The sequence below is a fragment of the Aulonocara sp. 'chitande type north' Nkhata Bay genome, linkage group LG16 (genome assembly GCF_057382095.1).
Source record: "Aulonocara sp. 'chitande type north' Nkhata Bay isolate Kocher_YH1m ecotype deep benthic linkage group LG16, A_spYH_male_GT1.1, whole genome shotgun sequence".
Classification (NCBI taxonomy): Eukaryota; Metazoa; Chordata; class Actinopteri; order Cichliformes; family Cichlidae; genus Aulonocara; species Aulonocara sp. 'chitande type north' Nkhata Bay.
In genome coordinates this window covers 16,425,193-16,497,077 of record NC_141359.1, presented here as the reverse complement: position 1 = coordinate 16,497,077, position 71,885 = coordinate 16,425,193, and the positions used below count along the sequence as shown (strand labels likewise).

Below are 71,885 nucleotides of genomic sequence, written 5' to 3'. Positions count from 1 at the left end.
ACTATATGAAAGTAATGAGAAAGTGGCCACTTTCATGAGTAAATCATATAAGCCTTATATGATTCACTATATGAAGTAGGCCACATCTTATGCAAGTCTTTTAGAAGTTTTTACCATTTCTTTTCCATATGGGATTGCTCACAGCAAGTGTCCAATTAGATTTTTCTGAATTTAAATGTTGCTTGTTTCTATTGCAGTGAACTGAAGATAAGCCAGTAGCTCTTTGGGATCTTTGGTGGTGGTTTTCCGCACTCTTTTTGTTGCACCTTGAATGTAAAGCTGGTTGGTTTGTACATGTGCTTTTCCTCTTATTCTTATAAGAGGAATAAGAGGTGGGACAGGCTCACGCGCTGACCCACCACCAGATGTACGGTGTACATTTTAGGACATCGTCAGGTCTCAGGAAAAAAGTTGTCAGGTCTCAGTCTCACACGAAAAAATGTCAGTTCTCAGACTCACACGAAAAAATGTCAGTTCTCAGACTCACACGAAAAAATGTCAGGTCTCAGTCTCACACGAAAAAATGTCAGGTCTCAGACTCACACGAAAAAATGTCAGGTCTCAGACTCACACGAAAAAATGTCAGTTCTCAGACTCACACGAAAAAATGTCAGGTCTCAGACTCACACGAAAAAATGTCAGGTCTCAGTCTCACACGAAAAAATGTCAGGTCTCAGACTCACACGAAAAAATGTCAGGTCTCAGACTCACACGAAAAAATGTCAGGTCTCAGTCTCACATGAAAAAATGTCAGGTCTCAGACTCACACGAAAAAATGTCAGGTCTCAGTCTCAGATGGAGGCTGCCATCTTGCAAATTTGGAGTAGTGACTTGAGGTGGAGCCAGCTAACATATTTTATCCTTTTGTTAATTTTGTTAATTTTGTTTTGTTTCAATTTAGCAAGTGAAATGCACAATACATTTATTATGGTGGTCAAAAAAATTTTTGGTACTATAATCGATACAGTAGATTCAAAAGATAAGTTAAGGTTAATCAAAACCATATATATATATAGTGTACATATAAAATCACATTAATACAATGAAACACCCTGCACACACTCAACATACAGCAACAGAAAATAATCTTAGTTTCCAACTAGAAAAATCAGAAGTGTGAAGAGTGAAGATAACATTACACATTAAGCAATGCATAGAGAGCAAACCAGTCCTGGTGATGTTAACTGTTGTGTTGTTTCATGGCTGCACACCTGAGAAAATTTCAGCCATGTTTTCATACTAAAATAAAACCTCTGTTATTGTATAATAAACAACAATAACTCTAAATCACCGCTGCCTTAACTGGAAAACACTTTGCTCAAATGTTGTAGACTGAAATTTAACACAACATTCCTCTCTAGATAAACTATTTCCCCAGAGACGGTAATTGAAGCAAACCACATCGAGCATACTAAAGCCGACCACAGCCTTTTTTTGTCTGCATAACTGGAAGTACAGTCTTTGTGGGCTTCCTAATAAGAGGCTACATTTGAGTCTCTGGAAGTAAAACTGCATGCTGACCAAATAATGCAATGTAGACAAAAATACTGCAATTATTAGCCTTTTTCCTTGAAATGAATATAAATAAACCCTATTTTGATATATTTTTATTATCAATGGTAAGTAATGATATACTTTGCTTTTGCCAGATGCTATTTGATGCTATTTCAGGCAATACAGCTGTATGCCAGAAATGTTAGTGTGCAACAGAACTTGAGTTTATATACATTTAGCACATTAATCTTTTTGTATTTTTTTATTTTGAGTATTTTCTCCATCAGAATGTGTATATATATATATATATATATATATATATATATATATATATATATATATATATATATATATATATATATTAGGGGTGCAACGATACACAAAATTCACGGTTCGGTTCGGTTCGATACTTTGGTGTCACGGTTTGATAATTTTTCGATACAAAAAAATTTTCATGCCTTTTTAATTTGTCATTTATTAAAATTATAAATATATATTTTAACTCAAAAGTACAGTTTTTAAATTTAATGTTGCTGAAACAACAAAGTAATAAAAAATAAATCTATCTGATCGAGAAATCACTCATCTTTGGAAAAGAGAGTTTATTACAGAGAAATGGCTCTTTCCAAAATGAAAGCTATACTATACGCTTCTTCTGGGCTATATTCTCAGCAGCATATTAAACATATCAGGACCCCATAAGGAGAATCATGTGCTAACGGCTGTCTAAATGACTCGGGTAAAGTTTGTAGCATGCATGCTTGTTGTTTTTGTCTGCTTGTCTTTGCACGAGGATGGTGTCGGAGTAAATGTGCAGTCATATTCGTTGTGTTCCCACTAGTGCTGTCAGCGTTAATCTCGTTGAAATAACGTTAACGCCACAACACGGCAAATCTCCATTAACGAGCTACCCCGGGTCGCCCCGTGCGTGGGGCTGGATGGAGTCAACACGTTAACGAGCAAAGTGCGCTAACGCAGTAGTTCCTACCCATGTAATTGAGCATTGCGTGCCACATCCGACATACTGTTTTACTTTTGTCCTTGATGCGCTTACCTTCAGAGTCATACGTCACATGAAGACCTTTTGGTCTTCATGTGACGTTAAATTTGCCATGTTGCAACGAGCTTAACTTCTGTCTTGCTAGCTGGCGCTGCGCCTAGGTTGACCTGTGCTCGACAGTGCAACCTAGGCGGAGTAGTCGAACGCAGATCCACTGAACTCTCAACACAGACAGCATCGTCAGAAGAAGTTGATAAAATAAATTAAAAAATTTGTATTGTTCGATACATATGCGTACCGAACCGAAAGCACTGTATAAACGGTTCAATATCGATACGAGTATCGTTGCACCCCTAATATATATACACACGCACACACACACACATATGTATATATATATAAATATATATACATATATATATATATATATATATATATATATATATATATATATATATATATTTTTATTATTATTTTTTTTTTAATATATATATATATACATATATGCTTGTAAAAGTAGATGTACATTTCGAGGTAAAAAAAATACTGAAAAAAAAGCAAATAAAATATTAGTCATAGTCTAATTTTAGGAATATGTACACATATAAGAAAATAGTCAGTGGTGTTAAAATAGTTTTTCACAGACCCACTGGAGAGAATTTTGACATGGAAAATCATTCCAGGAAGTGTTTTCATAAAATCTGATATGGGCACAATTCTCTTTAGGAAATGCATTGTCAGGTTGACCAGATGCCCAGTACCTGGTGGGTCAGTAAACAACAGAATTATTAGCTTTTAATATGTTTTTATATAAACAAAAGAAGAACCCAGAGGAACCAACAGAGATAAAACTCCTAAATTAAAATACAATTTTTTTCAGGGCTGAGAAACAAATGTTTAAGCTCTGTTAAAAACACAAGAGAGATATATTACATTTTTATCTACAACATTTTTGCAATACTGTTTCTCAGCTAAGCATCGTTGATAAAGATCTATGAATATTTTAGTTACTTCTCATTTTCTAGTTTGTACCACAAGTTTATGTTACGGTAACATCTGTTACTGATGACTCATACACTTCCTTTTTGCGTCTTACATTAAAAAAATCTGTGAACATGTTAGCAATTTGTTTTAAAAGCTGTTAAGTGTCCTCATATCTCATACATCCCCATTAGTAACTCATATCAGCAGTGACAGTCTGAATATGTATATTTGGTTTTGTTTGCCAGCACACTATTTAGTTCATTGTCTTCCAAAAAATAACTTTCTTCTCTTTTAGTTGATAGCTATTCCTCAGAAAACCTTAATTTGTGCTGACATATGTCTGGGAATCAGGCAGGTTTACAGACAGCTTATCTGTTTATTTGTGTGAGCACACCCACTTGTACCTGCATGGATACGTGTGGTTTTATCTACATACAGCCTTACAGTTTATCCGCACAATCACATGGCACACAGGAGCCATGTGATTGTCTAAATAGATATTTGCATTAAGAAGTAACTGAAGAGGTGTACCTAATGAAGTACCTCATAAGGTGGCTTAATTTTACATAGCACTTTACAATGCTGTTTAAAATTAGAATGCAAAGGTGGCTTTTAAAAAATATTTAGCCAGTTAAATATTACAAGGACAATAAACTAAATGCTGAACCTGAGAAATGTTAGTAATTTTTGAAAGCCTCTTGTTTTTACTTTACTGCATTGCCTCTCTATCACTGCCCCACTCCTTAGCAGAGCTGACCACAATCTAGTCCCGCTAACACAACATGAGAGTTGTTAGAAGGCGAGGTTGCTGAGTCACATTGAAATGTACATTTATTAACCAAATACAGTGAATAAGCAAAACAATTTCTTCAACAGTTTTTTGTTCCTAGCCATCTGCTGCCTTCTTTACCACACAGTGCTTTTGCCCTTCTTACTCTCAGAAAACTCTGTATTACAAGTTTCAAATTATGATTAAAGTCTTCTGCATATTGTACATTGTATATTGTTAAACATTTTATTAGATCCGGGTTATTTTGAAGCCAAAACACTGTATTTGGGCCTTTTGGGAACATTTTTAGTGACATATCCAACAACTGTTGCCCAGTATTCCAAGTAATTCAATTGTCTATTAGGTCAAACATGCGGTCTGCGGCTCAGTTGCAGAGGAGGAGTAGTACAGTGGGCTTGAGGGGCAGCACCAGGGAGGCTGGCAGGTCAGTTTAAAGGACTTCATTAATTGTGCTCTCCTTATTTCAGTGATGCCAGACCTAGCAGAGAACGGGGGTGAACACCCCCAGAGAACACCCCCGTTCTCTGCTAGCCATCGGGGCGGGGGGGGGGGGGGGCTGGGAGGAGATGTTGGCTGTCCGACTGGCCTGGGACGGTCTGCTTGCCTCCACCCCGGGGGGAAGTGTAACATCTCTTGGGTCCGGGTTCTGTTTCCCCCTCTGGGGGCGAGGGTACCCGGACCCGGGGTATAGAGTATGTTTGGGGAGTGTGATTGTGTGTACATGTCCATTTATGTCAGTCCTTACGTTGGGTGAGTGCTGAGTGTTTGTATATGTGTGCATGAGGGTGGGAACGCATGTTTGTGTCTGTGTGTGGCTGTTTGTCTGTGTCTATATGTCAGGTCGGGTCTTAGACTCCACCTCTCTGGGAACTCCAAGGCCCTCCAAGGCCTATCTCCCCTCACCACACTCCCTGCCGGTGACTGATGCCCTCAGGGGTCGGTGCATTGGTAGTTCTTGGTGTCCGGGGCTGGGCACTCAGGTATGTACCGGCTCACTCCCAGTGGCTACCTGAGGCCTCAGGATGTCTGGGGCCTGGATCTCCTCCATGCCTGCTTCATGCCCTGGGGGACGGGGCTATGGCTCGCTACATCGTCTTGCAGACCATTACATGTGGAAACCATTTGAATACAAGCGCGCTGATCCACACAGGTATGCACACGGGTGTTCACTGCTCGTAGACTTAAATTACACCTTTCTTGGCTGCTACTTCAAAGCACATTGTGCGCTGTCTGTCCTGCGTGCTGCACAACAACATTGAATTTTTAGTATTTACTGCTGTTTACACTTAGCTAGATTAATGCGATGGTGTTGTGTTTAGTATGTTGCTTTGGTTTTTTGGGGTTTTTTTTTGCATGTTTTCTATTCTTCTCCTCTCAACAGGTGATCCAGGAGATTTTTTTTCTCCCCCCCTTTCTCACTGTCCCTCTCCCCTTCTGTTTTTCTTTTCCTTCCTCTTTCTCTCTCCCTTTCCTATCCCTCACTCATGTCTGTCCCGTCTGTAACATCTGAAAATAAAATATAATAAATAATAAAAACAAAGGTCGATCAAATGGACCAATACAAAGCTGCTGCAAGCACATGACACCTGCGTCCTTGCTGTTCACAATGGTGTTAAATGATAAACCGCAAGATATCTGATACGCAGCTCGTGCAGCCAGTACACAGCCTGGATCAGATGCAGGCCGAGCTGGCAGCCATGCGCCTGGAGCAGGTGGTGACACAGCTCAAGCACCTAGAGGCGTTACAGGACCAGGGCAACCACCAGATGCAAGATTCAGAAAACCTGGACACTCTGTCTGGTGTTCTCTGCCATCGTCTCTTTCTCCTTGCCCTGCGGTGGTCCTGCACAGGATGACCGAGGATCACATGGACATCGGGGCAGGAGTGTTGGAGGCGCGTGCAACCGGGACACCTCCTCTGAGAGTGTCCACTAATGGAGGTAGGTCAGGTGTTCCACGTTGCTGGGGCTCCCCCCCCCCCCCATCCAGGAAGATACATATAGTTTTCCAGTAAGATGTCATAGGGGTATATGCCATGCCATGGTGGACTTAAGCTGTACACTTGTACCTGGTCTACCAAACCCTGGTTCAGTCAGGGGCATTGTTGGAGGCAGAGTGGGTGGAGGTTAGGTGTGTACATGGGGACATACACAAATATCCCATAGTGCCACTGCAAATAAAATATAAGAGGAAAATGCATAATGTAAAGGCTGCAGTTAGCTTGTGCCTGACACATCCCATAATTCTGGGGACAGATTGGCCAGGGTTTAATAACATTTTGGGACACTGTGTGGGGATGCGTCCATGACCTTGTAGTATATGTATATGTACATATACTACATATACTATAGTGTCTGCGCTGCACTCAGCAGTGATGCAAGGCTTTTCGACACTGACTCTGGAGAGGAGGCGATGGCAAGGCCTCCAGTGATTCACTCCATGGGTGATTTCCCATTTGAGCAGTCTCTTGATGAAACTCTATGCTCAGTCTTTGACCAAGTCATGAAAATTTATGGTACGCCCTGACACAGCACTGAACGACCAGCTTTTTGTATAGATTAAAGATAGGCTTTATTGAATGAGTGGTGACACTCTCACAAAAGAGGAACACACCCAGTTGTTGGTGACTAAAAGTCGCCGGGAATTTATTTTACAGGCGGCTTGTTATAACCCCATGGTAGAGCATACGGAATATGACAAAACTCTCGAGCAAATAATGGACAGATTTTATTGGCTGAGCATCTAGGCAGATGTGCACCAATGGTGCGCATCCTGCCCAGAGTGTCAGCTGGTTAACCAGCCGCCATTCCAAAAGCACCATTACTGACAATGGAGGTCCCGTTTGAGTGCATTGGTATGAGCCTCATCAGGACATTTCACCAGAGTGCATGTGAATGTCACTTTGCATGAGTTCTGGTGAATTATGCAACACGATATACTGAAATTGGTCAGAGACCTTCTCTCTGGGGTGTGGTCCAGACAGTGTTGGGGTAATGCGTTACTAAGTAACGCGTTACTGTAATTAAATTACTTTTCCACTGAAAACGTAGAGTAACTAATTACTGTTCATTTTTAGGTATTTTAATTACAGTTACTTACAATGTACTTGCGTTACATTGTAAAATAATTAAATTCGCTGAATATCATTATTTAATTTCAATAATTTATCTTCTAAACGTAGAAGTAAACTCTGCCGCTTTAACATCGCTGTAGTGCAGGTGTACGTCATTTCGCACCAGTTTGCTGCATAGTCTTATTCTAAAGCGGAAGATGTCGGACTCGGCTGAAGCGAGTGGCTGTTTTTTGAAATGGACATATTCCCATCTCTTCACTTTTCTGAAACAAGCAGACAAGAATATTACAGTAATATGTAAGCTATGTCCTGGGAAGAAAAAACTATCGGCTGCTGTTAATAGCACGAGTAATCTACTGAAGCGCCTGACACGAGTGCATAGACACTTCTGAGTGATTCTTGTTCATCATCCATGGATAACACCGCAGCAACTCCTCCTAAGCAGGTAAAACTTGATTTTACTTCAGCAGCACAGAAAGGTGAGCTTAAAAAATGATTGCAGGCTACATTGTGGAAGAGATGCTACCGCTGCGTACTGTAGAGTCTCCGTCTTTAAAAAAATAGTATTTATTATTTAAAGATTTTAATTTCTATTGTTTGCCTACTCAAGGTTTTTAGGGATTTTAAGAAGTATTTAGTTAAATTACTTATTGAGTAATTAAGTTACTTTTCTGCCGCAGTAATTAGATAAGTATTTTAAATACAATATTGACTAAGTAATTAGTAATTAGTAATTAATTACTTTTTTAAAGTAACTTACCCAACACTGGGTCCAGATCCCTCTTACTGATGCCCCCTCACACAGCGTTCCCCACTCCCCTAGGGAAGCATCTGTGGACACCACCTTTTTATCCAAGACCCCTGATGCAGCAGCCCGGGCTCCCTCCAGGGATGGAGAGCTTGCATGCAAGATGCGATTACCGCCAGTCTCCCCAGAGGTGACGTGATGCACACAGGAGGTAAGAGAGTCCAACATTGAAACCAGGGCTCTAGACCAGGGGTGGGCAATCTCAGTCCACGAGGGCCCTGCAGGTTTTAGATCTCACCTTGGGTCAACACACCTGAATCACATGATTAGTTCGTTACCAGGCCTCTGGAGAACTTCAGGACATGTTGAGAAGGTAATTTATCCATTTAAATCAGCTGTGTTGGTTCGAGGACACATCTAAAACCTGCAGGGACACCGGCCCTCGTGGACTGAGATTGTCCACCCCTGCTCTAGACTAACTGCTGCACCTAAAAAAGTTACACCTACAAAAGTCAGGTGCACCCAGATTTTTCAACAGCATTGCTTCACACCCCTACTTTACATGTTCACTTTTTTTAAAATTGCTGTCTATACAGACAATATTGATTTGTAAAGTATTAACTAACAATCTTGTCGATACAAAGTTCTTTATTTGGAGCACATTTCTACAAATGGTAAATGGTAAATGGCCTGCATTTGTATAGCGCTTTTCTAGTCCCTAAGGACCCCAAAGCGCTTCACAATACATTCAGTCATCCACCCATTCACACACACATTCACACTCTGACGATAGCAAGCTACATTGTAGCCACAGCTGCCCTGGGGCGCACTGACAGAGGCGAGGCAAGAAAGATAAGTTACAATATTTTTTGAACCATAAGGCGCACCATATTATAAGGTGCATTGAGTGAAACCAAATAGTCAGATAAGTCAAACTTTACTCAACTCATACTACTGCGTGACTGATAGAGTTTGAAATCCGCTTTGAAAGCATGTCTCTTAACAGGTGCCATTTTGGAGTCCTTATACGCACACAGTATGGTAATATTATGTTGAAGCACGGTACGTATTACTCTGCCAGGCTCCTGACTATGGTAGCCGTAATGCTCCAACAATTTATCAACTGGTACGGCTTCGTAGCTTACGTCATATGCAACATAAAATCAAGGTTGTTTGGTTTCCCCGATGTATAAATCCTGGCAATCCTCCTGGCACTTAACAGCGTACACTATGTTACTCTGTTTGTTGGGGGACCTGATCCTTGGGGTGGACCAATTTTTGGCGCAGCGTATTTTGGGGTTTTAAAGCCACAAAGACCCGGTGTTTAGAAAAATGTGTCTCAACTACTCCGATAATCCTGACACATACAGGATCACTACAGGTTTTCGCTTGGGCAGCGGTTGCTTTCTTTAGGTGCCTTTCCAGCTTTGACAAAAGTCCAGCTGGGATAACCACATTTACTCAGGGCCTTCTTGATGTGCTGTTCTTCTGCCTCCCTGGCCACTGCGTCTGTGGCGATGATGTTTGCTCTGTGTTGTAGCATCCTGATGACACCCAGTTTATGCTCCAGTGGATGATGAGAGTCAAACCTTAAATACTGATCCGTATGCGTAGGTTTCTGGTACACATCAGCTTTTAGATTTCCCCCATTACTGATGGAAACCTCACAGTCTAAGAAGGCTAACCTGCCACTTTTCATATCCTCCCTGGTGAATTTGATGTGTCGGTCCACCGAGTTAATGTGATCCGTGAATTGTGGTACATTCTGAAATTAGATTTTCTTTGATTTTGATGGACTTTAATCAGTAGTGTTGATCAATGGTCATGAGAATTTGCATATTAATGATCAAGGAACTGACCTCCCAGCCCATTTTTCATTCAGGGATGCTAGTTTCAGTCTTCGTGCAATGTACTGTTTATAAGGTTGACTGCGTCAAAGAAGTCACTTGGATGAGTGACGAAACATTTCTCCCACTGAAAATGCTACATCCAGATGAACAGAATCAACCTTTTCGGATTTACTTACTTGGGTGATTAAGCAAGAATCAAGACATAAGAATGATAATGTTATATGTAAATTGTCAAGGCAAACATGGTTTGGGAATGTAGAGACAACTAATATTGGACAAATGCTGTAAAAAAAATATTCAAGACATTTTTCAGTCTATATAATTCATTTACATTTCTTATGCAATGTGCATGTTTTGTCTTGTCCCCAGGACTATGGACTGAATTTCATTGCACAAGATTTGCCTGGACAGATTTGGGTGAAAGAATTATTAGACCATTGTGTCATCGTGGTGAGGCTATCAAAGGATTTCATTCAGGATTTCATTTTAGCCTGCATCCATGGAATGGACTCAGTTGATGTAGACATCATGATCACTCAACTATCTCTCTCTCCTGTTGAGCAATCAGCTGTTGAGAAGGCTCTCCAGGGCACATTGGATAATGATGAAGAAGACCTGCTTGACCACTAGGGATGGGTATCGAAAACCGGTTCTTGTTGAGAACCGGTTCCCACTGTTTCAATTCCTTGGAATTGTTTGCCATTTTTGCAAACGATTCCCTTATCGATTCCAGTCGCCCCGAATGACGTCAACACGTTGCGGAGCGTCATTTACCTGGCAGGAAACACGGCGCCTAAGCAGCTCAAATGCTCAAAAGTTTGGTTATACTTTACGAGAACGGATGACAACAGGGCAACTTGCAATACTTGAAAAGTAGATATTTCTGTCACGGCGAGTGAGATGAGCCGTGTGGAGGAAATGAAGGAGGATCCAAACGCAGGCAGTAGTGGAGAAGTGAAGGTGGTTTATTGAACACAAAATAAGGACAAACAGCAAATGGAGCTCGAGCTAAACTATACTGGGAAACAACTAAACTATAGCGCAGAAACCAGAACATGAAGTAGGGCGAGCAGAGGCAAACAATGGTAGACAGCAGGGTAACAGCAGGGTGAACACACGAGCAAGACACGGTGGTTACACAGACGGACCAGCAACTACAATGACGGAGGACACGACTTAAATACACACAGAGAAACACAGGAATTACACACAGGTGGTGGACACAGCTGGGAATAATCCGTAAGACGAGACAGAGGTAAAACTGAACACACTCACATAAGACGCAGACCTTCACAATAAAACATCACACGCAGGCTCGACATAGAGAGACAGACAGGAAATGACATATGAAACTAAACCCACATCTTAAACCCAGATAAACAGAAACATGGAACTCTAATAATAGACATCATAAACATTACCATAACACGACAAGAGAACACAATCCCTGATGCAAACTTAAATCAAAACACAATAAACTCAAAATACTGGGTCGAACGGACCCAGAACCGTGACAATTTCATTTAGAGAGGAAACACTATGAATATGCAAAAGCATTTGCTCACAAAACACGTGATAACCATAAATGAAGAGATAAGATAAAACTTTATTAATCCCTCGGGTGGGTTCCGCTGGGAAATTCGGTTTCCAAAAGCACAGCACCGACAGAAGTTACAGAGTTACAGAATATTATATATATACACACACACACACATATATAAATAAAGAGACATATATAAATAAAATATACGAAGGGGATAAATAGAATAAATAGGAATAAAAATAAAAATACAAGTGAATTGCACATTTCAAGTATTGAGGTCTATTGCACCATTGCCTATTAACAAAAGTATTGCACAAAAGCTATTGCACAGTGAAGTGAATGTCATGTTTTTAATTCCGCTCCGGACTCGTGAATCTCAACCCAGCAGTAACGTTTGCACGTCCTCTCCCGTTAATGCGCAGATAAATAACCAACTAACAGTGCATATTATGTTAGCGCGATCTGCCTTATTACAAAACCTGCCATTACTGTGCGCTGCATTTAGGTGACCATGATGAGAGAGACAAACCAGGGTTTTAATAGTTTTGCAATTTTCATTAGTTTTTATTTTTATTTAGTTTTGACTTCAGATTTTCAATTTTATATCAGTTTTAATTAGTTTTTACCAATTGTTTGCTAGTTTAGTTTAGTTTTTATTTTTTTGAAAATCCTTAGTTTCAGTTTAGTTTTGATTAGTTTCAGTTATAGTTTTAGTTGTGTTTGCAATAATTAAGTGTAACAAAATCCCAGTTTCATCATATCAGTCATGCTCTTCTGCTTATCCTTGGGTATGTTGCTATTCCAGCTACCATACCCTGGACAGGTCGCCTGTCTGTCGCAGGGCTAACACGCAGAGACAGACAACTCACATTCCCACCTATGGGTTCTTTAAATAAATAAATAAATACATAAATAAATAAATAAAGGCAGATGAACAACCACTGATACCAGGCAACTATAAAATGTATATCTTGGCCCCAATGAGACTATTAACTCTTGCAGCACCGGGTGTTCGTAATTTTGGTTCAAGTGAATTGATAAACTTTTTGAAGGCAATTGACTCACACAGTCATGTAGATATCCCCGTCCTGTTGTCTCGGGATGCATCACGCTGCCTTGCCTGGGGTTAGCTTCTGTTTTCTGGGGATGAGGGTTGAGTGTGCTCCCTTACATTCTCAAGGTAAGCTAGGTTAGCCTTCTTGTGTGAGCTTTTCAAGTGCACTTTAAGGTTTGTGGGATTTTTTTCCCTTTAGAAATGTCCCTCATAATTTGTCTCTTTCCACTACAAGACACTTGCTTTATCCAAAACACAGTCACATTCAAAGTAATCCCAAATTGGACGCTTTCTCCCGACTTTTCCTGACATGATTCTGCGCGTGGACGGAGCAGCAACACAGACAACTTGACTAACGTACTGCCACCTGCTGGCATAATGAGACACAGCAAGAAAAAAATCTGGAAACTAAACTTCATTTTTACCCTTGACTAATTGCTCACAAGGTCATTCTGCAGTAGCCAAAGTATGTAATGGATTGCTTCTCCACACCCATGGCATGTCTCTCTTAGATGCATGTACAAGTTCACAGCCTGACATGGGTCTGTTGCTGTAGTTAGATGGGACTCAGTTATAAGGCTATTGCACAGTTCATATACATCTGGATCACATAGTTTGGTCAGTTGAAAAAACACACTCGTTTTTACACAGTTCAACATGTTCTTCAGTGAGGCAAAGGAAGTCTCTTGTCCATAGAGCCCAGGTAATGCATTAGATTAGGCCGACCACTGGGGATATTGATGTTTTTAGATGGCATGATGGAGTGTGTATTCCAAACCTGTGCAGTGTCATCCAGCTGATCCTGTTAAAAAGAATACATAAATTTAACAAATGTGCATACATGCCTACCTAAAAAAAATAGTAGCCTAAATTATGGTATTTACACAGTTTTCCTTTCATTTACTCCCTGCTCCTCTCCACCTCTTCTCCCTCTCTTGTCTGTCTTCCTGCAAGCCTCTCCATTCCCTCAACCTGGCCCTGCTCTCATCTCTCACTATACTTTATCTACTCCCACTCTATCACTTCCTACGTTCCCTTTATCTCTCACTCACACATGCATGCTGGGTCTACTGCCAAGCACCATGTTAATGTTTTTATAATTTAGTCCAAGCTCAAAATAAAAATCTATGAATCTCTCACATGGGTGTGTGGCCTCCATCGCTGTGGTTATTTCTAAGTTTTCAATTCTGACCTGGAGGTGCATGAACTCAAAACTTTTGCGGGATCTCGCAAAGTACATCTTCATATTTTTTTTCTCCAATGTGCCTTGCAGGGCTCTGTATCTTTGTGGAAATAAAGAATTGTCTCCTTCAAAACTGAACAGAAAAAAGTTTGACTTCTGTTCTGGACTCGTGTGTTCTGGACACGTGTTCTGGACACGTGCAATAATGCCCGTTGCACAAGTCTTGTGAACCATTTTACAGTGGTAAGACCACAGCAGTAATACTTCCTTATTCTTCTAAATTTTTAGTTTTACATTGCAGAACTATTACATTGCAGAACATTTTGCACACGGTAGTCAGTGCTGGCTTTATTGTGTAAGAAAGTCAACTAAGAGTGGAGAAAGACACTACAGTTTTTGGCTGCCATTTGTCAGACCTAGGAATAAATTCATTTAAAATCCTTCTTATCCAATTCAGGAGCTTTAGCTTATCCTAGTTGTCATAGTTCAAGAGGCAGTGTACAAAATACTAAATACATTGCAGGCCAAAATCATTTATTATTTTATGTAAATTGTCTTTTATGTTCAACTTGGTTTCTACAGGCCCTATAGAGATGTGGAAATTACTAACTTAAAACCACATACACATAAAAAATGACATAAAACATTTGTTTGTGTGTGTGTGTGTGTGTGTGTGTGTGTGTTTGTGTGTGTGTGTGTGTGTGTGTGTGTGTGTGTGTGTGTGTGTGTGTGTGTGTGTGTATGGCACTGCAGTATAATAATAATAAATATTAATATTATTGTCATTCAGTGAGAGGGAAAGAACATATTACTAACAAAAAATGGTCATAGAAATTATGCTATGCAAATACTTCACAGCTACACATGTCACACAAATATATAGCACAGTAGTTTCTAAATTACAACTTTCTTTTTTTAACCATATTATAAGAGTAAAAGCTGATTTTCACCTTTTTCACTGAGGGTCATGCTCAGTTATGTGTGTGTGTGCGCGAGTCTGTCTGTGGTGCTTGTTGAATTAACCTACTCTTACTTTATTTGCTATAGTCTTTTTAAATTAATTTTCTGAGTTTGCTAATTCAGTTTGTGACACTGTCACTGGTGCTCTAGTGAGGAACTTCTTATTTTGCCCTTTTAGTTTTGGTCTGCAGTAATTTATTGATTTTCATAATCTAAAAGCCATGACCTGCTTGGTGTTATTTGTTGTTCTGGTGTTATTCCTCAGGACTGTATAGCAGTTGACCTTTACAAATCTGTTTAATGGAGACGATTTGTCCATTTCTGATGATGAATGAACTGGTACTTGTATTGAAACTTTCTACTCAATTTAAGCATTCACGGTGCTTTCTAGTACTAATCTCTACAAATAAATTAATCACACACATTTTCATACATTGTTTTACTTACACTTAAGCAAAATTATATTTTTACACAACCATGAAAAGCAGTTTGAGTTCGTATGACTATCACATGTATATACGGCTTAATTAAGAACAACCTCCAAAACAACCCAAATCCATGTATGCAATGGAGCCAATATATGCAAATGATGAATGCGTTAAACCTGACAACCCAACACCTTCAACAAATTACACAGGTAAAAGGGAAGTGATAGAGCAAGGAGGTTATAACATCTGTTATTACTACTGAACATTTGTTTGGGTAACTTGTTTTTTTTTTTTTTTTTTTTTTTTTTTTTCTTTTTGTCTTCTTTTCAGGTCAGAGGAGCTCTAGGAGAAGTTTCTATTTGGGTGTTATTCTCTCCCTGAGCCTGCTCGCTGTTTTATTGCTGGTTGGACTTATCACAGTTAGTTTCTTCTGTGAGTTGGATTTTTCATGGATAGTTGTTCTACTGATCATCAGTCACCATGTAAATGATTAAGAGCTATTTTTAATGTAATTTAATGTATGTAATTTTTAATAAAATTTGGAATGCAATGTGGAATTTTTGATTCTTCCATTTCAAGATCCTCTTGAAATTATCTTGAAGACGACAAGATCACAGCAACAATAACTTGTGCAAGCATAAAACTGGTTTAGATAATTAATATGTTTCACAAATTACAGTCAGAATTTTAAAATATTTTTTATTTAGATCTTTTGTGCCTCAATCAATGAAAGCATCAATGTTATTTCCTTTTATTTCAGACCACAATTCAGCTGAACATGTGTCGGCACGGACTGAGAAGAGCAACCTGCTGAATAAAAACATCTCTGCAGTCAGTAACCAACTTTCTTCCATGACTGAGGAGCGAGACCTTCTGAATAAAAACATCTCTGCAGTCAGTAACCAACTTTCTTCCATGACTGAGGAGCGAGATCTGCTGACTAAAAAGACTGAAGAGCTTAAAAAGCAGAGTGAGTCCTCGTGTGAGCTGTTGTGTCTCTAAAAGGTTTTTCTCAGAAATGTAGTGATTCATTTTCCAAACAAATGATGTAATCATTTTCTTCTGACTTAACACATTTTAAAAATCAAATTTCAGTCATTAGGAAAATATCATATGAACCATTATCCGTATCACTGCTTGTCACTATAAAGCTGCAGTGCAGCAGTGTACCTTATGCTTGTCACAAATTTACATTTACAAATCTGAATGGTACTAAAATAATTTAAGGGCTGTATTTCATCGACACATATGTGAAATGTATTTAATGGTGTTTAGTGACTTATAAAATGATTGAATCCACAACAAGTATCCTTAATGTATTTTCATTAAGGAAGTTGAAAAGGAAGCTGATAGCCCTTACACTGACACTACATATTCTTATTTTTATCTCAATATCCTTTAAATCTTTTTTTAACTGTTATTTTACTTGTTTCATCTGTGGTCATGTTTGATTCAGTTGTGATGCATCTTTTCACCGAGACATCACTTTCTGATCTACAGGTTTGTTTAGAGATTGACAAATCACTGAGTCTCTAAACACAACCTTCTATCAGTTTCACCCAGTTATTAGAAGTTAGGAGCAGTTACTGTAGCTGCATTTTGCATATTGCGTAAAACTTAGGTAGATTGCAGTTTTATGGTTACTTTAATTTTTTTACTTTTACTCTGGGAAAGACAGCAAAAATAGTGAGATGTTAACCTGCAGAAGACTGATAATAACAGACCTTCTTCACAGCCATTCAACAAAACAAAACTTTAAAAGATTTAATTTAATGATATGAATAATAATAATAATAATAATAATAATAATAATAATAATAATAATTATTATTATTATTATTATTATTAATAATAATAATAACAATAATAATAATAATAATCTTTTTTCTTTCAAGATATTTGTCTGACATGGAAAACTGTTTTCTTCTGCACACATCAAATTCAATATTTCACCTTCTAATTCTCAGAGAGGCATTTAAAGCACTTTTGGATTGGCCTCACTTTTCAGAGACGTCCCTTCTTTCATTACAGTTTATGCTTGTGCCAAAGTTCTAATTTGGATTTGGAATGATTGATATTGATTGATATTGATATTGACACAGTATAACATTTAACTTTTCAAAATGTGTTTTTTGTGAAACTGTATTTATTGTATTGAGTCATGGGCTGTTGTTGTTGTTGTTGTTTTTGTTTTGTTTTGGTTGCTGTAATACACTGATCACCCAACATGAGAAATATAATGTAGTGATAATAAATATAAGATATATGTAATATATAATCAATATAGAAGAAAAGGAAAAAAGTGTTTTTATATATATTAATACAACTGAATTAATATCTAATTTATTTATATTTGATATTAATCTAAATATGCAAGATAATGCTTGGAAAAACTTGAAATAAATATTTTCTAGTACACCCCATGTCCCCCCCCCCCTCCCACCTTAGATTCACCCTTAGATTAGTAGGATGATTTAAGCAATCTACCTAACCATCCTATCAGGCTAAGCTAGCAGTTCATCTGCATATTTTAACTTTATTACCTTTATTAGTCGGATGTAGCTTTATTGCAGATTTTTGCTGTGTAAACCGAATAAGTCAGATGAGAACAGCTGCAAATAATTTTTTTTCATGGTGGAGTTTGTTGAACAGCTGGCTTCATTAAGGACTCCTGGCAGGTTCCCAGTAAAGTTTTAGCCACAAGTGCTGCTGTTTTGGATGCAACAAACCAAGACCAAACATGCTTTCTTCACTCCGCCTGAGCTCACCCTCTTCATTAAGGTGGGGGGAGGCTAACATAAAACCATGTATTTAGCTAACTCTGACGTGAATAGAAGATGCTTTTATAACGTCATTTTCAGATTTAAAGTCAAATAATATAAAAAAAACTCTGTTCAATTTTTTTCTTTTGTAGGCTAGTAAAAACATGCACAAGGCAAATATCAGAACACTGATATGCTCTCGTTTCTTCATTGCAACTCCCACATGCTCCTCTAAAGGCTTACAACAACACATTTACTAGAAAACTAAAGCACACAGACACAGGCACAAAAACACTTACACAAAAACACCTCATCCAGGAGATAAAATACTTTTTGCTTGTTTGTTTTTTGTCTCCTAATAATGTTTAAAACCTTGGAATGATTAGTTTAGGCTGTATTATTTCATTGGGCACTACTGCACTTGACATCATATATTTATTTTTGCATCTAAGAATTTTTTTAATGTGGCCTGTAAATACATGAAAGAGTTGCAACAGCAATTTCTAAAATATAAACTGATGATGAGTTCATTTTAAAAGACTTGTGATTTTTTTCTTTTGAACATTTATTATTGCCCATTAATAAGAAAAAAGTACTTTTTATCTGATTACTGAATGGAATAACTGATTATTAAAATATTGGTTGCAGCCCTAAAATAGATTAAGTACAAAAACTGTCACCATAGTAAATATACACAGGCAAACAAATATAAAAGTCAGGAGGTGAATAAACTATAGATAAATCTAATTAAACAGATCAAATTAGCATTGTTGTAAGGTTCATTAAATATTTTTCATTAACCTTACTGAAATATTACTTGTTTTTAATTTCTTCTAGTTATACAATGTCCTGCAGGATGGAGTAATTTCAGCTATAGCTGCTATCTCCTCTCTGGAAGCTCTGGTTCCTGGGATGCAGCCAGAAGGGACTGCAGAGACAGAGGAGCAGATCTGGTGGTTATTGATTGCGCTAAAGAACAGGTACAGTTCATATGTATGTGTTTTACTGTGTTTATACAACTTCAAGCCCATAGCACAAGTCACCATCAAGTGCAGGTTCTACCAAGGAGATGCACTGTCTCCACTGCTGTTCTGCATAGGCCTGAAACTGCTCAGTGAGATCACTGACAAGATTGGCTACGGATACTGACTACAGAATGGGCCAATCGTCAGCCACCTCCTCTACGTGGATGACATCAAGCTGTATGCCAAGAGTGAATGTGACAGAGATTCGCTGATCCACACCACAAGGATACACAGCAATGACATCGGAATGTTGTTTGGACTGGAGAAGTGTAGTTGGATGATAACGAAGAGAGGGAAAGTAGAACTGAAGGGATCAAACTACAAGAAGGCAACAACAGGTACTTGTAGCTGGGGTACTCAAGGGCAAATGGGAACCATAAGGAGAACACTAGGAAAGTTGCAACCACCAAGTACCAGGCAAGTCCCGAGGAGTCAGCTGAAAGGTAAGAATAAGATCCGGGCTGTCAACACCTACGCCCTGCCTGTGATCAGGTACCCTGCAGGGATAATAAGCTGGCCAAAGGAGGAGATGAATGGCTCACTAGAGCCGGCCAAAACAGCGAACTCCCAGCACATTGTTGTCAAACCCCCTGCGGTCTTTCGCTACTCAGGTTAAACATGATATATAAGTCACTTAGTTAACTTCAAAATGTTATTGTTTGGCTTTTTTCAGTGTTTTGTTTGTGAGTAAATTGGTTTGGCTGAGATTAAAGTTTTCACACAGCTGAATAAACGTCAAACAGATAACTGATTAAACAGAAGTGTGAGATGGTAGAGATTTTACTCCAGTGTCCAGTGTTATATTTTAGGGAGCAAAGAGCAGACGGCTGAGTTTATTAAACTCCACCAAGACAATCTGCAAATTTCATTAAAGTGTATGTATAAACTAAATAAACTAAATTCCCAAATGGGAATTCATGTTTTTGTTCTTTCTGAACAGGAGTTCCTTACTAGGCTCACCAAAACATCGACTTGGATTGGTTTACATGATATAGAAGAAGAGGGAAAATGGAAATGGGTAGACGGAACTCCTCTTAATCTGAAGTAAGCTGTCATTTTGGCAGATTATATTAATTATATTTATAATACATGCTGCTCACAAATAAACTCACTAATAGACTTAGATGTCAATCGCTGAAAATCATAAAAATTGACTTATTTTGATAGCCTTATGGTGGTCATACATGATATTAACTAAGCATTTTAGAATGAAGAATGTACTTTTAGCTGCTTCCTTATTTGCCATGGGGTTACCACAGCAGGTGAAAACACAGGGTTTTGATTTAGCACAGATTTTAACCTGGTTAATTGTCTCCTGGAATTAAACTGGGGATATTATTTGTGTAAGTCAAATGTGTTAACCACACAGTTAAAAATGAATAACAGAAATAAAACCACATATAGGAGACACCAGCCAACACTACCATCATCTCCTGACAGGGAAAAACAAACAAACAAACAAAAAACACAGAGTAGCTTATTTTTTTTCACCAAGTTTTGTTTTGCATTTTGTTGCAATTTGTTCTTAACAGCTACAGAGTTTGTAGATCCATAAATTCAGTGGATTAATCAAGCCAGGAAACTGATTTTATCATCTGTAATCTTTGATGTTATAAAAATCTTTTCATCCTTTTCTTGCTTTTATAAATGTTTCAGAACTAATTATTTTCTCAAAGATAATAATTGTGCTCACTGATCTGTCAGGTACTGGGTAGATGGCCAACCTGATAATGGCAGTGGAGACCCACGGTGGGGTGAAGAGGACTGTGCTGAAATCAGGACATTTGACAACACTTGGAATGATGTTTCATGCAGGAATTCTCTGCCGTGGGTCTGTGAAAAAATACCATAATACCCACTCCTGATCCTTTATCATTTATTATTTTATTTTTGTTTTATTCCTCTCTGAATACCTATTTAGCTAAAGCATTGCAGTGCTGAGTTGTAGCTATAGCTATATACTGTTCACTTTTATAAATAGATTTACTTCCTGTTGTAAAAAAAGAAAACATAATTTAGCACATGAACTGAGGTCCAACTGCTGACTGCCTTTTCTGATATATCAGTTAATTTTACATTTTAAGAGAACCAGTGGCCAAAGCAGAACTACAGCAGATTCTCTGGCTCACCGCATATTAGTCATATGTTTATGGATAATCAGAAGTTGTCACAATATGTTAGTAGTTATACTGATGTCAGGATATTGTCCTCAGTCAACAGGTCCTTTTATGGCAGCAATGAAATGCAGTGGAAATGGGTTTTTTGGGATTAAGTTCATTTTCATGGCAAAGAAGGACTTTTCAATTCATCTGATCACTCTTCTAAACGTTTTGCATTATAAGCAAATTGCTATCATAAAAACAAAAAGCAGCAAACTTTGTGAAAACCAATATTTGTGTCATTCTCAAAACTTTTTGCTACAACTGTACCATGTGACTTGCTGCAATGCAGGGATATTGCATTTTTGTTTTGTGTGGGTTTTTTTTTTTTCTGGCTTGTTGTTGCAAGCAGTAAAGCTGGGCTGATTGTTTATGATTAATAAATGATTAAGCACAAGTCTGTAAATCACATCTTATGTGCACTTTGGTTTAATTAATTACGTTTGTTCTTTCCACCATGAAAAGAGGAAGAGTGGGCCACCGGAACAGTCTGACAAAGGTTGTATCAAAGTGTTTTTCCTTAAGAAGTAAAAAGAGTGAATTTTGCATATACACTGCAGCTCCTCACCATGTGTGATGTGATAGCTCTAACTTTGGATAATAAGAAAGTTACTGCTGTATAGCTAGTTTCCCCATAATGTGCCATGAGTCTAACAGCAAACAGGCCAGTTTGGATGAATTCACTTAGGTGAAAAGTTAACATATGGGTCATTATGATACAAAAAGGAAGTCAAGTGATCTAACTGGACCTATCAATGAACAACATATACTGTTCAAATGAACTCATGATTCCCCCCATGTGGTAATATATGTGCAGTAACAGGCATCTCCGAGTTTTCTTTGCAGAATTTATTCAGTCAGTTGTTAAATATTTATTGACAGGTTTGTCAGCTAATTACTTGAATCACACACTACACAAGGAGATATTCTAGATTTTGGCAATAAAATCTTAATGAAGCTTCAGATAAGTCACTTGTCAGCATATGCAACTGGACCATCGTACAATCTGGCAATCAATGCCTTTTTCATTGTACTCATGTTGGCATCTCTGTCTTTCTATATTTGCATGTTTCTATAATGACTCGGGGCGGTGGCCCTTCAGGTAATAGACCCATGAGTAGGGCTTCCTGTGGCCCTCAGAGCTCTGACTGGAGATGGTCAAGGTGCCAAACCACGGTCCTGGAGAGCCATCTAGAGGAGCCTCAAAGGACACCTGGATGTTCTGAATCTCTTTGGATTTGATGCTTCCCCCTCCTTTGACTATAAAATGGTGGTTGTCAACCTATAGGCATAAACAGGGTTCAGGTTACATAAAATCAAAATAAGCTGCACTATTAAGTGAAGCACATAAACTGAAGCATTTTATCAATGCTAAAAAAAATTGCTAAAAAAAATTGCTAAAGTGAAAGTTGTATCAGAGAGAAGCAGGAGTCAAATCTGTTGAAACATAGGGTTGCACAACAGAGTTGCACAATTCTGCCATTTTTTCCAGGCCAAATTTAATGTTTCATGGTGTCACAGTGAACACAGTGTAAATACTCCTCAGTAAAACATCCCTGTTTTTAATAACATTGACTTTTTTTTGATGTGTTTGAATTAGTATGTTGGAAATCACTTAATGTTATGTCAATAAGACATTTTTAGCTTTACGCCACTGCTTGATCTGGTTTTCTCACTGCGCCCATTTTCACAAATTCTACTTGGTCTTTACCAGATAAGAGAAAGCTGTGGTTTGCAGGAACACATTCTTGAAGGGGATGATGATGTTCCCACCAGCTTTAATGCTGAACGGGCCCTGAGACTGGGGGGGCAAGCATAACCCATGTAAGGGAAATATGTATTCTCCACCAACTCCTGAAGACAGGCTGAGCTGGCCTTTCACTTCTCCCAGCTGAGAAGGCTCAAAACAGACGTCCACGCTGGCCTCTGAGCCCACGTGGAAACCCGGAGTTACACTCATACTCTTGTCCACGATAAAGTCTGGGTAATCAGTCTGGAGGAGAGAGACAACACGAGAAAATTTCTGTTTAAAACTGGCAGAAAGATACAGACACTGAGTTGTGTGTTGACAAATTATAAAGAACACATAAAAAGGTGTCTTAAGAAGTGATGAAGGCTGACACTGAATGCATATAAAGTCATCCTAGCATGAATGTATACAAAGACAGAAGAGGGCTATTTCTTCTTCTTTGTTTTGTTTTTACCTTACAGAAGTACGTGGTTTTGAAGCGGGCATAGTTGATAAACTTTACAGTGACGGTGTGGCCGCGGCCCAGTAAAGCGTTAAAGTGCACAGTTTTCTCTGGTGCTGGAGGCAGAGCTCTGAGAAGCAGATCATAGTGGAAGTGGCCCAGCTCACTGCTGAACAAAGTTAGCCGTGCTGTAGACTCGCCTGCTTGCAGAGGCTTGTACTCGAAAGGCAAAACACCCTAAAAGGAAAGGCAGACATTCACAGACAGTGCCTATTAGAGTTTGTTTATGGAAACACAGTTAGGGGTTTTGTTTGTTTGTTTGTTTGTTTTCCAAGTATGATGGAAGACGCATTCAGTATTCACCTTGGACTGGCCTGGCACCGTGTGCTGAGGTGGGACAATGATATCACGGCTTTTACACTCAGTGGTGAGGCAGGAAGCTGTGGTCAGGGGGTTCTCTACTTGAACGGTGGCTGAGGCCGCCCGGCGAACTGGTGTCACTAACTCTATGGTGGACAGGACTCCTGGAGACGTGGCTTTGAAGGTAACGAGGTAGAACAAGTACTCACCTGTCTCATGGTGACGGAATGTCACCTGAAGAAAAAGATTAAAGGATGTCATGATGGGTAACAAATGTCAGTTCAGATCTGGAAATGTGTAATGTTTGATCAAACCTTGGTGTTAAACTGTCCCTCTGTATATGTAAAGAAAGACATTTCATAGTCCCTGTTAGCATGGGCGGGGACATCGATGAACTTGATGCCCCTGAGGGACACTGTAGCATCTGGTTTATCAGGCTTCACTATCTCTAGCTGCACAAGGAACCTGAGAACACAGATGAGAACATTTATGACATGACTGAGATCATTCCCTCCACTTTTTATTAAAGTGCTAGAATATTTAAATTTTCGATTTCCACTTCACCCAGCTACAGTTTTTATCTCTGGGTCAGTTTAGGCAGCATACACATATTTAAAAAAAGATAGCTGGTAAAGACAGTGGTATATTTTGCTGCTAAATATTTAATAACAGATTTTTAACAATGGCAACATGCAATTTAAAGTAGGAGAAAAAAAACATTATTTTTTACACTTGAATGTGTCAGTTACTGCTGCAGAGATTTAGGAGACGTTTCTGCACTCGTGTCACTTTATTTGGAAATCCAGACAAAGATGTGATAAAAACTTATACCAAGCCACCTGGGACCTCCAAACTAAAGGAGACACACAATATCAGCAGCAACAAAACTTAAATTTCAGTTTTTGGCATTAGGTTCTTTTCAACATTCTGTGGCTTCTGTGGCAGGAATTTCAACAAATATGGCTGAAGAAAAAAGATAATGCAAGGATGATGATGCTGAATTTGGACCTTATCCTGACAGTAATCATGCCTCGAGAAGTTTTAATAGCAGCCCATTTCTTATTTTGATGTTTTGTATTTGTTTGTTAGTTTGAAGCGGTTGTTTGTGTTTGTTCTGATCAATGCAATTACATTATTAACCTGCAAAAACACATTTTTCCTTAATAAAGTTTTATTACACATAAATAAACAATATTTGGTGGTTCCATTAACAAACTTCTCCTGTTAGTAAATTAGCTGAATATCATCTCTTGACCTTGTGCTAACCTTGCTGATTCAGCATGTCATATTAAAATCAACTGACTGTGCCTGTGCTTAGAAAACAGTGCAACTTCCCCATAAATATAACCACACCTTTCAGTGTTTTTACCCTGATTAGTAAATGTGGTCTTAAGTGTTTTACCGCTGTTGCCTAGAGAGCCAGTTGTGCACAGGGAGCAGCACTGTGTGGCTAGTTTTTGCCGGCAGCTCGTGCACAATAGTGTCCTCTGCTTTAGGAGGATCAGCAGTTCCCTGCAAGGAGTACAGCATGCCTGTCCCATCGGGAAAAGCAAAAAAGACTGTTCCCTGAGGTAAAAGGAAGGAGAAATGTACAATTTTCAGGGATTAAATCCATTTAATCAATCAATCGTATCTACATGCATTTCATATTTAACTCAGTGCCACTAAAATGGCACTGCTCCTCTACCTGATGTTTCTTTCCAGAAGTAGTCATGGTCATAGGTCGGTAGGTGATCGTGAATGCCGTGTTCTGGTGGGGCTCGAAGTTCACAGAGAGTGCAGCACTCCAGTGCTCACCTTCAATGACAGGTGCGATGCTGCAACACTGGTTTGTGGGGTTGAGCACAGACAGGGTCTGAGTGTGAGAGCCACGAACTGGGCAAACAAAATTCACCACCTGCACACAGAGAGAGGGCAGCAACAGTTCAGTGACAGATGGCTCAAAGGCGCTGACATTACAAAGAACAGATGACGTATGACGTTTAAACTTCTGATGTCAAAACATAATCTTCCCACATCTGAGCTACATCTGCTGATATGAGAAATTAATTCCTGTGTCATGGTAAAAAATTAGATTACCTTCAACTCAATCTCTAGATAGACTTCTTGTAGACATTAGTGTTACTGAGCTCATTGAAGCCAAGTAATATTTTTTAAAAACTCTCATATACGGTCGGGGCGACCGTGGCTCGTTGTGTCCTTGGGCAAGACACTTTACCCTACCGCCCACTGGTGCTGGCCAGAGGGGCCGATGGCGCGATATGGCAGCCTTGCTTCTGTCAGTCTGCCCCAGGGCAGCTGTGGCTACAACCGTAGCTTGCCTCCACCAGTGTGTGAATGTGAGAGTGAAGGAATAATGGCATTGTAAAGCGCTATATAAATCCAATCCATTATTATATATGTTTCACATCGCCTGATGTTGACCTATAACCATTCCTACAATCTGAAACACTCACAGTCATCTTTACTATTGTGCCATCATCTGGTTTCAATTAGTTCATTTACATATTAGTATTTTATTCTTAATAGATATGATGTAGCCAATGCTGAATTTATTGACTGGTTACTGGAAACACTGTCCCATGTGAGTGAGCAGATTTGTATTAGAAACCTGAAACTATGCCATGCCATGTGGTTATTTAAAATAATTAAATGGAAACAGAATTGCATCGTTAGTTCACTGAATACATACAGCACTGCTGCTCTGCATGTGAATACTGAAAGGTAAGATTAAAGTCTCTCACTTTTAACTCAATAGCACAAATAATCACTTACACGTGTAAGTCAGTGGTTTTTAAAAGTTAGATCACATACATGCATCATGTAAATATGACACATTCTCATCCTCACTGGTCTTCAAAAGCATTCAGTTAACCTGAAATAGCTCTTAACAAGTAACTATCCAATGATCAATCAGATGGTTTTTTTTGTTTGTTTACTATATTACTCAACACTGTATTTGTCTGAAAAGGTGCTTCAGTCAAACCTCTCTGCTGGTGGAGGTGGCGATGCAGGAGCCAGTGACAGTAAAGGTGATGGGTGAGGAGGAACCCTCCACAAAGCAGGACAGATTCTCATATCTTGTGTCGTTACGCAGCTCCACAGGGGCAAACGTCACTTGAAAGGAAACTTCCATCCCTGGGTTGATAAATCCTTTTAATGGCACAATGGACAACTCTGCAGGAAAATCCTCTGTTTTCCAGTTAAACCTGTAAGAAGGTGGATTGAAAATTAAAAAGCAAATAGGAGGATATAATCCTGTGCATGTGACACCTGATTGCAATAATACAATACTGTGTGTCTGTGTGGAGATTTGTTTGCTGGTAGCGTCTAACCTTACCTGGCACTACTGTCGCCAGTATTCGTCATGACAATCTTCTTCTTGACCTGGCAGTGCTGGACCACAGCTCCAAAGGAAAGGCAGTCCTGGTCCAGCTGAACTTCAACACCCTGGTAGTTTTTTGTGAATTATGTTAACGGTAATCGTTGTTATAAGATCATGGCATTCAGTTTAATTCATATTAGTAATACAGTCTATATTCAGAACTTTTTTAAAGGAAGTCTGAAGGAAAGGTTTATTAAAAAATATTTTATGTGACAATTTACTCCTAGAAGCTGATGCTGATCAAGACACATAAAGAAACAGATTATCTGTTTCACAGTGAAATTTATGTACCTGGCAAGAGCCTTGGATGGTCAGCAGGGGTTGGATCAAGCCTAAACACTTTGCCTGCAGCTCAGCAACGAAGGGACGAATGCACTGATGAGGTGAGAAATGGATCCGAACATTACATGATCCGCCACTAGACTTCAGCTTCAGCTCACCTTCTGGACTGAAACACAGATCCTGGGAGAGAGGGTGACATGAAGTGCTGCTCGAGTGGACTGCTGTTTATGCATATTTTTGCCTGTGTTGTCTGTCTGCATACCTTCTGATCAATTGGTGTATCTGTGCTGAGCATTAGGGTGCAAGAAAGGTCGATACTGCTGCCGTTTACTAGAACCACCTGTTTTTTCATCTTCTGACCCAGTTTCAGAGGTCCCAATTTCATCTTCTTCTGCCTTGGATGCTCAACTTCCAGCTACAAAATGTCAGGATATGATATTAAAAACATACTGATTTTGATACATTTTATGGTCAAATTATGAAGCCAGTGGACATCAGAGCATCTTCACATTGGATCCAGGTGTTTGGAAATCTGATATCAATAAAATTATTAAATATGTAGCTTGATTTTATAAATCTTACATGTGTTCAAGTTGCTTTTTTCAAACACATAATACAGTTAAATGCTATATTGATATAAGCCTATATTAGATCTAAAAGATGCCTTTTAATCCATCGATAACCACTGTGAGGTGGGTATTCAATCTATGTTCTAGGTGTAGGCTGACAAGCTGCTCCTGGAGGTACCCAGGTACAAGAGAAAGCTCAGAAGGGACAGGGCCTTCTCTATTGCGGCTCCTAATCTGTGGAACAATCTGCCCCAGCACATTGGAGAGGCCTCTTCACTGTCCACTTTTAAAACCCATTTTTACTCCTTGGCTTATGACACAGTCTGACCCTGATTTTATTGTTTTAATCTAATGTGCTGATTTTATTGTATTAAATGTAATTCTAATTATCATTTTATACTCTTTTATTATTATTGTTGCTCTTTGTGCTAATTTTATTATTTTAAATATCATTTTAATTATTATCTTTTTTTTTTACGACAAAATTGTATTTTGACGAAAAACCTAAATATAGTTGTTGAGTCCACCACATGCACAGTGGTTCTCACCTTCATCTCGATGCCCTGCCCCAGTATCTCCACCTGTTTTGTGACACAGCTGTTTAAGATGAAGGTGAGCTTCTCGTGGTACTGACATGGCTCACGAGGATAAAAGGTGAATGGTATCTCTTTTACACCAGCAGGTGACAAAATATCTGCATGGAAGTCCATCTCCAAGAAAGCAGTGTTCTTGAACTGGCACTGGATGCTGAGGAGCAGAAGACAGGAATCTAATTTTAGACTCTCAAAGTCTCATTTATTCTGATTATAGTAACAACTGAGTGGTGGAGAGAAACAGAACTGAGGCATCCTGCTGAAAGCACAAGATTTGAAGGATCAGATTCTGTGAGTCAAATTTTTGTTTATCTACACAGCAACGTGCTGTTCTCAGAGTTACCTGACACAAAAAAACAAAAATCTGAATGATACTAGAGCCTGAGTGATATATTGGTGGCGTCACTATCAGCGATATTAGCGATATGCTAGTATTTGTGACAAATGATAAACACAAATTAAAAAGTAAAGAAGAGGCAGGAGAAACATCCTTTTACGATGTTCTGAGTGTTGATTTTGCAAAGTTTGTCAAACTTATAAACTGAACAAATACAACAACTGGCTGATTCGAGCAGAATGTAAATGAGTAATCCATGGTTTGCTGCAGCAGTTTAAAAAAAGCGTATTTTTAAACTGCGACACTGAAAAAATGCTGAGTAAAAATTCTAAATTGAATTAAAAGCAATTTATCAATCAGGCTCTAAATGATCCTCTTGTTTCTGGACCTTCTGTGTGATGTTACTTCCTATTGTAGGAAGCCTGGGACAAGATTATGTGACAGTGAGCTGCAACCACCATGAACGGCTGACACAGTCATTAAGTTACTGTAATCAACTGTAAAGTGTTTAGAATGTGCATGTTTGAGTGTAACTGATATTGTCATGTTGCTGCCCTATATGAAAAGAATTACAGATCTGCTTCATGCAAAGTTACAGCAGTGTCTCCCTCTTCTTCCCTCTTCATGCAGAGTTGGCCAGGACAGGACCAGCCAACGAGCCAGATAAGAGTAAAACCAGTAACATCTTTTAAATGTTTGAAGAACCTTGAATCCTAGAAAAACTGGAATTCAAACTACGACAACAACTGTTTAACATTAAGTTACCATAAATCCAGAAAACTAGTTTAGAGATAAGAAATATCAAATGTCAGTTACCTTACATTTTAAAATAAATCTGTTCTGCTTTGATGATATTTGCAGCAAAACATTATGTGTTAATATAATATTAATATTACATATTATATTATATTATATTATATTAATAAATATGCGAACTCTAATCCAATAGTTCATAAAAAAATCATGCTTATGGTTCGGAGACTTAAACACACCTGATGTCCCTCTTGCCGTTGTTCCTTAACACTAGGGTCTGAGTTGCCGGTTCCATACCAGGACAGTACAAGAAGCACTTCCCAAAGTTAAGCTTGGTAGAGGAGAATTCGAGACTGGGTGATACAGCCTTGCCTTTTATATCAAAGGCAAATGTTGGCCCACGTTTCACCTGATGAGATGAATCAAGAAGAAATTTACATCAGAAAGGGAAATGCCCAGAAAGCAAAACTCAATAATTATTATCTTTCACACCTAAGGCTGGGCCATATCATACCGTTCACGGTAATACCGGTATAGTGTTAGGCAATGATAAGAAAATAAAATGTCGCGATAGAATATGGGTAAAACGCACATGCGCAGTGCCTTTGTTTTCATACGCACATGGCAGAAAAAGCATGGCGGCGACGGAGAATGAGAAGGCGAAAGAGGATCGTCGAATGAAACAGATGAACCAGAATTGGTTTGTAAAAATGGTGCAACTTCAGTGGTGTGGAACTGGTTTGGCTTTCATCCGTCAGATACACACCAAAGCACATTTTTTGGTAGGGCATGCAAGCGGGCCGTCGTTATTACCGTGTTTTTCGGAAAATAAGTCGCTCTTAAAATCCTTTGATTGTCTGAAAAATGGACAGTGCTCCTTATAATCCTGTGCGCCTTATGTATTCTGGTTGTGCTCACAGACCTCAAACCAATTTTATGTAGTACACGGCGCTCGAAAATCTGTCAAAAAATGTTTTAGCATGACCTTGATAAGCTACAAAGCCACATTATACATGGTTATGCTCAGGATATGTCAGCCCATTTCCACTGGAAATGCCTTTTGGTTAAACTGTCAGCAAGGAAACAAAAAAAAACATCACACAATACTCAGATAGACAGACTTAGTTCTAAAAGATGATCTATTTTTATGGTATAACAATAACTGCTAATGAAAATGATAACTTCAGCCAAACTGCCTACATGTACATGAGCTTTTCTTAAAAGAGAACTACAAGCATGATGTTTTCCTTTAGTCTTAAAAGCCTCGATGATCCTTTAAAGCATGTTACTTCTGTAAAAATCCACACCAGCCTATTACCTTGATATTTAGTTTGACGTCTTTGAGGTTGCAAATGCACTGGGGGGAAAAACACAGTGAAGACTGCAGCTGCTTCCCAGCATCGATGGCAGCATTTTGTGTTTTTGTGACTAAGTGCTGTTGCAGTGCTTTGGGACCCGTTAGTTCAAAGTTCACTTCCAGGATGAATCTTGACAGATTGGACACCAGAAAAGTAAAAGTGGATTGCTCTGAAATCCCCACCTGTACAGAAAGACACACAGGAAGCTCTAAGTTGTCATGTAAAGGAAGGTGACTGTACATATATACATATGAATATTTTTGTCTGTATCATCAAACTGTGTTGACCTCCCCAAAGTCCAGAGTTTCTTGGTGGTTGGGGGCAATCATTTTGAGGCCCCCCTCTGGCTTCTCAACTTGTACAGAAGTGCTCAGGGTGAAACAATCAGCCTTAATGATCAGTGTGAGTGGCTCTGACTTCTTCTTCACCCTCAGAACCACTTTGAAACTCACATAACCTTCACAGGAAGGTGTGAACGACACCAATAACGGCAACCTGCACAAAACAGTTTACAATTATCTGATGCAGTTTTCTCTTGGACTTTCTATAACATGCCATTGGGGAGCATATTTCATCGCTATCTCATTAAGATTATAATGTCATTAACCTGTTTTTGGGTGCCACTGTGCCAGTCATGGGTTCCAATATGAGCCTCGATTGCTGGTCTTCACAGAAAAGAGATGAAGGAACCACAGAGAAATGGAAGGGCTCTTCCTCTTCACTCACAAAATTAACTGCCTGTTCCACTTTTTGTCCTTTAAGAGTACATGGAAAAATTCAAAGTAATCTGTATCAGAATGTGATAGATTAATTTATTCTTAGAAACACCTATTGTGGCAACACATCTGCCATTAACACCAAGATATCATTAGAGACAGTATATTTACTAATCTTAAGGCATAAACTGAAAGAGGAGCTGTGTTGGAAGTGGGTTGCAAAGCAGCTTGCAGATGCACATCAACCGTAGGCAGGCTAAAGAAACTTAGGTAGCATGCCCTGTGTGAGAGCCGCCAACTGGATTTGTGGAAGGGCATTGGTAGAGCCATCAGCTGATGCAGGCAGGGACTGAGTTGGCAGAGCAGGACGTCATCACACTTGCTGTAAATCTAAGCTCAATTGTAAGATTGTATTTAATGACATGTATTCTTTGTGGCATTTCATTAGCCAAGCCAGTTAAAGACAAAAAATCATCTAATTTTACCATCAAAAGAAGCAAATACGCACAAAGTATAAGTATAAGGGATTATTTGAACGTTTGCTTTTGTATATATTAAAACTGAATTACCAAGAAGCAGTTCCCCAAAGTCAAAGTGAGGTCTGTCGAGATAGGTGATTGGTTCTCTAGCAGTGCCCACACATAGGAAGGGAACAGATAGCGAGAGAGTGTCAACAATGAAGGTCCAGAAGGACTCCACTGCATCCAGCTGCTCGGCAACATACTCAAAACACACCTACAAACAAAGCAGACAAAGCAGGTTCAGGGGTGGCCAAGACTCATTCATGAAAACATACAAGTTACTGGAGCTCAAATTGCCAAAAACGTTAATGGTGGTTCTGATAGAAAGGTATCAGAATACCCAGTGCATCACAGTTATTTGGTATTTTCATGGCAAAAGAGAGGTGGTGGTGGTGGTGGGGGTGGGGGGGCTAGATATCAGGCAGGTGGTCATAATGCTATATACTGTTAGTTCAAGAAAAACACATGGAGTGAGTGAGATGAATAAAGACAGATAAAGGTAAAAGAAGAGAACCCAAGACTGACTAATGGAGAAAATGAGATCAAGATGGGAATGAGGTAGTACACTCTGTGAGATACTTTACGACGAAAAGACCATCACTGTTATGTGGGGTGCACTCTGTCTATTCTTACTTCTGCTTTGTTCCCAGGGGGAATGACACCAGATGGAACGAGACAGTGGAAATGGCTCCTACTTTTGTCCTCACACCTCCATTTGAATGAGTAGGGCTTACTGGTTGGGTTCACCACACTAAAAGACCTAAAGAGTCAACCGAGAGCATGAAACATCCCGGGTTACACTGACAGAGATAGAAGTTCTAACCTTACTTGCTATTACCTTGTTGATGGTACAGACAAACCAATGGCATGAATCTCCAAAATTCTGGTGTTTGGGTCCAGGGGGCCACTGAATTCAGAGTTACGACGGTTCCCACTGATGTAGTCTGAATCTTCCAGGTCAAAGTGGAATTGGGGCAAAAGGCTGCGGCCACACACTGAGATACACGGGACCTGTTCCCCATCCTGCAAGTTCTGAATACTGGAAGAAAAGTGCATACTCACAAAAAGGAAAGAAAAGCATCCAAACCATTGACGCCATTTTCAAAAAACTTGAAGAAAATACCTAGTTAAACGTTTACCTGCATGGAAATGTTACACTTCCCTTACCTGCAAAACAGCTTTCCCTGAAAAGTGGACACCTGCAGGGGTAAAAAGCGAACAGTGAAGTTCTGCCTGGCACCCGGCTTCATGGTCCCTACGCTGGGTTCAATGCTGAAAGGAGGAAGCTCAGGGTTCAACATTAGAAGTGACAACAAGTTCGCCAGAGGACGGGCTTCAGTCAGCGATCCTGCTGATCTGCTGCCAGGTCGAGAAGTCGAGGTCCCCTCTGTTAAACACCACATGTAGACATTTACACAGAGTCAAGTCCAGGTTTTAAAGTATTCACGTGTAGGTACAGAAAGAAATAGCACTTATTTTCAGGATCAAATCCAACAATGACAAGTTGACCCAATAATATTGATGATATAATATTTCTGTCGTACCTTCTTGGTCACAGCTGACAATATTGCTGCTTGGATCCATGAGAACTTCCCAGGAGAATTCCACCTTCAAACTTCCCTCATTCACAACCTGCAGTCTACGTGCGTGTGTGCAGACAACAAAAAAAGTAACACTCAGAAATACTCAGAAAGAAAGACATATTTTTGAATTTACATTTATGGTGCCCACTGTTGAGCAATGTAATGTTAGATATACATCACATATAAGCCTTTAGTGGCTATCTTTTTGATCTTTAGTATTTTCATTTCTATCTGATGAATAAGAAACCCCAAATAATGTTTCACAAGAATACCATGTTATATATTATTAGGTTTGATGACTTGGAATATGTTGTACACAAAACCTGACTTACTGCTGCAGCCTGGTTTGGAAAAGCATGGTGTTCTCAAAGAGGATGATGTCTGTGCTGCAGCTTAACTTCACATAGTCGCAGACAGCACTGATGCGTAATTCAAGCTCCACCTGAGAGCCGTCGACCACAGAGCAGCAAGGCTCAGGATCTGTTCTTATCACCTGGATAAAAGAATGTGATTTATTAACTTGTCTCCTTATACAGCATTTGACACCACTTGTCTCTCTAACACAATAAGCTAGGGCCCACATGTACCTTGTCCTTTACAGCCTGTTTGGATGCATCTGAAGCTTTCTCTGAAGAACTCAGCCAGTGTACCATCTTGTGTCGGTCATCCCAGTCAGCTACCTCCTCTACAGGCTGCTGGAACTCCACCTGGCAAACTTTACATCTCATTTGCAGCTGAGACAGAGTCACTGCCTTGCTGGAGCTAAATGTGACAATCACTTCCTTAGAGCAACCAGCATGAAGGTGTCCCACCTGTAACAACAAGCAGCTAAATGTTTTCCTGAGCTGGCAGTAAAACAAGCAAGAGAAAATGTAAAATTACTACAATCAGTGTCTTAGGAAAGGAACTGCGTGTGTTCAGAAATAATGTCTATAGCTGTATTTACTATTTGTTGATGCTGGTTTGATTCAAGATTTTTTTTATTGTCATTGTCAGCACTACCTCAAATATTCAACGCAGAACGAAATTATGTTGCACAAGCTCACATAAAAACAAAAAAAACATCAATACAAAGTTTAAAAAAGAGCAAGTATAATAAATGAATGAATATAAAGTCATTGGTACATATTTAAAACCACAAATTATTTAATTATTGCACAAGAGAAATGCTGATTGCACTGAGGCATTATTTTGTTTCAAAAATAATGCCAAACTAACCAGCGACTTTTGACAATGCACATTTTATCACTGCTATGAAAAAGTATTTTTTGGCTCCACCATTTAACAGTTTTGACAGCCTCTGCCACTTTGTTGATATTTTACCTGTGGTGAAAAGCTGACATGAGGTCCACTAGGGGGCCACTCAAACCTCAGCACCTGGCTGCTGCTGTGGTTGGTCATAGTAAAACTTTCTTTGTATGGAACGTTTACATGGCAGTCACCAAAATCCAGCACCTCATAATTACCTATAAATGAGAAATTAGGTCTTTAATAAAAGACTCAAGCTTCTGTTGAACTAAATCACAAGATTAGGAGGTTTTGTAAAAAAATCTTATGCCATACCTTCTTTTTCATCTTCATGATCTATATCCTGCAACGACCTGCTGATGTGATCTAGAGAGACGATTGGCTGGTAAGCCTCTCCTGTTACTTCTATTGTAGTGTTGCTCTGCTGGTTGTCCTTCACTTGCAGTGACATTTTTTCCTTGACATTCAAGGGTTTATCAGAGCAGAAGCCAACCTCAATCTCCACTGGTTCATTACTCTTCAGCTTTAGGTTTACTCTGTGCACCGATTTGTGCTCTGTGGAGAAGGAAAAATGTCAGAAACCATTGAGGAGTGGGAAGTGTGAATGGTTTAAAGCCTCACCCACTAGTTTTCAGTGCATTTGTTAAACTAAAACAAGATCACACTTGACCTCAAAGAAAAGACAGGGTAAAACCGAGTCATGTCGGTTAGGATCTATAAATCATAAATTGGGACATAAATTGAATGGGAAGTTCTTGCAATAAGGTCACGTTGATGCTCATGGACTATAAAGAACTGCCAGCTAATGCGATGAATAGTTACAACAATATGTAAGACAGTACCCAGCAATGTTAAGATGGCCACTTAGGAGAGAAAGTCACACTACAGCCTTAAGAACTCAGACTTAGATTAAAGAAATGTCAGCTGTATTTTCAGAGTGCCGTGGTAAAACGAGCATTAAAACATTACAGTTAAAATTACAGTGCACTTTTCTGTAGGCGTTGTTTCACAAATACAAGTTTTATTTACCTGAAGCACGCTGTGTGGAGTCCACTGAGGCGTTAATGTTGTCAGACGCAGCTTTTAGGGTGAACACACCATGCTCATCCAGCATGTCAATCTGGACCTATACACATTTTCAGAAAACACATTCATTATTCATGAAATCCTACCTAGACTGTTTGTTATGTTTCTGAATGCATTGTAAATAATAATATTTATATTTTGGTATAATTTGGTTTTACTGAATTTAAAATGGATAAACAGACAAATTTCCTTCTTCTCACCTCAGCTGGAACATTTCCATTATTTAACAGCACCAGGGGTCGGATATGTCTGCGCCCTACTGGTACCCGTCTGAAGTGCAGCACTGGGCTTCCTTTACTGCTCCTCAGACCTGGACGTACCACACAAACACTGGGCAGAGTGCCTTGTCCCAAAAGGTCAAACTCCAGCACGCTGGTCTTAATTGTGGGTGTCACTCTTAATCCAGCAGAGAGAAGAGAGCAGGGTGGGAGAAGTCAGCAGCAGAAAACAACCGGTGCTGTTACTGTTATTATATACAGTAGTAACAGGGATTAAAAAAGGGATAGAAAAACTAAAGACAACACCGCAGTGGCATACACAGTCATTTGCTTCTTTACCTTCCACTTCCCTCCACCTTGGCCTCAAACACAACACTGTAATGCTGCATTGCCTGAGGTGTGAAGGTGACAACAGCAAACGCGTGCGAGAGGCTGGGAATGCTCAGTGTTGTCACAGGCAAGTCAAAGACCTCAATGTGTCGGGATGACTGTAAAACATACATATTTTAGACTCAAACTTCTACCTACATTATGATAGACAGAAACAGTCCGATATACATTTATCCTTGTGACTTTAAACACTTCACCTTAGGCCCAGCACTTCTGATGGCCAAGCTGAGCATGCAGGGGACCTTGCTGCTGTTGGTGAGTTTGAAGCGAGCTCGGCTGGTTTGACCCACCAGGATTTTGTTGAAGATAAACTTATTTTCATCCAGCACAAAAATCCCTTTAGCATTGCAAAACTGCTCTGAAGAAAGCTGGCTACTGCTGCAGCACAGATGGTGTTCCTCAAAGATGGAGGCCATATCCAATACTATGCCTAGAAACCAAAAAAAAAGAGCTAGATATAATATGATTTAAGTCAAAGAACGGCTAGCAGTAAGTTTAGAACAGAATTTGATCTTTGATCAAAAATCTTTTTAACATGCCTTTGGTAATTTCAGGACTGTAGAGCTGAGCCTGACCAGCTTTACTGATCAAAAAAGAATCATGCAGCTCTCACCTGGCTTGCAGACTTCAGCCAGCAGTGTGTAGGGTATGCCATCAGGATGGTCTGAGGGGTCACGCCCAATGATGTCAATGTGCAGACCCTGGCTCCACCTGCCCAGCTGTTCAGCTGCACAGTCCACTGTCACCAGCTGCTGAGACCCTGGCTGTAGGCTCCCAATGCAGGGAGACACTGAGAACATACCCACGCTGAGGCGATTCTGGAAGAATTCAGGAAAATCAGAAGAAGCAAGGAGAGGTGATGAGAATACTGAAAGGAGTACTTACAAAAAGAAATCAAATTTAATGTCAAAGAGCAGAATTTAGTTTATTTTGCTTTACAAACTATTAAGCATAAAAATCAAAGACACTAAATTATACACAATTTTATTTCATGACCATCATCACCGTTTTTTGTATTGCTTCCCTGTTAAAATTAAGGGGTTTTATCGTGTTTCTTATTAATTCACTTTATAGACCTTTTCAGTGTCTATGTTGTCTGTTTTACTTTTGTAAATCCATAACAACTCAAAGGAACTGAAAGAAAAAATGTCAGGACTGTTTTGTGATTATTCATGTGTAATTATTAGCTTGACTAATCTCAAAATAAACAGAAAATGTAACTCTAAGAAAATTAATGAAGAGTCCAATGACTGTAAAACCACAAACAGGACCATCTATCAGGCACTGTCACTGGTGTGAAATTCACCAGTGTTCTCTCACCTGAAGAAAACTCTGAAAGGATTCTGGTGGTATTTTGGCAGCATTGGGCCTCCCTGAAAGGGTCTCTCTTGATATAGTCTTACCTGGACCCCTGAGACCAGAATGTAAAGTGAAAAAAAATACACAATTTATTAACAATAAATGTTACAAAATTTTGTTTTGTGAAAACTAAAACTAAAAATGGTGGAGCAAATAAAATATCTTTAAAATAACATGTGCTGGATGTGTTGTTTTTGTGTGTTCTGTTGGCCTACCCTGTCCTCACGGGATCTGTGATCATGCGGCAGATGGTGAAAGAGGCCTCAAAGACCCCATTGTTTTCGATGGTGAAGCTTTGGCTTTTCTTGTTGCCATAGATCAGAGGACCAAAGTTCAAGTCGGATGAAGGTGTGATCTTGTACCTGAAGAGAGACGAACATAAAACACCAAAAACAAAAAAACAACTGCTAAGCTGCTTCATATGAGCAAAATAAGAGGCTGGAAATGAGATGAAAGAAACACAGTTTTTCAAATTCTATACTATAATACGATAATACAATAATGTTTCTGCACTATTAATAAATAATATATTAATAGTGCAGAATTAGTGAGAGCGTGAATCGGCCTTCACCTGGTGAAAACAGATCGGGCTGAAACCCTGATCGCCACGATAGCTACAGTTTCTCCTCCTGTCCCAATGCTCGGTTCAATCACCTGCAAAAGATTAGCTCACTCAGTGTCAGCTATCAATTATTTAAATCTTTTAAATAAAGTTTTTACTTTTTATGGATCGAACCTGGCAAGGCAGGATAGGTTGGTCTTTAATGAACACTTCCACATCAGGTTTGAAGAGGATGTTCACTGTTGCGGGCTTGTTGGGCATCAGACTACCACACTGAGGAGACACTTTGAAAATGGAGTTTAGGTCTGGCTGCACTGGGTCTGTCTGCTCAACATTAAACCTTGTGATAAGAGAACAATAAAATTAAATGACCGTTCCATGAAAACCTTTATATGAATAAAATATTGCAAAAACTATCAGTTTAAACTCACTTGTAAGATACTTCATATTTTCCTTGGTTTTTCAATCTGAGTGACAGTCTGACATCCTCAAAGACTCTGATGGTTCCAAAATTAAGACAGCCATCTGACATAGAAACATGAGCATGTAGTACATTATTGGTGGTTATTATATCCTGCCACCCACTCAGTCAGTCATTTTGCAGTGCTATCTGTTAATGGTCCTTAGCTGCGTTAGATGCCAGTTCTCTGTGACAAAAATATTTCCTCATGATAAAAAGGCAGCTCTACTTAATTTTCATTATTTAAGGAAATATAAATGTATATAACAATGTCTGTATGATGGATTTTCAGTTACTGTAACATCCTTGTTACATTTTTTCAACTTAAATATCATTTTTATGTGACTCCTCCTTTTGCATAAAATGTGGAGAATGGAAGTGCAGGTTCAAAATGGTCAAAATCGGATTGTTTACTGCATTTAAATCAATAAAAGGCCCACATTCACTTTCACATTTAAACGAAAAGCTGTTTCATTTGTACCTGGACTGATTTCCAGGTCCACGTCATAGGCTTCGGCAGTAACCTGAATATTTTCAGTGTATACAACACCTAGGATTTTCTCCACATCGGCTACCTGGAAAAAAACCCACATGATGCACTTCTGTGTGTATAACATGTCTATAATATATTCATTTATTTCATGTTATTTATTAACTACAGCATGAGTACTGCTCTGGTTGTACTCTACCTCCAGACGCAAGATTCTCTTAATATTGAGTGGCCTTCGGGCTCTGAAGCGCAAGCTCAAAGGGAAAGAAGAGTTAGGTGAGATGATGCCCTGATCTTGTGGCACAGTGAACTCATCACCCAACTCTTCCACACCCTGCAATCTCCAGGACACTGGCAGAGCTGTCTTATTATACATCATAATGCTGCGGCTGTCCCTCCTGGGCAGGATAAAAAAGGTTGGGTGAAGAGAGAGAAATCCCAAATTATCCACTGTGGCATATTTTATCATTGAAGCTCCTTTCTTTTGAGAAAATTCTTCATGGTTTTTTTTTTCAAATTCACTTTTGAATCTGTAAACTGAGCAATAGTTATCCGTGTTCCCTGAATTACTGCGGTATATGTTGGTACCTGTGCAGCAAAATCCTGTCAAAGTGCAAATGCTTGCTTTCCAACTCCAACTCTGGCCGAACGCCCCAGCACGAAAGCTCAATGACCACAAGCTCAGGATTGTCTTTGATCTGGCAAATCAAGCCGTCCTTCATTTGTCCTACTTTTGTTGGGTACGACCAAAGCGTCAACTCCTTGTAGGGTGGAAAAGTATTTAAATGTAAGTAGAGAAAGTAGAGTAAAATTATCAGACAGCATTAGTGCTATTCTACCTGTTTCTGGTTCGGTTTGAGGGTCATGGCTGGGGGGTCCAACAGATATGTGGTGGCCTGCGTATCATGCTTGAAACTGAATTGGACCTCAGCCTCCAGACATGAGTTATTGTGAATCACCAGCTTCTCTGAGTTCTCGGGGTACCTGTTTTCCTTGTATCTAGAAAACACACACGTGAATCTGTAAATACAAAGAAAGCCACAACCACATGAAACCATTTATAGCCATCGTTCTGCCTCTCACCTGTCTCTGGTCTTGCCACAGAGCAAAGGTCCAAACTCAAAGTATCCAGGTTTAATTACATAGGTCTTCAGAAGCCCCTCTTTAGTTTGAGTGACTTTCTTACTGTGGGGAAACACAGTCCTGTGGAAATCACACACAAAAAGTCAGACTATTAAAAAGCTTCAAACTTAATTCATCTGTGAAAAATAGATCTAGATTTTTACAAAGTGAGGCAGAACACAACACGCCAACTACAACCTCCCCGTTTGCAGTTATTTCACTACATTAGTTCATCACACTACGCAGACTGACATGTAATCACTGCTGATGGAAGGATAAGTAGAAACTCCTCTGCAGATGAGCTGGTTGAGTCTCCGGGTCCCGACTATCTCAAAGTTGAAGGTATGTTTAAAAGTTCCTGGTGACTCTGAGTAGAACCAGATCTTGAGTACCACCTCACCGCCAGCTGGCACAACCCAGCGAAATGCTGTCAGACTAAATGCATACAAGCACACATTCAGACAAGCAGCACCAACAACAAATTAAAAAACACTAATGAACATTAGTGATTCTGCAGTACGTCTTACATATGGCTGCGTTTTTGTTCCAAGCTTGCTTGATGTTCTTCCTGGTCAGTGTCCTCGGGGTGGAAGGAGGCATGCGAACGTGACCCGAGACGCTCTGGTCCCTGTGCTTTTGTTTTGGCGGAAGTCTGTTTCTTGCTCCTGTGAATCTCTCGGCCCGTTTTATCCTTGTCCTTCGCCACTGTGCTGTCCTTAATGGTGGCCTTGCCATGACCTTTAGAGCCTGTTGCCTCTTCCTTTACAAAAACAGCAGACAAACAGTGTTCTGACTTAAAAACCTAAAATTTCATGCTTTTAACACCAAAATAAGCTTGTGTGGGTTAAATGGACATGAGGTCCATGTTGCTTGTGTTTCAGATTTTGCCTCAAATTAAGAATGATTTTTTTTGTTTAGACATTACCGATAACTTTAAAACGGATGCTTGCAGCTCGTCCTCTTTCTTGTCCTTGTCCTTTTCATCCAGCCCTGAAGGAACCAGGAAGGTGAAACAGGTCTGTTCTAGTTTAGCTTGCTCTCGTTTTTTGGGAAAAGGAACGACAGAGAAGGTGACAGAAGGAGGGATTGGAGGGCCACTAGGACCTATCCCTAAATCATCCAACACCTAATGAGACCAAAGCAGAAAAGAAAATAGATTAGGAATTCATCTTAAACTTATGAAAGAATAATTTCATTTTCAACAGAAACATAATTAATAATTTTATAAAAATGAAAGATCTGTGAAATGATGCTATACCTCATCTAGGGCAGGCAAAGAGCTGCTTATGATGCTCATGTAGTCTTTTTCTGTTACATTTAACACAATATATGGAATGTCCAGAGGAGATGCCTTGTCGTCTGCCTTCTCTGCTTCTGACAGTCCTGCTATTTGACTGTGCAAAGGTGATATGAGCTTGTTACTGACTCTCCTGCTCTTCTTATCAGCAGAGGACTGTGTAGATGGAAAAAATATTTTGGATTCAAACAAGGATAAAGAATTATAGCACACCTTTCCAATTTTCCAAGCAGTCTTACATTTAAGTTAAAAAAAAAAAAGGAGGGATTGGAGGGCCACCTGGTGGAGGACCACCAGGTGTGTTGGCCAGCTAACACACCTGCTTCTCTGTTGTAACTTCAGCTGACCCTAAAGCATCTTCAGTGGGGAGTGGGACCAACAACAATCCCCGGCGCCGGTCCCAATGCTGCAGGATATGCTCCACCAGGGCTTGGCTCTCCTCGTATTGACAGAACTTAGACTGCAGGTTCTCCACCCGGGACTGAATGGGGGTATGGTGAGCAATGGAGAATGAAGGAATGGTGGCACTTGAATGGTTAGTAGGCAATGATGTGAGTCTGTTAACCTCTAATGTAGAACATAATGTGCACCAGAACAGGTTAGGTTTACAGCATAAGTTACCAAGGTGAGTACGAAGCATCTGAATGAGAAGTATGGAAACCCAGGATTGGACCCAAAGTTACTTGGACTAAATCCTGCTTTGTAATACAGGCCTCAGATTTTATGTTATTGACTTAACAAAGAGCCCTTAAATGGCATATTTGTACAAACCTTCCCAGCAGGTAAGCCCTGTCTTCTTGCTCTGTCTTTTTGATTCCTCTCCCCTGCTTGTTTTCCATCTTTCAACTCTTTTTCTTCTCCTGCACTCTTCACATTTACAGTTTCTGTATTCTGGCAACAAACATGATTCATGTTGGATATAAAAGCAAAATTAAATACTTTAATGTAATTAGATCCTGTGCAGAATGCAAGACACTGGATTGCAGAGTAAATCATTAATTCTTCATTGAGTGGTTTTAAAAACTAAAGTAAGAGAAGCTGAAGATTTCACAGCACACATAGTAACAGATAGGCCTACAAGAAGTACTTTTGTTTCTTGAATCCCTTTTTTCTCAAATGAAAATCAAGTAAGTATTCAAAACATACTTGAAAAAAATCAGACATGTTGTTAAAATAGTAAGATTTATTATTTATTATTCCATCATTCCTCATATCTGATTTGTTGTATAACATTACACAATCTTATGAAATAATGTATCCCAAACATGCAGTATAAAAACTCCAGTAAGTTACAAAGTAGGTAATTAGTCTGCTATACATATCTACCATTTTAAATAATGCACTGGGGTTGAGTGTGTTGACATCGTTGCTAAGCTTAATTTACCTTGTCTATCTCCAGTGTGTCTGTGGGTTGAGGAGAACCTGTGGTTCCTTCTGTCTGCTTCTGTGGATCATCGGCCTCTTTGCTATGATGCTCTGTAGGAATAATGACCAGACGTCACTCAGTAACTGATTATGCTGCACTCTATAAACCGTTTCATTTTTTACTCTATATTACATTTTATAAAATATTACATGTTTTTTTTACACTTGTCTGCACCTTCATTTAGATGACATTGCTCTCTTGTGTCCCCTAATTGCTCTTTGGAGTCGTTAACAGAAGACGCCCTTAGCACATTCAATGTTGACTACAGAGGAAAGGGGAGAAATTAATTCAGTGCTCTAATTTTTCTCTGTATTTGCTGGTCTTCAGACTGGATACAGACCTGCTTTACCCCCAGCAAGCTCTTCTTCCTTGATGGTTCTTTAATGTCCTTCTTTCCACCCACCTCTTTTAACCTTTGGTTCTCTTCCTGTTGCCTCTTTTCTTCTAGCTCTTTCGCCATCTGCTCCCTTACACACAAGTGAATTGTTTTTAGTTACCTTCATTTGAACTTGAATATATTCCTGGTATTTGAGTGAAACTGTGCATGCTCAGCATAAATAAAACTGTGCACAATATTCCTGGATGTAGAAGGAAGCAAGAAGTAGTTTCAAGTCTCTATATTTATGATCCCTATGAGGGCTTTTATTACATGGTAGATATAGTAAATCTAAGTCTATAACTGGTTTAAGAAGAAAATGAATGACATCAAATACCTCAAAATGTGGTTATAGTGGCTTATGCCATATTCTAAACCATTATTGATATAAATGTTAAAGCACATATTATGTATTTATTATTTATTATTGTTTGTATTATTTGAATATGCCATTTTGATTAAAAATTCACCTTTCAGACGAATGTTAAAAACTGGAAGTGTTCACTGCAGAACTTAATCAGTCCAATGTGCTATTTTTCATAATTTGTGTTTATATTTTCTTTTTCTTCTTAACAACTTAAATATGAAATTTAATTTAATCATCTGTATTCCATGGATTAACCACTCTGTACCTCCCTTATCATTTATGATGACTTTATTAGGCATGTAATGCTATCACTGGGTTGGGCTCCCTTTTGCTTTCAGAAGTGCCTAAACTCTTCATAACATAGTAAACAAGGATTCGGGGACATTCGTCAGAGATCCTGGTCCATACTGACATGACAGATTTAAACAGTTGCTTCAGATTTGTCAGCTGCATATCTGATTCGGCTTTCACTCCAAAGCTGCTATATTGGATAGAGACTGTGTGACTAGCAAAGTTATTTGAGTAAAATGAAATGAATTTCATGGAGACCATCAAGAAACCAGTTTGAGACGCTCTATGATCTGTGACATGGTGTGTTATCCTGCTGGAAACAGCCCTCAGCAGATGTGGTCACTGTGGTCATAAAGGGATGGACATGGACAGCTACAGCAATCAGAAAGGCGTGTGTGTGCGTGGTGTTTAAACAATGCTCAGCTGGTACTTAGGGAACAAGAGAAAATACCCCTGATACCATTACACCACCGTCAGCCTGAACTCTTGATACAAGGCAGGACGGACCCGATTTTTCTACATACCTTGGGTTGTAATAAGTGGTTATCTGAATTATTGTTGCCTTCCTATCAGCTTGAAGCAGTTTGGACATTCTCCTCTGACCTCTGGCATCAACAAGGCATTTTCACCCAGAGAACTGAGCCTCACTAGGCATGTTGATCATACCATTGATGACTGTGTCCATTTCATCAAGCTAAAACATCAGTTTTGACTTTGTGCAGTTTGGTAAAACTAGAAATTAAAACCTCACTGAAAAAAATAAATATTGTCAATACCTGAACTTCTGCTGTCGGAATTCCTCTCTGTGTTTTTTGTTAATGCGCTCCTTCACCTCCTGTGGCAGAGCATTATACTCCTCCTCATCCATGTCCTGCAGCCATTGTTCCTCCTTGGCAGCTTTCTCCTTCTGCAGAGCCTCTGAAACACACACACACACAGTTTTGGTCATTTATCTAATTCAATACATAAACGTGACAACTATAAGTTCTGTTCACAGGTATAAGAATTTCTGTCTGTAAATGTTTTACCTTCAGCTTCGCTTTGAGCTCTTTCCCGTGCCTTCAGGGCTGTATAAGAGTCAGATAAGTTGACCAAATAGATGTGTTTGCGGTTACTTAAGGCCTTGAGAACAACCTGCAGAGTGCTCGCTGGAACCCGAGTGTACGCTGAGTCCAGGCCATCAATCACTATTCCACGATAACAATCGCTTAACTGTAATCACAACGTAAGCACCAACATTAGAGAGAATTACAAAATAAATAGAGAAACATGAGAGAAAACATTCCTTATTTGTGCCAATTTATTGCACAGCACTGGCTAAGAGTTATTCAGTTTGCACTTTTCTGTATATACACACCATGTAATACCTCACCTGAAATCTTTCTGCTAGGATATCAACCAGTAAATGTTCAGGCAACAGACTCCTCAGTGTGGTCACATCTCCTCCCTGAAGCAAAATCACACTAAATAAATTGGTTTTCTATGAGTAACAATTACTCTGTATTCACAGTTTATACAATAGTTTTGTATAGAGGTGTAAAGGAAATGAAATTTAAATGAATTATTTAACTGCAAAGCAAGGACCAGACCACCAATTCATAGAGAAAAGAAATACATTAAAACAGAAAGAAAAAGTAAAAACAAACAAAATAAAGTCCTGTGAAAAGCTCAAAGACAACAGATACGGAGATACTTCGAGAAAATGTACCAGACAATGGACAATGTGTTGATTTTCAGTCATCAGGGGAGCCTTGGAGTCATTTTCACTACTGTTGTCCTCACAGTTGTTGGCTGTATTTTGTATAAAAGGCGATGAATCTGGATCGGAGGCTTCAAGAGGTGCTGTGGGTCCTGATCCAGACGTTTCCTCAATGACCAGACCTGGTAGCAGGTGGGTAATTTTTAGTTACTCTTCTGCTATGGTATCCAGCCTTACTGTAAAAGATCTGAAATATCTCTAAGGATGGGGGTAAGCTTCATTTAATTTACGGCAGAGGATACAGTAAGTGTAGGTTCTAATGGTTTAGTCCCAAGGAAATTTTCATTTTTAGACCATTTTCTAAATTCTGATGAGTTTTTATACTGCCGTGTACATTTTCTTCATCACTTTGTAGTACAACTATTAATATGTGTTTAGCTAAATGAAAAAACAAACAAAACAGTTTAATAAAAACCAACAATCTCATATAGAGAAGGTTTACTCTTCTGTCCTCTTTGTGTTTGCCTGGTTGCAGATGTGAGAGTCAGGCTATAAAGAGTTGGTATTGCTGCCTGATATCAGGCTATTTTTTGTGTCTTTTGTTTTGACCTGTTCACACCAACGATAAATTCATAATTTAATTTCAGTTTTCTAACCATATTAAAACCTTTCTGATTTTAAAACATGTATCTGTGTTTTGGGACGGTTTTTAAAGATGATGCTTTTTTCAGACCATGCAATAAACTGGCAATCTGCCCAGGTCGCACCCTCTTTTCCTTTGACAGCTGAATCACGCTGCAGCCCAGCTCTTAACCATTTACTTAAAACTGAAAATGACCAGTTAAAGGTGTTACTCATTTTTCCATCACAAGCTGCTTTCTAGCTTCCAGCTTACCAGCTTCCTTAGCATTTTTCTGAGCATGCTCTGTAGCAGCAAAGTCAAAGAGTTGTCTTGCTGTCAGGCTAACCGGTGAAGTGCCATTTAAAAGCATATCTGTAACCACATCATCAACACAGAGGCACGCTGCTCCATACCGAAGTGCCAGAGCAGCTGCTCTGCTGCTCTTATCTGAAAAAAAAAGAGACACACACATATACACACACACACACACCTTTTATATCAAGTTAACTGACTCCAGCAGGGGATGATTGTTTTATACACTATCGTCATTTAAATTCTTTCATTGCAGAATGTGTTTTTAAACCTGTCAGTGGGGCTCCATATACGATAATAGCAATGCCTCTGCAGTTGCGTCCAATCAGAGCCTCAGGTGACAGGTCAACACCCATATGTCGGGCAACTGCTCTGCAGATAGGGGTCATCTCGAACTGTCTTAGACTCTCGCTGCTTGCCAATCTGGTCAATTCTGAGAAAACTGAATTTGAATTTAAATGTTAATTTTATAAGCAAAATAATGTTTGCAAAGAAAATTACACAAGTCTGAAAATTGATGGCATTTTTTTATGAACTGCTAGATGAGAAGTGAAACATCTTAAAGGACATTACAAAGAAGTCCTGTTGCTTTCAACTCAAGGTGATCATAGCCTGGATGACTGAGAACCAACAAAGAAGAAACTTGCTGTACTTACACATTTCAGGTGGTTTCACACCTGTAGTTCTAATTTCTGGGTGGTCTTCATCTAGTTTAGGCTTATTTTTTCCTCCCTGTGTGTCTTCATTTTGATCGTCATGACCCGTACCTGCCTTCAGCTCTGGGGCACACAGATCGATTAAAAGTGACATTATGACAGACATTAAAACAAATATGTGCTGACATAACTGTGTGTATATTATCAATAGCTGCTTAGGTATCTTTAAAGATACCTTCGTCTTTCATCTTGGAGCAATACTCCTTGTAATAGTCCAGCAGTTCTGAGGGAAGCCCTTCTCCCGGGACACGTGGAGGAAGTAGTAACACACTGTTGTCTTTATAATCCTGCATCAAACGCAGAATCTGCATGTGACCATGAGAAGAGAGGGCAGTTAAAAACCCAGAAAAAAATGTCTTATTAGAGACACCACATAATGCAAAAGACAAAAACAGATAATTTAATTCAGGAAAGCTGTGTGAGGATTAACTGTAGTGAAAAAATTGCATTGCACAGTATTTCTACTTTGTCTCTTTCTCTGATGCCTTTTTAATCATGCCATATTTTACCAATGAAAGGAAATCACATAATCTCTTCATATTACTACACCACTTGTAGCCTTGCCTTTAAAAATCATGCACTTCATTTTAAAGTAAATTTGCAACAATATTTCTGAAACTTTAGGAAAAAAGTGCTACCTCTTCTTCCTGGAGATACTGTGTGTCAAACTCCAGGGAGTAAAACTCAATGGGGAAAGAACAGGGGTTTTTCACTGTAACCTCAGCTTCAACATCAGTGCTGGCAGGGAGACAAGGGCCCAGCTCGAGTACCGAAGGGCAGAACTCGAGATGTGGATCCTCACCCTGACCCTGAGCTGTGATGAACACCTCCTGGGTGCTGTCAGCGACTCGCACCACTAGCCGTCTGTTGTAAGGACACTGAAAGACAAATAGAGCAAAACAGTAGGTCTTTTGTCATATTTTATATCACGTTCTCTTGCTACTTTTTCATGATTAAGCAGTATGATGTTATGCTACTAATTATATCTAACAGTTATTGTTCTAATATTAAAAGCAGTTCACCCCATCAGCAGGCTTGAACTTTATGTGGACATTGACCCGTTCACCAGGGGACAGCACACCAGAGGAGGGAAACATCTCAAACACCACTGGAGGTGGACGCTGCTCCTGCAAGGCTTTTTTACGCTTGTAGAGGGGCAGGAACTTATCGATCTGAGTGAGAACAAGAACAAATGCAGGCATCACATTTATTGTATTTCTCTCTATCTGATATCTTTCTTGGCACGACACAGATGGCCTGTGGATTCCATTTTTTATATTATCCACAAAATAACAACAGTCATACCTTTTTAAAAGGCTTAACCTCCTCAGCTATGCTCCAGTGACACGGCACAGACTCATGGTTCAGCAGCTGTATTGTCTTCATCTGTTGGGTTATAAAGAAATTCTTACATTTTGCACAACAATATGTCATTAAATATAATGACATCGCATTACTGCAAGTTAAAACTGGTTTGTCTGCGTCTCTTTATGTCTGTCTCCATGTTGGTTGAGTGTGGAGTAAGTGCATATGAGAGCATGAGGGTGGGAATGGATGTTTGTGTCTGTGTCAATATGTCAGGTTGGGTATCAGACGCCACCTCTCTGGGGACATCTCAGGCCCTCCAAGGTTTGGAGGCCTATCTCCCCCCACCACCACTTCCCCTGCCAATGGCGGACTCGCTCAGACACCGGTGCGTTGGTGGTTCTTTGTGTCTGGGGATGGCGTCCGGGTACACACCGGCTCACTCCTTGGCAGAGCCTGGAGCCTGGGGCTCGCTCGGGCCATTTCGGAGGTGGGGTGCCCCCGGCCTCTCGGCCTGGGGCTCGGTCACTCAGGCACAGCTGGCTGCCGGCGGAGCTCACGGGCGTGTCACTGCAACTCCCCCTGGCTTCTGTTCCGCGGCTGCTGAGTGAGCCCTCATCTGGGACTCTCCTCAGCTCTTTCTGGGACAGTGGCGCAGCTGCCCCTCTGTTGGTCTTCCTTGGTCTCTTGTGTTCTGGGGGCCTCTGGATGTCTGGAGTTTTGATCTCCTCCATACCTGCTTCATGCCCTGGAGGACGGGGCTGTGGCCCCCCCACACCCTCTAGCAGATCATTACATGAAGGAACCTTTTAAAAAAACAAGCGCGTCCATGCTCACAGGTGCACACACGGGTGATCACACCCACAAACTACACCCTTTTTGGCTCCTACCTCAAAGCACACTGTGTTCTGTTGATCTTATGTGCTGCACAATAATGTTTAATATTTAGTATTTAGGCAGCACGGTGGCATGGTGGTTAGCACTGTTGCCGCACAGCAAGAAGGTCCTGAGTTCAATTCCGCCATCAGGCCGGGGTCTTTTTCTGCCCATTCTGTTGGTTTTTGTTTTTTTGCCCTTCTCCCCTGTCCCTCTTCTCAGCTCTCTCTCTTTCTTTCCCCCAGTCAAGTCTGTCCCGTATTCAGCAAGTGAAAATAAAATAAACAATAAAAGGTGAATCAAATGGACCATTACGGCAAGGCTGGGATGGTCCATTTAGTAAAGTAAATCCGTTGGGGATCTTTCTTTGCCTTTAGACAATAATTCTGATGGCAAAAGAGCCAAACGGGACAGGCAAAAAAAACAAAAAAAAAACTGGTTTCAATTAAAAAGATTTACTCATCCCTTTAGAATACCAAAGGTTCGAATGTATAGGTCTGACAATTCACTGATTTACCAGAACTGTCTGTATGTAATTTTCAAAACGCCCCATAAACTTGAAGCAGTCAAACATATTCCTGGATGGAGTAGAGCTTGAATTAGCTCCAGAATTTAAATATCTTGGGGTCATTCTAGACCCAACATTATCCTTCAAGAGTCACATAAATAAAGAGTCCCAGGTACTTAAATTTAATAATCGAAATTTTAATCATATACGTAATAATTTAAATATGAATGTTGCAAAAACTTATTTTTACTCAATGATCATCTCTCATATGGACTATTGTTTGACGTCCTGGTCACTTGCTTGTCCAACAACACTTAAAACTATTGAAAACATTTATAAAAAGTTTAAAACTACTTGACAAAAAACCGACTTCCCACCACCACTGTCATGTGTTAAAAAAACATAAATTACTGAACTTCAATAACTTAGTGAAACTTAAAAGAGTGTGTTTAATATATAAAGTCTTACACTAGCTTGCTCCACCACCACTAAAGCAGTTCATTAGGCATAAAGAAAGCTCAGACAGGACCACTCGAGCTACAATCTGAGGAGACTTGTTTATACCCTACAGACGGACAGCATTTGGGCAGAACGTCCTCTCTGTCAAGGGAGGCCATCTGTGGAACAGTCTTCCTCAACCAGTTAGAGAATGCTCTACACTCAATTTGTTTAAGGCAAAGGTTAAAAACGGGTTATGGACAAATCAAGTGTGTGATCATGTATGAGTTGTATAGTTTTAATGTTTTGTTGGGAACAGAATGGTGTGTATGTGTAAGTTTGGTGATGGAGTTTTTATTATGAATGAATGATGAATTTTTATGAATTATTATATCTATTTTTTATGCTTAAGGATAACAGATGGAAATTAGCCCTTGGCTTTAATCTGGCATGTTTACATTCATGTAATTTTTTTTTACATTTATGTTCATTACCATGCACTGTCCTAAATTAAATAAAATTAAAAAATAAATAAATAAATACATTTCTTGGTAACATTATGTAGGAGGGCACCAGAGTGAGCCCAGTTAGAGCTCTGTGCTTGACAGCTGTACCTACCTGCTGTTCAAAACTGTTAATTGTGAGGAACAGCCAATCAGAAGAAACTTGAATTAAAGGGGGAACTGGTAAAAAAGGCAAATTTAAAATAAAAGATGATGTGAAAGGCTGCACCATGGCCCAGTAATGATAACTAAGGACTGTAAATTATATAAAGATGCTCAAGTCCAAGAAAAGAAAATAGAGATGAGAAATTTGCAAATGTGGTTAATTTTGAATAATAGATTTTATTGTAATTGCATATATTTTTTTCATCTCAGTGGAACACACTGTAATTCCTTTTTTTTGTGTGTGTGTCCCGTTTGGATCTTTAGCCATCAGAATTGTTGTCTTAAGGCCACAATGTAATTCAAACATGTTTGAACCCATTAATGTTTTCAAAACAAACACTAACAAAAGTAGCAGACCCAGTATATTTGTTAAATACATAAAAATAACCACTTTCATTAACTGTTAATAACTGTTTTATACACACATCATCTACTTACTGTATTTTAGTATCTGTTCTAACTCAGTCAGGATCTATTATCTCTTAGTCAATGTTTTGGAGAAAAATATGCCTTCCTTCGCATTCTGAAGTCAGTCATGCATGTTGTAAATGTTTTCAGGTTTTTCTGTCTGTTTCAGCCAGCCTGAGGATTAAGCACCTGTACCTGGCGGAACCATTTCTGATTTTCACTGATCATTGAAACAAAAAGATTCTTGTCTCGACTGATTTTTTAAGTTGCACATCAGCTCAATTTATGTTCACCTGGTTAAAATGAATTAAGTATTGTTTTTCAAAATGCAATAATTTTAAGCCTAGAAAACTTAAATTACACAAAGATGTTTTTATCACTTAAGAAATATTTCTAGGTTAAGTACCATTGTATCATGCTCTAAACTGGAAATTGTTATCCATGCATTTATTAGTTCTATGTTTGAACCATATGTTTCTCTATTTAGTTCTTGTCTATTTAGGTTCCTCCCATGTCTGTGTCTCCCCACTACATTGTCCATAGTGTCATGTCTTTGGTGTATGAGTCTGTCGTGTACCCTGTGTTTAGGTCTTCCTCATCCTTTGTGTCTGAGTTATGTTCCTCCTCCCTCTCTCTCGTGTTCCCTCACTCCCTCTCTCTGGCTCTCATGTCTGCCTTACCTCGACCCTTGTGTCAAGCTCGCGTGTCCCAGTCTACGTCTCCCTATGTTTCCTTTTTTATTTTGACAGTCTCATGTTCCCTGTTCAGTGTGTTTAGTTTTGCTTGTGGGGGCATGTTCATTTCAGCTGTGTTCCCCATGTGTTTCCACTCTCCTCGTCACCTCTCTGAGTATTTAGTGAGTTTTCTGTCATTTGTTGTCAGGTCACCTCCTTTCCATGTTTCATGTTCCAGGTATTCATGTTCCTCGTGACAGGAACATAATATAAAGATGGTGGACAATACATTTAAAATATTTACAATGTATAGACAAGAATCTAATGAAATTTGATTATAAAAAAATTACTCTATGATTGAATCAGTGAAGAACATAATCGTAGCTGCAACTAGAGTCCAAATGATTTATTCTTTTTTTCAGCTGCTTGCTTTAAGCTTCATCACAGCGGACCATCTCACCAACCCTCTGCATGCCTTCTTTCACTACATCCATGAATCTACTATGAAAATTCATGGATGAAGAAATGAAGAAAACAGAAGAAACGCCCTTCAACCATTATTCATGTTGCATGGATTGTCCACCAGAGGGCACTGTTGGTAATCTGTTTGGAACGCCACAACACAACACAACTGGCTTGTGACAATAAAACAATTTTATCTTTTTAAAGGGCATTGTTGTATTATTTTAGCAAAGACTCATAAGTAACTGGACATAAATGTTATGTCTAGTTTCTTTTGATAACAAATTGCTTATGTTTCGTGTGCCTGAAAGAAAAGAAGAAATTTCCTACATGGAAATATTTGCTTACCTCCTCCACACGAACAGAAGCTTGTGTGCTGCTCTGTTGATCTGCAGCTAGCAGGGGGGTTTGAGGAGCTGAAAAGGCAGGTGAAAGAGTTGCAGAGGAGAGCCTCCATTCTTCCTGTTGACTTTCTGAAAGTTTCTGCTTCTTTTTCTTTTTTCCTTTCAGCATCTCTGTTTTTCTATAAGAGCAAAATAGTCAAATAAAGCATCCCTGAACTAAAATATATTTTTCATAATCAATGCATTGAAATCTTACAATAAATGGAACATATGAAAAATTCTCTGCAAAGAAGGAAAAATGTGATACTATCTTTTAGCATCTTAGTGGAAAAAAACCCAAACAAATTCAAGATCTTCTTGAAGTGGACCTGTTATTTCATTTTTTTAAATCAGAATCATTTGATCGTGCAGTTGTATTTCCTCTCTCTTTAAGAGAACTTTACTCAGATCTGAAGTTAAAATATTTAGGATATTTCCTCACTTTGGCATCTTACAGATCCAAGATTTCTTTTTTTAAAAACAAGTACAGATATTAGAAATTAGTTAACTCACTGAAATGTTTTGATCATGTTTATACAAACACACATAATTCTGTTGTGGATTTGCTTTAGCTGTCAGATACTTGATCTCAAACTTGACACTAGACTACTTGGTCAAAATAAATATCCAAATAGGTTCTGTATTAACACAGTAATAGCACTATAATCTCTTTCTTAAGTGATGTGGCTGGCTGTTTCTGACCCACATAACATCTAAAACAGAACAAATCTGGGTTTAAAAGACTTATCACACAATCACTTTACAATTATACAACAGGATACTTCAGTGTCTGGTTTATAAATGTGATACATGTTCTAATACTGTTTGGCCAGATTCTGTGTGACTATACCTGCTGTTAATGTGGTCATCCAGAAAGGTCCAGTAATAGGACACAGGAAGCAGGGAACAGTTTGTGACGGTCATGACTTTGTGAGTCTCGGTGCAGTTTAACACACAGTCAAAATCTACAGTGGTGGAGGGAAAGTCGAGGTTGGGGTAGTGGACCTCTGCATGCAGGTCCACTACATCCTGCTGTGGGTGTCCCAAGTAATTTACCTCAAGATACTGAAAACCATTTCAAGAAAGAGGGAAAAAATTATGTTAGTAAGTGAACATTTATTCAAAGCCAAGGATTATCTGATAGCTTAATTAAGACATTAGTTTTAGATCATTAAATGAGTAAAATAAATAAATAAACAAAAGTAAATGTTACTTCTATCCAGCCTATTTAATTTCAATGTAAATCCAGGTGAATAAGCCACTGCTCAAAAATGCACAACTGAAAGAAGATAACAGCATCATATATCAAAAGAGGCTGTATCATAGTTACCTCATCCACATTGTGTGACACTCGATCCTTATAGAAAGCTGGATTAAAGCATACCCACAACTCAGCCTCACACTTGTCGCCTAAAACCACAGACTGGAAAAAATACACAACACTATTATTGGAGTTATAGCACTTCAGTATATTGGGCAAATCAGTGTAAGAGCACTTCTTTCACAGAGCATGGTCTTGCACCTGGAAGAAAGAAATCATTTAATAAAATATTTATTATAATTCTGCCACGGGACCCAAGTTTATCAGAATTATCCTTCTAATCAGGATCATTCAATCACCACTACAGAAAAGTGCAATTCCTCAAATTCAAATTCGAATTGCATATTATGGATGCCCTAATTTGAACTACTATATCTGTATAGTGCACATACAGTGAAGTCCCACTACCACATACAGATATCCATGACACACAATAACAAAAACAAAATAACAACATTAATCTGGAGAAAAGCTAATCTACAAGACAGTAAGAACACAACATGTTTCCACAAAAATGTTCACAAACATTGGTGCATGGCTCTATCACAGAACAGTGAGAATCCAGGAAATCTGCTTTCCTGGAACTTAAAACGAAAACAACTAGCAAACAACAATGTGCACCTTAGTGGTGGCTGTACTGTGCTCCCCTGGGGCCTCACACAGAGAGAAAGGTTCTATGAGCGACAACTTCATGGATACAGGCAGAGAGGACACGTTCTTCAAGATCAACTTCTCATACAGGGGCCGCACACTCTCCCCTTTGACCTGTAACACATATACAAATCCTTAATAAAATGAACCACAATAAAGGACAGGAATGAAGCTGCTGCAGTTTAATCGACAACTAGCTGTTAACTGTGAGCTAATGATGTCTTTAACAAGGTTAAACTATTGTAATTTTCAAAAATTCTGAATGTTAAAATAATCTAAATGCTTTCAATAACTATACAGAGTTTGGAATATGCTAGACATCCTGTCACAATATCCCTAAACTAAACAACATCTATGTGGCATTTGGTTGTGAATCTCGAAATGCATTAAGGACACCTGTAGACTGACATAGCTATCTATCAAAGTTGTAGCTTATGGATATTTAACTTTAGCCTTTAACTAGGCTTTAGATAATATTTAAAATTACATACAACTTACAGAGCATTACAATAGAGAGCATTCAGTATATGCCTTTATTCTAGACAAGGCACTGTTTCTAATTTTTGCTCAAGACTAACCTTCTTTATGTAGAAGTTCAGCTGCTTTGAGGAAATGCTGAGCAGTGGAGCCACAAAGCGACAAGCAATGTCTACAGACATGATTTTCTCCTGATACCCTTGCTGGCCAACTATAGCGTAGCACACCAGATGTTCACGTACAACCTGCGTAGTCGAAAAGAAGCATTATTTACATGTTCTATGCTGCTTACTATACTACATCATGTCATTTAGTGCATGCGCAAACCTTTAACTTGCAACAAACCATTTCACCTTTGGGGAGTCTGCAGAGACTGTCAGCACCATGTCAGCAGAGCCACCTGGAAAAAGTTCCAGACGAGACTGTCTGAGGCTAACCATCGACTTCTCCCTGCTGGAAGGGAGTGAAGATCCACGTCTTGCATCATCTCTCTGTTTAGGAGTGAAGATAGGGGGTAGGAAGCTTTGGTCGGGCAAGGTGCCACCTTTGCAGAGTTTTGCAGTGGGCTGTGAGGTATCGACCTTCCAGTACATCCGGTGTACTCGCTTGCCATGGTTGCAGAGCTTGAAGTGGTACTGGTATGCTTCATGACTTACAAAGTAGAATAAAGACGAAGGATAGTGTCAGTGTCGTATTATCCACATCTACATCGTGAATTAATAACTAGGAAACGCTCCATTTTAGTCTATGAAAATGGGATTTCTACCTGAAGTGGGTGCCCAGGTCAAGGCTGGGACCAAAAGGCCTGTCACTGACAATTGTAGTGCCAGTGCCAGTGGCAGACAGGAGGACAGTGAGTGGCTGACTGTCCTGTATGGAAACCTCTAACTTGCCCTCAAACGGAACTGTATCCTTCAGATTCACCACGACCTTGAGCTCCACCTGGCTCCATGGTGGCACCTCCCCCTCACTGGGCTCAATACGCCAAAAGGGCTTTCTGATGGTCTAAGGAAGCAGAAACAAAAATCTGAGTCTATTCATAGTGTGAACATCATGAGCTGAGGAAAAAACACAAAGCAGCGTAGAAGCTCCAATAGGTCGTTCCAGCACTAAATGTGATGCATGAAAATATCAAGTGGGAGCATTTTCTATAACTGTGCTGCAAAGGTTTGCTATGAATGAACTCTGAGAGATAAGAGATTAAGAGAGAACAAGAGATGAAAGTTGAAGTCTAGTCAACAGTAAAGGTTAACAGCATTTTTTGTGCATAAATGTTACACCAAACAGTGAGACTACATAATTTTATCATTAAAGTTTATCTAAATTGGTAAAATGTCACCATTTGGTTTAAAATGACTCGTGCAAAGGAAGCCCCTTATTCTCATTCTCAAATTTAAGCAGCAACTAATTATTTCAAGAGTTACCATAGCAGTAAAATCATTAGCTCATAAATTACATATCCAATTAGACTGATAATTGATCAATCACAGCAATTAAGAAAGTCGGACTGCTAATACGTGAACAGATCTATGGTTGGACAGATATGAAGTAAATAGTATGCGCCTGCCTGTCTAAGTCACAAATGGTGTTTTTATTTTCTTGGGTGAGTGTTTGTACCATTGGAGTGGTAAAGTGAGCTGGAATAGGCGAGTGGTTTGACAGGAGCAGGGTTTTGCCAATGTCCGTCAGAACTGGGATTTTGCCAAAGTGTAGCTGTGTGGTTTGAATGTGAACTAGTGGCCCGTGCCCAATACATGATAAGGCCACTTCCTGAAACAGAACAGAAGTAGGAGGATTAGAGAATAAGCACCATGCCGGTATTCAGACCTACACACAACTTGCACTCCCACACATGCACTTCCACTGACCAGGGGTGGCTGGGAGCTCCCAAATACAGCAATACGTATCGTGTGATGCAGCATTCCAGGGGCCTTAGCTAGGAGACGCACAGGAAGCTCCTCGGAGCTGCCCGGATGAATCACTCCTCTGGGTGCAGAACTGCCTAAAAGCAGCGAAGAATTATCCTCATATTCCTGAAAACAGGGAGAGCAAAAAGAAAAACTAAATTATAAGTTTTAATGTCAGCATACAGATCTGGTACAAAATGTGTTTAGGTAAGTTGCTTCAGTGCATGTGTAATAACAGATTGCATTTATATAGCGCTTTTCTAGGGACCCAAAGCGCCCCCCTGAACCACGGTCGCCCACAAGTTGCCTCAGTGCATGTGTACATATATATATAGCTACTAGTTGTTTCGCCGTCATTGCAGCTGGATAGCGTAGTGGTTAAACTACACGCCTTTGGAACAGAGGATCGCAAGTTCGATTCCTGCCTGGGGCGTCTGTATCCAGTAAGGGTCCTAAGGCTAGACCCCCTATGCTAAGCAAGCCTACCGCAGACATGAGCGAGACAGATAAATATGAAGGCATGCCGGCTCGGACGTCGCCCGGATCAACAAGGTCCGCGTCAGGTGTTGAGGAACCAGGGCACCCTGACGAAAAGTGGGCTACTGGAACAAGAAGGCATCGGTGGGCAAGGGACGAAAACAGGGCGTTGTTGGAATGCTACTACGCAAGTAACCCCGGCGGAAGGGGCTACATGAATAGGATGACGGACCTATGGACCTATGGAGATATCATCACCCCCACCCGAGATTGGGTACATAGCCCCAAGTGCGATAGGAGAAGGATCGTTGAGTGCGAGAGGAACTGACCTGAAAAATAGGATAATGGCCAAAACCTGGATCCCCCGTAGCCGGTTACCAAGATTACGTGAAGTACCCTCAGAAGGTCTGCTGGATGATGTTAATGCCACATTACGGACAATACCTACAACCACGATTACCGACACTAACAAGCTGATCTACAATACGGCAACAGTGATCAGTGAGATGCTTGGCTACAAGTTGAACAGCGACAAGGGGCAGTACCCTCCATGGAGAAGGAGGCTAGAGGGCAAGATCAAAGTAGCACGGAGGGAGGTTAGCCAACTAACGGAGTTGCAGAAAGGTGCGACAAATAAGGTGCATAAGAAATACAGCAAGCTGTCCATACCTGAGGCCTTGGAAACTGCCAAGCAAAGACTCACAGCCTTGGCCAGCCGCTTGAGGAGGTACACCAGAGAGATGGAAGGCAGGAGAATAAACCAGCTGTTCTCCACAGAACCAGCAAAGGTGTACTCTCAGTGGCAAGGGAACAATAATAAGAGAACAGCACCACCAAGGCTGGAGACGGAGCAATACTGGAAGAGCATATGGGAGAAGGATGCAACCCATAACGGCAATGCTCAGTGGCTAGTGGATCTGAGGGCAGACCACAGCGGCCTCCCTGAACAGGGTCCAGTAACCATCACAGTGGCAGATATCCAAGAAAGGGTCTCCAGTATGAAGAGTTGGACAGCACCAGGGCCCGACATGGTTCACGCCTACTGGCTAAAAAAAGCTGACTGCACTCCACGAGCGTCTGGCAGCACAAATGAACCAGCTGCTAGTTAACGAGAGACACCCGGAATGGCTAACCGAAGGTCGGACGGTCCTGATCCCCAAGGACCCCAAGAAGGGACCGGTCCCCTCCAACTACCGACCAATAACCTGCCTCAGTACTACATGGAAGCTCCTGTCAGGCATCATATCGGCTAAGATGAACAGGCACATGGGTCAATACATGAGCGGGACACAGAAAGGAATTGGCAAGAATACCAGAGGCGCAAAACACCAGCTACTGGTAGACAGAACAGTCAGCCGAGACTGCAAGACCAGACTGACCAACCTGTGCACTGCCTGGATTGATTACAAGAAGGCCTATGACTCAATGCCCCACAGCTGGATACTAGAATGCCTAGAATTGTACAAGATCAATGGGACCCTAAGCGCCTTCATCAGGAACTCAATGGGGATGTGGCGTACAACACTAGAGGCCAACTCCAAGCCCATAGCACAAGTCACCATCAAGTGCGGGATCTACCAAGGAGATGCTCTGTCCCCACTGCTGTTCTGCATAGGCCTGAACCCCCTCAGTGAGATCATTAACAAGACTGGCTACGGATACCGACTACGGAACGGAGCAGTTGTCAGCCACCTCCTGTACATGGATGACATCAAGCTGTATGCCAAGAGTGAACGAGACATCGATTCACTGATCCACACTACCAGGCTATACAGCAATGACATTGGAATGTCGTTCCGACTGGAGAAGTGTAGTCGGATGGTAACAAAGAGAGGGAAGGTAGTCAGAACTGAGGGGATTGAACTACCAGAAGGCAACATTGCAGACATAGAGGACAGTTACAAGTACCTGGGGATCCCGCAGGCGAATGGGAACCATGAAGAGGCCGCTAGAAAGGCTGCAACCACCAAGTACCTGCAGAGGGTCAGGCAAGTCCTGAGGAGTCAGCTGAATGGTAAGAACAAGATCCGGGCCATCAACACGTACGCCCTGCCCGTGATCAGGTACCCTGCTGGGGTAATAGGCTGGCCAAAGGAGGAGATAGAAGCCACTGACATAAAGACAAGAAAGCTCCTTACCATGCATGGAGGGTTTCACCCCAAGTCCAGCACCCTGAGGCTGTACGCTAAGCGGAAGGAAGGGGGCCGGGGACTGGTGAGTGTCAGCACCACAGTCCAGGATGAGACAACGAACATCCACGAATACATCACGAAGATGGCCCCAACTGACCGAGTGCTCAGTGAATACCTCAGGCAGCAGAAACCCAAGAAAGAGGAGGGAGACGAGGAACCATCATGGAAGGACAGGCCCCTGCACGGTATGTACCACCGGCAGATAGAGGAGGTGGCTGATATCCAGAAATCCTACCAGTGGCTGGACAAAGCTGGACTGAAAGACAGCACAGAGGCACTAATCATGGCAGCACAAGAACAAGCTCTGAGTACAAGATCCATAGAGGCTGGGGTCTATCACACCAGGCAAGACCCCAGGTGCAGGCTGTGTAAAGATGCCCCAGAGACAATCCAGCACATAACAGCAGGGTGTAAGATACTAGCAGGCAAGGCATACATGGAACGCCATAACCAAGTGGCCGGCATAGTGTACAGGAACATCTGTGCCGAGTATAACCTGGAAGTCCCGAGGTCAAAATGGGAGATGCCCCCAAGGGTGGTGGAGAATGACCGAGCTAAGATCCTGTGGGACTTCCAGATACAGACGGACAAAATGGTGGTGGCTAACCAACCGGACATAGTGGTGGTAGACAAACAGAAGAAGACGGCCGTAGTGATCGATGTAGCGGTTCCGAATGACAGCAATATCAGGAAGAAGGAACACGAGAAGCTGGAGAAATACCAAGGGCTCAGAGAAGAGCTCGAGAGGATGTGGAGGGTGAAGGTAATGGTGGTCCCCGTGGTAATCGGAGCACTAGGTGCGGTGACTCCCAAGCTAGGCGAGTGGCTCCAGCAGATCCCGGGAATAACATCGGAGATCTCTGTCCAGAAGAGCACAGTCCTGGGAACAGCTAAGATACTGCGCAGGACCCTCAAGCTCCCAGGCCTCTGGTAGAGGACCCGAGCTTGAAGGATAAACCGCCCGCAGGGGCGTGCTGGGTGTTTTATGAAGCACAGTCACTGATTATATAAGGAAAGCTTTTGTTGCCCTTTGTCTCAAAAATCCAAATCAATTCAAAGCAAAATAACCCAAATAAAACTTAAACACTTTCTTAGCAGTTACATGACACAGTTTTGTGGAACCACCTGACATAACTTTCTAAACTTAATCCCAAATAAACATCTTTTGAGTGAAATACACGAAACACACACAGAGTTCCAAAATAAGAAGAGTGAGCTGTTTATTAGGCTGAGAAGATGAAATCAAATCAGACACAGTGTTGTTTGTGGGCGATTGTGGCTCAAGAGTTGGGAGGTCGCCTTGTAATCGGAAGGTTCCAGGTCAAGACACTTCACCTGTTGCCTACTGGTGGTGGTCAGAGGTCCTGGTGGCTACAATGTAGCTTGCCATCACCAGTGTGTGAATGGGTGGATGACTGTATGTAGTGTAAAGCGCTTTGGGGTCCTTAAGGACTAGTAAAGTGCTATACAAATACATGCCTTTTACCATTTGATTATATTTAGACAAAGCCAGTTCTTTTGTTTGCTCATTTCCAATCTTTATGCTCATGGCTCCACAGTGTAACTGTTTACACATTTGCCTAACAAGTGAAAGATCCCAGTTTGTTCTAAGGAAGAGACACAAATCCCTTAGCAGTTGCATCAGGAACAGCGTCTGATATAGAAATCTGCCAAATCAAATTTGTGAAGCTACCTGTGGTGACCCCTTATTTTTACATGTATATAAAAATAAAAAGAGAATATTTGAGGTTTTTTCCTACTATTTCATAACATGAAAACACTGATTGCTGGAATATTTTGTCAGTGGCGGGGATGGTGTTAATAAACTGTACCTTAATGTCAACATCGGACACGCTACGCACTGAGCCTGCTGCCGGGCTGACCGTGAACTCCACAGGGCATGGATGAAGATCTCTAGCAGTATAACCTTGCCAATCTTTCAGTGACTCATCCGAAATCTGTTTGAATGAGCTAACACTAGGAGAGCCCAGCCCGTCTCCCAAGACACGCAGAATGAAGTTCACGGGTACAAAGGAAGGGTTGAAGAGCGTACAACCAACTGTTACTGGAAAACCTATGCAGGGAGATTAAAAGAAGCCAATATGAGAAAATGTGAAAATATTAAGATGATGTCTGTCATTATTCTCTGATATATGTTATAAAAACTAGAAGAGCAAAAGTGATGTACCAAAGGCTACATCCCCAAAATTAAGCTGTGAAACACTGAAGTGGATTGTGGGACAAATGACGGAACCCCTGCAAAGAAGAGACAAAGAAACCTTGAAACCTCGGGAACAATAAGATTTGAAAATATGCAGTGAGAGTGTAATAGACCCACTACTACAGCTGGGTCAGCTTTTATTTGTGCTGTGTTACATGTAAATGTCCTGGCAGAGAACTGGCTTGCTGCTTGCTAACTTTACCCAACAGTGAAGGTCAGTGGTTGAGGTTGTCCTGCTACACTTAGCAGCAACTCCTCAAAGAATGAACCCAGAATGGGACTGCAGAACGATACTTCCACTATCTGGCAGGTGCCAGAGGGAACAACACCTTCCTCGGGATTGAAGGAGAAACAGCGGCCAAAAGTGGTGTCAGGACTTGACCACCTGAAAGGGGCATCAATTGGCCCTTTGTTTGACAACTGCACCTGAAGAATTGAAGAATAAATTCTTGTATGAGAACAAATACCCAATATTGATCATCTAAATACAAAATGTGTTTCATGGAGTAGATGAATTGATAAAAGGTGGTAGAGTCTTTCAGCATTACATTTGTGCATTAAAACTGTCAAAAGAAAAACTTTGGATTTTGTTTTTATTTTATTTTAATTTACAGCTTTTTTAACAATATATGCTGTTTTGTTATCTTGTGGATAAGAACTATAACCTTGCAGTGCATCCACCAAGGCTGAATTCAACTCACACAAAGTTGTAGCTCAAGCATTCCACATTAGAGCCATACTGGGAATAACATAACGTGTTCACACTGGCTTGGTTTTTCTTACCTCTTGGCGAAATCTTTCACCTATGAATAAATCTTTTAAGTTCATCCCATCATAGTTAAGCACAAGTTGAGGGCCCGTGCCTTTGCCCTTGACTGTGAGGGGTAACGGTGATTCACATCCTAAGATGACAAACAGCCATGATGAAAGAGTTACAATAGAACTAAAGACAGAGAAAGGAAAATTGTAGGGCCACAGGAAAGAAAACATCACACAGATTTTATGCATGTGACAGTGAAGTTTAAAAGTTGCCTCTGTGTTTCTGTGATTTTGCTCTATTTTTTAACAATGTAAACATGACTAAAATGGGCAAAAAGTACTGATTAAACTGATAACATTATGAATTATTATCTTTTGCTGCTGTATGTGTGTGTGTTTGAGAAACCGGAGTAAACCTGTGACATCGCAGTATATGGTTTGTTGATAAAGTCTGGCCTCCTCAGGCTTGAAGATGATGGTGAACTTCGCTGTGGTGCTGGGCCATATTTCCCCCTCCTGAAACACGTAAAGACAACAATAATTATTTTAGTGGATCAAAATGCAAACATTACAAAAACGTAAGAAGAAGAAAACGACTGATTTTTTGGTCAGGCTTTACTCTACACATACACACACACAACAACACGCAGGTGACCTCCCTAACTCTGTGCTGTCTATCTCTTTGTCCAGGGAATGGGGCTGAGTTGGGGACAGAAGACAGAGCAGCTCATACTTTCTAAAGGTCTCTGGACAGAAAGGCCCTAATCTGTGGTTCTAATGTCACAGAAGAATCAGACAGACGTTATATGCAAACAGTCTTGATCACAAAGTCTGTGTGACAGTTTTAACATCAGATCTGATCAACCTTTTCAGAATTCTGTTCTCACAGCAATAATACAGCTCTGAGGGTAGAGCATGCTGCAAGAAATGATTCACGGAAACATCAACAAATTTCAAGTGCTGTTGCTCCTGTTTCTTCTCCCCACTTAAAACTATTACATTATGCAGACATACTATAGGAGGCATTGTTGCCTCTAGAGTTGATGGAAAAGAAACAATGGGCAATGTAATGACATTTAAGTATTCAACTAATCAGTCTGGCAAGAGGAAAATCATGTGAACACACGACAAGACAATGAAACACAAACACACCGGAGGCTCCACAGTTATACAGTGTGAAAGGGCCAAGAGGTAGTCGTTTGCATCCTGACTTCTGTGTTCCTGTGGGGCTCTGGACTGCAGCGGGAGGTAATGGATCCCTGCAGGGTCAGACTTAAGCAACTGTCCTAGCTCGACTTCTTCCTTCTGCTGGAGCACTGAGCCCTCCCTAGAGACAAGTAGGGAGAGACAGTGAAAAGTATAACAAATAGCAAATGAGGAGGGTCAGAGAGAAAAAGAGGCCAGTAGAAGGACAAAGATCTACACGACAGAAAGAATGTGATGGGTACCTGAGCTCATTTCTGGCAACACATGCTCTAATAAATACATTTTGTGCTCATGCATAAATACCTCAGTAAGCTCAGGTCCTCTTCTTGTTGGCTGGGCCACACAGTCCAGCAGTACTGAAGAGGGATGCCACTGTGGTTGGTGAGGGACACTGTGTGTACTGATCAGGGAGACATAAGTATTCTCCATCCAGATGGAGTCAGGTTCAAGGTGGATGTTCAGTGCCTCACAAGACCCATGCAGGCTAATGTACACATCTTCACCTGAGTAGAAGATATCATGGTGCTTATGACCTAGTAACTGGTTACCACAGGGTAACATAAGTGGTGGAGAATAGGTATCAAGAGACCTTTTTTGTCTATTTTTGTTTTCATTAGTCATTTGTAAAAATATGGAGGAATACTGTCGGGATTTAAGTGAAATTTAACAGGGTTACTCTTGTCTAATTGAAAGACAACAGGAGATTCCTAAATACCAGATTCTGGCAGTATACCAAAGTCACTAAGATGTAACATGTACTATGAGAAGAAATCAGGGAGAAGAGAAAACAACCCCTCTGATCTAGCCATACCAAGCAGGAAATGTGATATAATACAGCCATTATGAGCTGAATTTTCATTCCCTAAAGACTGGCTATATTCTCTTTCATCACCTTTACTTCACTGGCCCCCTAACCAACAAACACATACGCACCGCTCTCGCAAGCCCCTTATCAGTGTGTATTTATCTGTTACATCTTGAAGAGTCTTCAACACAAGTCTCATTGGTGTCACAGTTTTGTTTTCTCACCAGTTTGGTAGTGCAGCAACAGATCCTGCCTGTGGTTTCCTGTGTTCATTGGGTGGAAAACCACAGTCACCTGCATACTCTCGCCAACATCAAGTGCCCCAAACTCAGGTGTCACTGAAAAAGGCCTGCAATAATAGGTTACTGTTTTAGAAACTGACAGAGGAAAAGCAAACTTTTAACTAGACCCAACAATAAGTACTGTAAAGTCTAGTTAAAGGTATACCCAAGACTCCATTGTGTAATTTTTGATAAGTAGGTAAAAAATGTTTTCTGTTCACTTATGATTCTGAATTTTTTTCTTAAATGTATTTAACTGAGCTTTTCAAATCAGTTTTCACAAGCTGAACTTTAAACATAACTATTCACTGGGTACAAGAATGACTGTTTTACTCTCACCTCTCTGTGTGGAGCCTGAATTTGGCTTTGCTGTTTCCTACATTACAAACAAGTTGAGTCTTCTCAGTTGAAGCTTTCACGGGACACACGGGCAAGTCAAGCTTGTCTCGAAAGTCAAGAATGGCACGTGGCCCAATGGCCCGGATTGGAATCTCAAACTTTTCCCTCTCTGTCACACAAACCAGTCTATGGTGGTAGTCCTGTGTAGACAAGGAGAAAAGCCTGTTGCAACCACACAAACTCTATAAACTCAATATACTTTATTATATCAGTTGTTAAATAATTTTGTGCCACTGAATTTGGGCATACAAGCAGTTCAATTTTATCCAGTTTGATTCTTACACTGAATTTTTATAGCGCCAATTCACAACAACAGTCACCTCAAGGCAGCAAATCCCCATCAGCAAGCACTTTGTGACAGTGGGGAGGAAAAATTCCCTTCTAACAGGAAGAAACCACAGACACAATGAGGCTCAGGAAGTGGCAGCCATCTGACGCTGCAGGTTTGGGGTGAGAGAAACAAGCTGTTTATTCCATTAGCTGCTCAGTTATTCAAATGTAAATAACAAACAAACCAAAAATATCATACTTGAGTCCTAACCCTTAAAACAATAAAAAAACGATTCTTTCCTTAATAAACATGAACCAATAATTAAAAAAACATTTTTTAAATTATATATGTGACAAAATCAGAAGGTTATTTGTTGAAATAATTAAACATTAAGGAAAATGTATACAAATCAAGTATATTCTCTTGATTAATTTCATATTGTATTTACGTACCAAAATTACACAGAAAATTTACGTGTAATTAATTTAGTTAAATTCAACATTTAGGACAATTTTTTTTAGTGGATTCTGATTCTAACTGAGACTTCATGAAACATTTATGCAGAAAGAGTGGTAAAGGCTATACAAGATCATATGAGGTTATCCTCATCCTATATGTGGTTATTGTGACTTTGTGTTTTGTTCTCTCAGTCTAGGCTTCTTTGTTTTTGTGCTGCAAAGTCCAATCAAATGCAAACGTCTCTTGTACCTTGTTTTCGTGTGGGGTGAAGAAGACTGTGAAAGTGGCAGACATTCCTGGTGCAACATTGCTGCGTGCATCACTTGAAGGCAAAACACTGAAATACACGGAGTTCTGCTGCTCCAGCTTCACTTGCCGTGAAACCTGAACAAAAAAATAAACATAAACTGTAGATAAGTGCATAAACCCAGCACAGCAAGAAGGACAAAGGTAGTGATTATTAATCATTGCTTGAAAATGGTATCTTATTCAGATTTCCTCCAGTCAGCAATGACCTTTTCTTCACACTCCCCACATTTTCTCTTTTTCAAATAGTCATGCTGCGGCGGTGTTGTTTCACAAATGTTTCTGATTCAAATATAGGCTTGACAGTCATGCTGATTTCAAAATTATTTGATCTTCATTACTCTTATTAATTAATATACCTTGTCATTGTTGAGAAGCAGCAATGGTAACTTGTAGGTCTGTCCAGGAGAGAAATTCTGGAAGACCAACTCAGAAGGGTAGGGCTGAAAAAGCGGCTGATCTATATCTGGAAAAGAACCCTAGCCAAACACACATACAGAGACAATGCTTTAGATTTCAAATTCACCTCATACTTTGCACTAAATACGTATTGAACAGTGCATTTGCTTTGCTGCTTTGTGAGCACAAACACATGATAATATTTGTAAATATTTAAACAAGCTTTTTATTCATATTGATGTAATGATCAGAAAAGAAAACATGTTTTTCCTAATTAACAGTGAAAAGATGGACACACAGTATGATGCCAATAATATTAATCATCTCTTTTTTATGCAGTCCTAGCTTTTGTGCAGATGCAATTTTAAAATATACAATCAATTATGGGGAGAAAATATAATGTGGCGACAACTCTACAAATGATGAGCGTGAAAAATCACCAGACTGGTGATCAGGCAAATGTGCTGTGATTGAGTCAAATTCCTGATTATTTCAACCGCGGCCTTTCTACAGTTCTTCACCTGAAGGGTCTGAGCTGTTTCTGCAGCACAAGAGTCTCTACATATTGCTAGGCAATAGGCTAGGCAGGAGTAAGTGATATCAAAGAAAATATTTAAAAATAAGAACTCCCTTTCAATTTGCACCTTTTACGGTAGACTGTTGCCACTGTTATTGTTGGTTCCCAGTTAATGTTATACTGTATCACTGTGTGTAATAGGAAGAAAGTTTTTAAACTAGTGTGATATCACAGAATTAGCTGGCATTTCCTTTGTGATGTGGAGCGGCGCTCAGGTCAAGCAACTCCAGGATGCGAGGTGGGTGCACCTCAGCTGTGTTACTCAGGCGCTCCTCTGTGGACTGCAACATCTCCTGGGAGAAAACTGATGGAGTCACCTGCAAACACACAGCAACACAGGCCTATTTACGGTCTCCTAATCAGCAGTAATGAGGCGTTGAGCTGTAGGCTATTGCTCTTGAAACAGCTCAGCTTACAGCTCTAATGCTTGCATATACATAAACTCAAATAATGTTCATTTAGTGCATCATTTTTTGGGTATTGTATTTTCTACATAATCCTCTGTCATTGGTGCACCTAAAGCAAAAAAACAACTAATTGCACTTAGTCTCTCTGAAGGAAAATGATTTTAGCTTAATTCTAAATCTAAATGAATAACATAACTGCAAAACTGCTTATGCAATATTTATGCTTTTATCATTAATAATTATAATAATTATTATTCATTTTATTATGCAGTTAGAGAGATAAATGCCACAAGATTGTAAAAACGAGCATCTGCAGCAGATAGAATATTTTTTACAATTTGATTTGATTATCTGTCATTACCTATCTTATATTTCTGAACATGTTATTTTCCATATCTAATGAGGGAGCTTTTATTTTGGAAATCTGACTATTTAAAATCTTGATGGATTCCAATATCTAAACGGAAACAAAGCAAACTGGTGGCTTCTCGTAACAAACTAAGTCTTTTAATTTCAAAATATCACAGATTGAAGTCTTTATAAATTCTAAAGACTATCTGGATGCACTTATTTTGAAAATATTAAATATTTTAGAGCATGAGATGAAATGACAACTAATGCAGAGTAGAAAATGTTAATCCCTCCACTGCATCCCTGAACATTGTACCTAGTTTCTGTCAGGTGTGTAACAGCGCAGCTCACACTGATGATGAGCCTAATTTTTTCTTTTTAACAATCTTACCAAATAAGTAAGCAAGTATGGACTTCAATATTCCACATTCTGACCTGAGAAAATTGTAAGTGAAGTGGAAGAGAGCTAAAATGGTTAGGCTGAGGTCAATGCAACAAAACACTGTAGTCATGTAATTCATTTTGTTCCCTATGAGAAGCCAAAGTGATTATTAGGACAACGTGTCATTTTAAGCATTATTTAAAAAAGAATGGGACAGTGTGCAAGAAGTAGGTCACAAGAAAACAGAATGCTGTTTATTTGTCAGAAAATCCCACTTCTGACATCTGCTGTAACATCTTCATTTCCTTGTCACCTCAAAGCTGTCATATGGCTATATTTCACAACATAACTTGCAAGCAGCTTCAAAATTACAGAGATAAAAGGAAAAAAATGCAAGTTAGAACCTCACCCTCCTTGTTTTCCCCTCCTTCACACGCTTATTGTTGCATAGCAGGGACGCCTTTTTCTTCACCTGAGTGACGCTCATTCTGAATATGTTGTATGGCAAAATCACCTGCAAGAATGGAAACAGAAGAACACAAGAGAACACATGGAGTCATAAACTAGACATCCATTTTTTATGTTTCAGTTATCATATCAGGTTCAGAAGTAGCATTAGGGTGTGTCTTTAACAACTGAAATCTATATGCTGTATTATTATTATTATTATTAATCCTTTATTTATCCAGGTAAAAAATCTCATTGAGATTAAAAATCTCATTTCCAAGAGAGACCTGGCAAACAGTGGACATGGTATACCATGTCCACTTCAGTTTATGTCATACATACTTATGGTACAGTAATTTGAAGATTTAGATTCAATTTCAGAAATCAAGTGCTTTCTCAGCATGGCCGCATGACTGTTTAATGAAATATGGGTTTTTTGAATCAGTAAAAGGAAATTTGTCATTGATGTGACCGTAGAAACATTTGATTAACCAAAAAGAAGAAAAAAATGGGGTGTGTGTATATATATATATATATATATATATATATATATATATATATATATATATATATATATATATATATATATAAAGAGAGAGAGAGAGAGAGAGAGAGAGAGAGAGAGACCACGACATCACATTTATTCAGAAATCTTTGTGTTAGCTGGTAAGTTTAAGAAACCCCTAGACGGAGTGCAGTGCTCCGTGTGAATAAGAACATTTTGGAGCACTGACGAAGAAGAGGAGCATAAACAGTCTCTAAAGCCTAGCTGTTTTATTCATGTTTGCATTGTTTTTATGCTAACAGTTGTACTGTTCGCTGAGTTTTGCACTTCATTATATTCTCACTCTCTTAAGCACTTCACAATACTTAAACCGTGGATCCCGTAGTTGTACATACAGTATAGGCTGTAAGAACTCTATGCGTTCACTTTAACGTTAATAATGGATCGTTTAACAGACTGCACAAACAAGCATCTTAATAAGAACTCACCGTTGTGTCGAAGAACTTTTTACCTTACATCAAGCCCTCTGTCAGCCAGTTACCAGCGCGCAAGTCAATGTTGTCTTGGTTCGTTGTCGTGGCAACACACTCACCAACGTCTCAGTATAGGGTCTGCTGATTGGCTCGAGCTGTGACAGACAAAAAGAAGGCTTTCTCATACATGGTTGTTTTTAAATACAACAACTATCACGTAAGTTTGTAAAAGCAAGTAAAATGACTAATTGATTAAAAAGTGATTATATTTAATTGTTGTTATTCAGCATTATTATGAGCTTTATTTATATGTTACTCAAAGTCTCCATAGTTGTAAAGTTTTTGAATTAGTCACAGTGCATATATATGTTTTCACTTTTCTCTTTCCAGGAAGGGAGAAAAGCATATAACTAAGAAAAAACTGACAAAAATGATCAAACACCAGAGTTTTGCAAGTACCTCACAACTAATATTCTAACTTTGTTTGTTGGTTCTGATAGTTGGATTTGCTTAAAAGTACTAAGATGGTAAAAAGTCCGTTTTTACAGCAAACAAAACAGTTGTAAGTAAATGTAAGTAGTTTGTAAGTAATAGTTCCTAAATTATTACGATTATTACTTAATGCTTACTCCCACAGTCCAAAGACATGCAGTTAGTGGGGATAGGACAGGCACGTGCAGGGGGGGCGGGGGCGGAAGGGGCTTGAGCACCCGCCCCTTTCCTGATGGGTGCCCAAAGTGCCCTTTTGTTGAGGCAATTGTTTTTTTAATTTTTAATTATTTTTTTATATGTGTGTGGGCGTGCGGAGTCCTGTCTGTGCCCCTCAACAATAATATTTAACTATTAATCACAGTTTTGCTAAATAAAAGGATCTGGCTTGCATCAGTCACATGATCACATTTAACCAATGGTCGCCCTTGACGGCGTTCTGCCGTCAAGGGCGACCAGGGCGCCAAGGGCGCCGAACGAATATATGAAATGATGGGATAGAAGGAAGAAGAGAAGCAAAGAGTGATTCACAGTCTAGTTTATTTCTCAGTTTTTGTTACCTTATGGTTCCAAGCGCTGTCACCAATCTTTGCATTTTGTTATTATCTCATGACACTTGTTTAATCAGCTACCATCTCTCCTATGGACTTTTTAATGT

General features: G+C 39.8%; 2 protein-coding genes, 1 long non-coding RNA gene and 1 pseudogene across 4 annotated transcripts; 1 reads left to right on the top strand and 3 right to left on the bottom strand.

Moving 5' to 3' along the window:
• The first annotated feature begins 15,237 nt into the window (after positions 1-15,237).
• Positions 15,238-21,540, top strand: LOC147311227 (uncharacterized). The gene is made up of 6 exons (XM_086266257.1): positions 15,238-15,316; positions 15,438-15,539; positions 15,868-16,077; positions 18,707-18,849; positions 19,835-19,938; positions 20,599-21,540. The coding sequence occupies exons 1-6, from the start codon at positions 15,238-15,240 to the stop codon at positions 20,744-20,746; spliced, it is 786 nt and encodes a 261-aa protein (XP_086122383.1). The 3' UTR covers positions 20,747-21,540.
• A 357-nt stretch (positions 21,541-21,897) lies between these two features.
• LOC147311226 (axonemal central pair apparatus protein HYDIN-like) lies at positions 21,898-57,935 on the bottom strand. Its single transcript, XM_086266259.1, has 69 exons — positions 57,783-57,935; positions 57,532-57,684; positions 56,681-56,919; positions 56,268-56,565; positions 56,016-56,159; positions 55,408-55,551; positions 54,796-54,888; positions 54,316-54,530; positions 53,431-53,605; positions 49,049-49,129; positions 48,766-48,915; positions 48,382-48,621; positions 47,919-48,048; positions 47,684-47,806; positions 47,299-47,469; positions 46,989-47,162; positions 46,103-46,275; positions 45,767-45,841; positions 45,423-45,606; positions 45,171-45,312; positions 43,701-43,827; positions 43,535-43,622; positions 43,319-43,410; positions 42,706-42,825; positions 42,254-42,415; positions 41,896-42,090; positions 41,563-41,763; positions 41,165-41,397; positions 40,890-41,072; positions 40,599-40,718; positions 40,355-40,514; positions 40,104-40,276; positions 39,715-39,913; positions 39,507-39,600; positions 38,997-39,090; positions 38,740-38,905; positions 38,575-38,657; positions 38,219-38,365; positions 37,965-38,055; positions 37,258-37,462; positions 36,842-37,074; positions 36,594-36,742; positions 36,237-36,432; positions 35,980-36,076; positions 35,266-35,505; positions 35,026-35,168; positions 34,290-34,514; positions 34,035-34,195; positions 33,664-33,758; positions 33,287-33,506; positions 32,958-33,158; positions 32,753-32,879; positions 32,168-32,333; positions 31,490-31,637; positions 31,170-31,377; positions 30,843-31,064; positions 29,764-29,933; positions 28,390-28,588; positions 27,535-27,687; positions 27,282-27,452; positions 26,946-27,055; positions 26,592-26,814; positions 25,293-25,502; positions 25,008-25,171; positions 23,920-24,070; positions 23,609-23,839; positions 23,258-23,482; positions 22,765-23,046; positions 21,898-22,335 (listed from the first exon to the last, which is right to left on the bottom strand). Exons 1-69 carry the CDS (start codon positions 57,834-57,836, stop codon positions 22,126-22,128), a joined length of 11,421 nt encoding a protein of 3,806 aa, XP_086122385.1. The 5' UTR covers positions 57,837-57,935; the 3' UTR covers positions 21,898-22,125.
• Positions 57,936-62,070: 4,135 nt separating this feature from the next.
• On the bottom strand, positions 62,071-67,791 carry LOC147311225 (axonemal central pair apparatus protein HYDIN-like; annotated as a pseudogene). The gene is made up of 13 exons (XR_015125286.1): positions 67,765-67,791; positions 67,557-67,676; positions 67,141-67,275; positions 66,102-66,301; positions 65,706-65,830; positions 64,980-65,179; positions 64,623-64,797; positions 63,887-63,986; positions 63,495-63,613; positions 62,914-63,137; positions 62,679-62,746; positions 62,323-62,564; positions 62,071-62,097 (listed from the first exon to the last, which is right to left on the bottom strand). The product of XR_015125286.1 is annotated as an axonemal central pair apparatus protein HYDIN-like (transcript).
• A 151-nt stretch (positions 67,792-67,942) lies between these two features.
• Positions 67,943-70,868, bottom strand: LOC147311224 (uncharacterized). Its single transcript, XR_015125323.1, has 3 exons — positions 70,754-70,868; positions 69,723-69,827; positions 67,943-68,490 (listed from the first exon to the last, which is right to left on the bottom strand). It is a non-coding gene; the product is annotated as an uncharacterized LOC147311224 (long non-coding RNA).
• Positions 70,869-71,885: the final 1,017 nt, after the last annotated feature.

What these genes read in the sequence shown, in the direction of transcription:
- LOC147311227 (XM_086266257.1), top strand. Translation starts at nt 15,238, where the DNA reads ATGTATGCAATGGAGCCAATATATGCAAATGATGAATGCGTTAAACCT. An exon ending in TATCACAGTTAGTTTCTTCT is followed by an intron (nt 15,540 to 15,867) that starts GTGAGTTGGATT and finishes CTTTTATTTCAG; the next exon opens with ACCACAATTCAGCTGAACAT. An exon ending in TGAAGAGCTTAAAAAGCAGA is followed by an intron (nt 16,078 to 18,706) that starts GTGAGTCCTCGT and finishes AATTTCTTCTAG; the next exon opens with TTATACAATGTCCTGCAGGA.
- LOC147311226 (XM_086266259.1), bottom strand. Translation starts at nt 57,836, where the DNA reads ATGCTGCATCACACGATACGTATTGCTGTATTTGGGAGCTCCCAGCCA. An exon ending in AGTTCAAGCCTGCTGATGGG is followed by an intron (nt 48,622 to 48,765) that starts GTGAACTGCTTT and finishes TTTGTCTTTCAG; the next exon opens with TGTCCTTACAACAGACGGCT. An exon ending in CTTCTGGAAAGAAACATCAG is followed by an intron (nt 25,172 to 25,292) that starts GTAGAGGAGCAG and finishes CTTTTACCTCAG; the next exon opens with GGAACAGTCTTTTTTGCTTT.